The sequence below is a fragment of the Triturus cristatus genome, chromosome 5_1 (assembly GCF_964204655.1).
Source record: "Triturus cristatus chromosome 5_1, aTriCri1.1, whole genome shotgun sequence".
In the NCBI taxonomy this organism is placed as follows: domain Eukaryota; kingdom Metazoa; phylum Chordata; class Amphibia; order Caudata; family Salamandridae; genus Triturus; species Triturus cristatus.
Window position 1 is genome coordinate 305,486,261 of NC_140587.1, and position 72,089 is coordinate 305,558,349.

Consider the following 72,089-nt stretch of genomic DNA (forward strand, 5'->3'; position numbering starts at 1 on the left):
TTATTACAATACATGTGTGTGTCGTACAGTCAAAGCATGCCTGATCTCAGAATTAACTCCAACCATCCAAACCGTGGGGTCGCAGTCTTGCCCAGGACACACATGGGTCCCAATGTCTCATCTGATACAGACATGGAGTACCAAACTCACCTGTGCTGGGCCCAACCAGCTGAGTGGTTCCCGCACAACTGTGGCAACAGACACATTCAGGGGAGCAACAGTCATGCGCAGAGGTCAGGGATCATGTGGAGTGACCTGGCTTGCCGCTCCCAGGTATGTCTAGACATGTGTCCCTACAATGTGCAGCATGCTTGCGTCAGGCGGATGTTGAGAATGGTGGCTAGGCCAAGGTTGGATGCATGGAGATGCCAGAATGCAGTTTAGGATCACTGTGCCACATGGTTGTGTTGGGGTTGTGGGCTGCATCATGAGTGTGGGCGTGGATCTAGAAGGTCATCCTGCAGCTGGCTGTGAAACATTCCCCCCATCCCGTTAGGACGTTGATGTGGCCTGGTTGCCCGACGCAGTAGCAGAGCTGTGCAGATGCACTCCGGATATGGACAAGTACCATGGGAGTCGTGAGGCACATGTCCGTAGACTGCAGGGTAGGATTCTACACAGATGTTGTAGTTTCCCTGGGGGATGGTCTCTCTTGCCTTGAGGTGGATGGAACTGTGCATCTTGTGCATAATACAGTTCCCACTCCCTGACAAACCCCTAGCATCTTGTCACTCTACACATAGACACATATGCACCACCTATGAAAACTATGCCAGACCTGCGGCACGCACAGTGGCAACAGGGCACCATTGACAGGGAAGAGGCACCTTGGAGACAGAGGGACAAATTTATTAGTCATGTGTGTTGGAATGACAATGATACTCTGTCAACACATACACAGGTCATGTGGATGTACATGTGGGAGCAACACTGGCACCCCCCATTGCAACACAGATGCTGGCATCCCATTGACCTGGCACACAAGTGACGGATAACAGCTAAACACCCCCTGCTGCCACGGAGAGGCCGCTATACACCATTGAGGCCCTGATGGGGCAATCACACACCATGTCAACCCGGTGCAACCTGTATGTTTCCGAGGCCAGTGTTACACACAATGATGGCCTCATCACAATCCCCAATCCCCTGCCACATGACAGTCACCAAGTCTGACCATGGCTCCAGGTGAAGCCTGCCCCATGTCATGTTCCCCATGTAGGATCACCATGTATGCAAATGGAACACACATGAACCGGAGAAGTGCACACAGACTACAAACAATTCACACACCCAAAACGACGTGAGGCATCCCTTACCCTGAGGAGATTTCAACACTTGCCCGTGCATGTGACGCTGAATCAGCACATGTCGCTGTGTTCATGAGGAGTAGCAGGAGCACAACAATGCCACCAGCAGACAGCATGCACATGGACCTGTGGAAGAGAGACACACAAGGATTCAGCACAAAGGAGCACATCCGCAAGCATGTACTTAACACGTATCATGTTGTTAACATGACAGGTGACAATGATGACCCTCAGACAACATCCTTCCATTGCGCCATCACTTGAGTGACACTTCAATACACACCACTGACTCACTTGGCAGACATGCAGATGGACACACACATTGCAACACATGCCACACACGGCCCAATGCGTGCACACTCAGACACTGGAACTCACCACTAAGCAAAGAAGTTGCGTATGAGCCGACTCCGCATGTCCTCCACAGCCTCCTCCTCCTCCACATCACTTGCCCCGTCACCAAGCCCTTCATCCTCCACGGGTGGATGGTCCTGGTCATCTTGATCCAGTATGAGTGGAACAGCTTCCTCCACTGCCATGTTGTGCAGCATGCAGCAGACGATGATGATCTTGCACACCTTCACCGGGGCATATGGGAGTGCTCCGCCGGTCTTGTGGAGGCACCGGAATCGGCTCTTCAGAAGTCCAAACGTCCTCTCAATGACTCTCCTGGTCCGCCCATGTGCGTTGTTGTAGAGGTGCTCGGCAGCCGTGCTGGGGTTGCGGACAGGCGTCATCAGCCATGGCATGTTGGGATAGCCAGCGTCCCCTACAAGGAAACATCATGGACAGAAGTGTGTCAGCACAGGCAGTGAGATTGGAAGATGACGCCAAACACTGCACTGCCAGAGTCTACCCACCAACAATACATGCTCGCTCGTTCCGCAGCTGCAGCATCATTTCTGGCACCCTGCTACGCCTCATGATGAAGGCATCGTGTGCTGATCCTGGAAAGCGAACACAGACATGTGAAATCACCATGTTGGACAGACACACCACAAGGGCATTAATGGAGTGATAATGTTTGCGATTCCTATACACCACCTCCTGTGCCTGTGGTGGTACCAACGCAACATGTGTCCCATCTATGGACCCAATGACATGGGGCATCCCTCCCAGGGCATAGAACTCACGCTTGACATCTGTCAACTGCTCACGATTTGGGAATTTAATGTACTCATCCAGGTGAAACAACATGGCCTCTAAGAAATCATGCAGAACACGGCTGAACATCGTCTGGGACATGCCCCCGACATCAGCAATGGTATGTTGGAACGTACCCGTGGCAAGGAAATGTAGGGCTGCCATCACCTTCAACTTGGGTGTCAGTGCACTTGGATACCTGTGGCGCGGGAGGAGTTGTGCTTCCAGCCGGCCAGTCAACTCATCAATCAACCGTTGGCTGAATCTGTAGCGGCGTATACAGTCCCGTTCATGCAGGGCAGCAATGTCTGGCATACGTCGAGGGAGAGGCGGAGCCCTGCAGTGAAATGGAAGGAACACCTAAGAGTGAGCACTGTACAACAACATCGTCAATGCACTGAGCACATGTTACACAGCCAATACACATATGCCACGTTGTGAGTCAGGTCTGTGCCACAGTTCCTGGACACGAACGCCAGTCAGGTTACACTCCTACCAAGGGACAGCCACTAACGGAGGGGGGCAAGATCACGATGACATGGCATGAGACTAGCTGTGGGCCAGTGTAAGTGAACATGCACACGCATCACAGGATTCACAGACATCCACACATGTGCAGAAGTAGTATGCGTATGGTACAGACAGGTAGTTGGATGCGATATGCACTGGTCACATGTCATAGGAATAGGACAGGCCACACACATTGCCTTTGAGGAGTACATGTCGAGACAGAACATACATAGGGAGCATGTGGATATGTACTTGTGTTGATACTCCGTGTAGTTGGATACATACACACCTCATGGCAAATCACATATGTGGGCTGGTGTGCGGAACAGTGTGCCATGCCCATCGACACACAGACACATGTTGGCAGCAGCAACTGCTGACACATTGAATCACACACCTACAGCAAAATCATGGAAAGACATGCCACACACATGACATGGTTGCAGCATGCAACGCAGCCATACACGTGTCATATGTAATATTCCGTGTACCTGGCATCAGGGGACAGGTGCGGGTGTCCGTGACTGGGACATGCAAGTGACTCATGGCTCCACTAGTGTGTACGACATGCACACATGTCAAAGGAGTGCAGGGGATGTGTGGTACAATGCGCACCATCACACACGACATGTGTACACAGCTCATCGTACATGTGCTTTGCCCACACCTCAGGGGTAAAGTGCCACATCACATCCTGACACACCTGTGTCACACACAGGTGGTATTGCACAGACAATGCATTGGTGTCCACCCTTGGCAATACCTGTCCGCTCCATTCCTGTCTGTGTGCCGCCTGTCACCACTGACAGTTGTAATACGCACCGTACATACGCTCGGAGCGCGTGTATAGGGTCCCTGGGCCAATATTGCCGCTGGCGTATGCGTACGCCACAGTAGTACGGACTGTACACGCGCTTGTACGGTCCGGATCACAATATGGGCGCTGGCGTATGCGTACGCCACAGTAGTACGGACTGTACACGCGCTTGTACGGTCCGGATCACAATATGGGCGCTGGCGTATGCGTACGCCACAGTAGTACGGACTGTACACGCGCTTGTACGGTCCGGATCACAATATGGGCGCTGGCGTATGCGTACGCCACAGTAGTACGGACTGTACACGCGCTTGTACGGTCCGGATCACAATATGGGCGCTGGCGTATGCGTACGCCACAGTAGTACGGACTGTACACGCGCTTGTACGGTCCGTACTACTGTGGCGTACGCATACGCCAGCGCCCTTATTGTGATCCGGACCGTACAAGCGCGTGTACAGTCCGTACTACTGTGGCGTACGCATACGCCAGCGCCCATATTGTGATCCGGACCGTACAAGCGCGTGTACAGTCCGTACTACTGTGGCGTACGCATACGCCAGCGCCCATATTGTGATCCGGACCGTACAAGCGCGTGTACAGTCCGTACTACTGTGGCGTACGCATACGCCAGCGCCCATATTGTGATCCGGACCGTACAAGCGCATGTACGGTCGGTATCACTGCTTGTGGGGTGCCCTAGGGCGTGGAACGCACCGTACCTGTGTGTAAATGTATGAAAACACATAGGGGACACATGAGGGACAAGTATAAGGGCCTAAATGCCTGATGGTTGCCATGGAGACTGAGTTAAATTTTTGATTTTGAGCACCAGGTGCACAGCAGAAGTCAGTTTGAAAGAATCTACATTGTTGCAATGTGGATGTTGACTTGACATCATTATCAAAACTGAAACCATGCAAAGCCACACACTGGGGTAGGTTTGAAGGGATTGGATGAAACGTAGGATGCTAATGTGACTGACCAATCAATCTGTACTCCTATACATGAACAGGCCAGCCAGGCATATATAAGGCAGCCAGGTCCCATGAGAGAGCACTTGCCTGCACATCCATTCATCCATTACCACTGCTGCTGATAGTGATTCCTCTGGCACCATGTCCAGGACTGTGGAGAGGTCACAGCCATTCACCCAGGAGGAGAACCTTGCCCTGATAGATGTGATCCTCCCACAGTTCCAGAGCCTGTATGGTCGACCAGGGGTTCAGGTGAGTGCAGACTCCACTAGCTTAGACTGTGCCCCTTTTGTGTGACAGTGACTTCTGGCATTGTGTCCATGTGTGACAGACATGCACTGTTGTTTGGAGTGGGTCCCAGGGTGTGGAAGGCCTCATGTCACCCATGCAGAGCATGCTGTGTTTCCTGTGTGCACTCCTCACTTGCATAGTGCCTACTGTGACAATGAATGCAAGGTGCATGCCACATTCTGCCTGCATACTCCTCCTGGGGATGTTGTTTCCACAGTCCTGATGTGATCCTGTGTTCCCCCCAGTGTGACAGGTGTCAGTACCCATGGATGTGTGTTTGTTCAGTGTACCTGTGCTGTGAGTGTCCAAAGGCCGTGTTCGTCCCCTGCACATTGGTGTGTGTGTTAGTCCCCTGTCATGTGGGTGAGTGCATATGGGGAGTGTTGCACACAAGCAGCATGAGGGATGGATATGGCCTGGCCATCGGATGTGAGCAGGGAGCAGTGCTGTGTGCATGCCGTGCTGAGCCAGCCCCACACCTGTGACACCCCCGTCTACTGGCACATGGGCAGAGTGAGGTGTGTACCCGCAGTTGGCAATGCCATGTGATTGTCCTGTACCTGTGTGTGTCTGTGTACTCTGCTGAGGTAGCATCAGTGTGCTGGGGCAGGTGACTGCTGTGAGGTGCTGTACATAATCCTGGTGTAGCCTGTGAGGCACAGTGTGATCCCTGGTCAGTGAGTGTGTGGTACCCCTCATGCCACCCGTGTGCTTCCACTGGCACGTAGTGCATTTGGCCTTCCACAGTGGATAATGTCCCTATGACAAAGGTGCAATTAGTTGCATGCATACCATGGCCTGTTCATAATGAGGATTGTTCTATATGTGTGTCTCTGTGTCTTTGCTCATGTGGATTAATGTATTCTCTCTTTTGCATCCTCACAGGTAGGCGCCATTGCCAAGGGGGAGATCTGGAGGGAAGCCGTCAGTGCCGTGAGGGGTACAGAGGGTCGGAGGCGGAGCCTGTCTCAGGTGAGGAAACGCTGGCAGGACATCCGGTGCTGGACGAGGAGGATTGCACGGCTCCTGCTGGGGGACTCACCTGAGAGCCGTAAGAACCGTGGCCGCCGTCGTCTGACCCACATCCAGAAGCGTGTGCTGGCGGTGGTCTTCCCCGATATGGACAGGCGCCTACAGGAGAGGCAGCAGCAGGAAGGGGGTAGGTACATGTGTGTCAGTTGTGTGTCCCCAGCCAATGTAAGTGTGCAGTTGCATGGATACACTGCCAGGGTTTGATTGTGCAGTGCGTCAACTTCTCCACAAAGTAGCACAGTGCTGTTCTCACTCCCTCCCTTCCCCTCCTTGCAATGTGTTCCCTGGTCTGTCGCCACTCTTGCACAAGGTTATTTATGCAGGCAGTTCATGCAGGTGCCCTATGCTATCAGCATCATGTGTGGGGGTGATGTGCCACAGGTATGGGGACCTTGCGTGTGCCATGGCCAATTTCAGTCATTGTGGTGTCCATGTCACTTGGCACTGATTGTGAATCACGACATAGGGGTGTGTCTCCAAAATGTACAGCCTTCCAGCATGCATGTCCAATTGTGTGCCCTCTGACATGATGTGCCTGAGTGGGAGGCCTGCTAAGTGCAGGGACGGTTGCTTAATTTGCAGTCATGTCCATCCTGGACCATGGAGGAGTGTGGGCACTACTGTGCCCTGGGGCACCTCTTCCTAGGTATCATGTGCGTCATCCAACAATATGGCCATTCACTGTGTCTTTGCCATGGGTTGCGTAGGGTGGCATTGTACCCTGGGCTCAACTGTTAGGACCTACAGGTTGCTACATGTGTCCACTGTACAGGGGGACCCATTTTGCTTGTGCATACTCACAGTGGGCATTACCTGTGTGTGTTGTTGAGACAATCTGATGATGTTTGCCTGTCAATGATGTGTGGACATGGCCACCAGGGGCTGTGTGTTTACAGTCATGAATTAGTGGAGGCCATGTGTTTCCATCCCAGAGTAAGAGGTGTACATACTTTCTCCGTCTCAATGAGATTGTCTCAGGTGTGGGTGGTTTGTGCGTACAAGGCCTACATGTCAGAAGCTTCATCCTCCTTGCTGGGTTTAGCCTGTGTGTGATGTTTGACTGGACATACGCTCAAGGTGCAGTGACCCTGTCATGTGTGGCCTGGTTTCATGTATTGCCTTTGCAGCATGCGGCAAGAGTAAATGGATATGATTCATGCTCATCCCTTTTTGACGACGCAGTGTGGTGCAGGTGCTGTGCACATTTGTCCCCAGAGGCTGACTCCTCTCTAAAATTTCAGGTGCAGTGATTTGCTGTTGTGTCATGATCTCCATTGTGTCTCAGTGGCATGGTGGGTAGAAAAACTGTGTGTTCCATGGCCTACATGTGTACATTGTTTTGTAGGTGTTACTCCTGTTGCTTTTCAGGCTATGCAATGTGACCTATGTATATTTGACTCATGTGACATATGTGTACAGGTGTCTGATTTTCTCCTGTCTCTTCACCTTGCCCACAGCATCGCCGGGGGACACGGAAGGAGACACTAGCACGGACCGGGAGGAGAGATTGAGCACCAGTACCAGCAGTGCTGTCCTGTCTGGCACATGGAGTGGCACGGAGGCCGAAGGGAGTGAGGCGGAGGACCTGTTGACTGCCAACACAGACTATGACGCAGACGGGTCCGAGGCTGAGCTCCCAGAGGTGGCGGAGTCTGCCCCCCCAGCTGATGGCAGCCCTCCACATCCCCCCGCCACCTCAGGTTCCATCACCGGCCTCCCACATGCTCGTGGCCCTTCCCTCCGTGCTCGGTCCCCACATGTCTCCTTCCTGCCAGGCACCGCACCCCCTGCCCCTGTCACCACTGCTGCGGTGAGTGCGGAGTCTGTGGACATCCTGAGGCAGTTGCAGGTTGGTCAGACTGCGATGCTAAATGTCCTCCATGCCCACACCCAGGTGCTGACCCAGATGGAGGCATACATGGAGGGCATGTCGGCTGCGCAGTCTGACCAACGGCAGTTGCTGAGGTCCATAGACTCCACACTGACTGCAGCACTGGATCTCCTGCAGCGCTGCGTAACACCCCCTACCCCTGCCCCATCCCCAATTCCCACTCCCGTGCCTGTCCCACGCACATCCAGACGTCAGCGTGCACGCACCCCAACAGACACAGGCACCACACCACCAGGGAAGTCGAAGCGCACACCTCCTGTCACGCACACACAGGGTGAGGAAGGCACACCCACTGGGTCGGGGGGGAAACGTAGAACACGCAGCCACAGTGGGAGTCCGCATTCCACACAACCCACTCCCTCCAAATCCACTCCCCTTAGCTCTCCTGGCCAACAGTCAGTGACAGCATCATCCACTGCGAGTGTGCCCCCCAGCCCCAGGATGACACCACCCCGCAAGCGGTGGAGGCGGGACCCGGCCAGGGGAGTTGAGTCCCCCACCCTGTCCACACCCTCCCCCAGTGGCGCTGCGACCCATCCCTTTGCCCCCCCCCCCTCCTTGGGGCCTGTGGTTGGATTGGGTACGGGGGAGTCGCTGGGGGAACTTGCCGACGTGTGCAGCGCCATTCTGTCCTCCACCTTTGGCGCTGGCACCCCCCCTGTGGCAGATTCATCCCTCCCTGCACCCACAACACCTACCCTTTCCCCTCCTGTCCCTGCGGTGCCTGTTTCCACCCTCCCCCCTGATGCCCCCTCTTCTGTGGATGAAATGGACTTGTGAACTGTGCAGCCAAGCTAGGGGACACACGTCCCGATGTGTACCCCCCCCCCGGACATTGCTGCTGGGCTGGCCCATGGCCCTTGTACATAGTGGACATTTTCTCTGATATATTTTCCTGCTGAATAAAGCCTTTTCTTTTTGTTTTGCACACTGATGCTTTCCTGGACTTGCTGTTGGTGCTGGTGCTCCCTGCGTTGGGGTGGTGATAATGTGTTAGGGGTCTGTGAAATGTTGGAGTGTGCTGCTCATGGGGTGTACCCTGCCATCTGCGTGCCATCACAAAGGTCTCTGCAAATGGTATTTGGTCATGTTTGCTCTCACTGTATGGTGACATTGTCCCAAGGTGTGTTCCGTCCTCTGTGGCCCAGCCCATTTTTCCTGCAGGGTGTCTCCCAAATGCTGTGCTGTGCTGTGTCTACATTTCCTGGATGTGTGAGGGTTGCCTTTCAATATAGCCATGCTGGCTCAGCGATGTCTCCGCCTGCATCTGGGGTATCACCCTTGTAGGTCACTGAACTTGTTGATGGGGTATATTGTCCGATGTCTGGGCACTGCTGGGAGTGATAGGTACACACCCCTCCTGTGTCTGGGCACTGCTGGGAGTGATAGGCACACACCCCTCCTGTGTCTGGGCACTGCTGGGAGGACCCTGCACCCACCCCTCCTGTGTCTGGGCACTGCTGGGGGTGTTTTGCACACCCCATTCTTATAGCAGGTTCGGTGCGTACATGCACGGGTGGGGTGGGGGTTTGGTGCGTACATACACGGCTGGTGTGGTGGTTTGGTGCGTACATACACGGGTGGGCGTTTGGTGCGTACATACACGGGTGGTGGTTTGGTGCGTACATACACGGCTGGGGTGGTGGTTTGGTGCGTACATACACGGGTGGTGGTTCGGTGCGTACATACACGGCTGGGGGGGGGTTCGGGGGCGTACATACACGGGTGGGTGTTTGGTGCGTACATACACGGCTGGTGGTTCGGTGCGTACATACACGGCTGGGGGGGGGTTCGGGGGCGTACATACACGGCTGGTGGTTCGGTGCGTACATACACGGCTGGGGTGGGTGTTAGGTGCGTACATACACGGGTGGGGGTTCGGGGCGTACATACACGGCTGGGGGGGGTTCGGGGGCGTACATACACGGGTGGTGGTTCGGTGCGTACATACACGGCTGGGGTGGGTGTTAGGTGCGTACATACACGGGTGGGGGTTTGGTGCGTACATACACGGCTGGGGGGGGTTCGGGGGCGTACATACACGGGTGGTGGTTCGGTGCGTACATACACGGGTGGTGGTTCGGTGCGTACATACACGGCTGGGGTGGGGGTTTGGTGCGTACATACACGGGTGGGCGTTTGGTGCGTACATACACGGGTGGTGGTTTGGTGCGTACATACACGGCTGGGGTGGTGGTTTGGTGCGTACATACACGGGTGGTGGTTCGGTGCGTACATACACGGCTGGGGGGGGGTTTGGTGCGTACATACACGGGTGGTGGTTTGGTGCGTACATACACGGCTGGGGTGGTGGTTTGGTGCGTACATACACGTGTGGTGGTTCGGTGCGTACATACACGGCTGGGGGGGGGTTCGGTGCGTACATACACGGGTGGTGGTTCGGTGCGTACATACACGGCTGGGGTGGGGGTTTGGTGCGTACATACACGGCTGGTGTGGTGGTTTGGTGCGTACATACACGGGTGGTGGTTTGGTGCGTACATACACGGCTGGGGTGGGGGTTCGGTCCGTACATACACGGGTGGGGGTTCGGGGCGTACATACTCTGCTGGTGTGGTGGTTTGGTGCGTACATACACGGGTGGGCGTTTGGTGCGTACATACACGGGTGGTGGTTCGGTGCGTACATACACGGCTGGGGTGGGTGTTAGGTGCGTACATACACGGGTGGGGGTTCGGGGCGTACATACACGGCTGGGGGGGGTTCGGGGGCGTACATACACGGGTGGTGGTTCGGTGCGTACATACACGGCTGGGGTGGGTGTTAGGTGCGTACATACACGGGTGGGGGTTTGGTGCGTACATACACGGCTGGGGGGGGTTCGGGGGCGTACATACACGGGTGGTGGTTCGGTGCGTACATACACGGGTGGTGGTTCGGTGCGTACATACACGGCTGGGGTGGGGGTTTGGTGCGTACATACACGGCTGGGGTGGGGGTTTGGTGCGTACATACACGGGTGGGCGTTTGGTGCGTACATACACGGGTGGTGGTTTGGTGCGTACATACACGGCTGGGGTGGGTGTTAGGTGCGTACATACACGGGTGGGGGTTTGGTGCGTACATACACGGCTGGGGGGGGTTCGGGGGCGTACATACACGGGTGGTGGTTCGGTGCGTACATACACGGGTGGTGGTTCGGTGCGTACATACACGGCTGGGGTGGGGGTTTGGTGCGTACATACACGGCTGGTGGTTCGGTGCGTACATACACGGCTGGGGGGGGGTTCGGGGGCGTACATACACGGGTGGGCGTTTGGTGCGTACATACACGGGTGGTGGTTCGGTGCGTACATACACGGCTGGGGTGGGTGTTAGGTGCGTACATACACGGGTGGGGGTTTGGTGCGTACATACACGGCTGGGGGGGGGTTCGGGGGCGTACATACACGGCTGGTGGTTCGGTGCGTACATACACGGCTGGGGGGGGTTAGGGGGCGTACATACACGGGTGGTGGTTCGGTGCGTACATACACGGCTGGGGTGGGGGTTTGGTGCGTACATACACGGCTGGTGTGGTGGTTTGGTGCGTACATACACGGGTGGGGGTTTGGTGCGTACATACACGGCTGGGGGTTCGGGGCGTACATACCAGGGTGGGGTGGGGGTTCGGGGCGTACATGCACGGGTGGCGCTTGGGTGCGTACATACACGGGTGGGGGTTCGGGGCGTACATACCAGGGTGGGGTGGGGGTTCGGGGCGTACATACACGGGTGGCGCTTGGGTGCGTACATACACGGGTGGCGGTTCGGGGCGTACATACACGGGTGGGGGTTCGGGGCGTACATACACGAGTGGGGGTTCGGGGCGTACATGCACGGGTGGGGGTACGGGCCGTACTTCCACGGGTGGGGGTACGGTCCGTACATACCCCTGCCCACGCTCTGCGTGCCTGGGTACGGGCCGTACCCATGCCTTTGGTGTGTGGGTACGGTGCGTCCCACCATTGTTGCGGGCCGTGGGGTCCGCACCGTACACAGGCCTTGGGGGCGTGGCTACGGGTCGTACCACGCGTACCCCTACATGACCCCAGCAATGCTGGTACGAGCTGTACCAAGGCCTTTCTGACGTGGGTACGGGCCGTACCGCTATTGTTGGAGTGACGTAGGGGGACGCGTGGTACGTTCCGTACCCACGCTCTTGCGGCCTGGGTAGGGTACGTACCGGTTCGCGTGACCATCCACTTCCGTTGTGGCGGACGCTTGCGTTGCTGGCCTTGCCCCCACCCCCTGGAAGTGACCAGGCCCTGATGGTCAGGTATGTCCAGGCCATGTGTGATTTGGTACCATGTGTTGGTGTTGTGTGTCCTGCCCCTGCCCCCCCCTTTGCCCCTGGTTGTTGTGCTGACCTTCTGCGGCGTCTGCGTCGGTTCCTGTACGCCAGGTGGACTGCTAGGAGGGCAGGGATGGCACGTAGGTTCGGGTCCATGTCTGTTCGTCGCGTCCAGCTGCTCCTTGCGTGTGTCGTCCTGATTTCCCGGCAGTTTTTGGCAGCCGGTAAATATTTTCCGTGCGGGATGACGTCGGTTCGAATCGTACTTCCTGGTTCGTGAAACGTAGGCTGGATGCGTACCGACGTCACGTCGGCTCCTTTCAGGATCGGAATTGTGTTTAGTTTCTGTTCGGTCGGTGTTTTGTTCGAATCGTACGGAAATGGTGTTTCCGTATGATTCGTACTTGCATTTTCGGATGGATTTCGCACCGGGTACGAGTCGGACGGAGAAAAGGCTCCGTCCGACGGTTCGTACCCGGTTTTTACCGGATCGGAATTGGCACCTTAATTGTTATGAAGTTTCCTAATTTCCTCATTTACTGCAGTCTCCTCAGTAGGAAATACTTTCAGTTTTTTACTTTGATTCCAAAGGCATTCAGATGTGTCACACATTTGCCATAAATTCAGAATGTTAGCACTCTTTTTGCTCATTAGATCACTGTAGTAAAGCTACTGCTCACCAGGGAAAACTGCTGCTGGTATTGAAAGTGCATGTTTCAGTCTGCATGTCAGAATTTTTTAATGAAATAGAAGAGGATTTGAGAAGTCACTCAAAATGTGCCCTAATTTTTCTTTCTGCAGCACTAATCATACTTTTTATGGAAAAATGAACCCCCTCATTTTGTTCCTTTTTAAATTAAATGTTTTAAGAGTTACCACTTTAATCCAAGCAAGATGGCTTCAGGTGTGCCATACGTTTATCATAAGTAGGACTGTTAGCGCTCTAGTTGTTCTTTGGAACACTCTGGGAAGCTGCAGTAGAACACAAAGGAATCAACTGACAGTCTCTGCCCTTGTTGGATGTACATGTTTTACTGAGAATGTCAGACTTCATTCTCACATGACTGAGAAAGATAATGTGAATTTACAGAAAATAAGCTCTCAGTTTAGCTTATAGATCACCTTCCAAACCTCTGTGGGAAAAGCATGAGAAAATATTTTTCTCTCAATCATGATATCCCAGCAGATGGCTTTTTCACATGGTGAAATCACCTTAGAACATACCACAATTCCTAAAATGAGTATGGTACCATCAACATATGATTTATAATGTTACTAAAGTCTTAAAACCTTCTATTAACTGCAATGCTTTTTAATGAGGTGCTATTATGTATATTGGTCCCAAGATGGCTGCCAACACTTCTTGGATGAAGTGCTGACAGCCAATCAGATCTCAGGATGAGATGTGTGGTTAGGCTCCGCCCACATATATATATGATTTTACTTTTGATTTTCTCAGGAACTACTGAACAGATTGACACCAGACACTGCAAAAGGCACATCCCTGACCTGAGGACTACCTCTCTGCCAAATTTCAAGTAATTCTGTTCAGCCGTTCGGGCTGTACCTTGGACTAAAGGTCCCTATGGAAAATTGCATGGGGAAAACGTGTTTTGGGACCCCCCTTTTTTCTCAGCCCCCACTTGACGAATCCCCCCGAGACTTTCAGGGTAGGAGCTGAGCGGAGCACCCCACCTATTTTGAAAATTTCGCGAGGATTCGTCAACCGGCGCCAAAGTTATTCCAAATAGAATGTTGCGGATTTCCTATGGAAACACGGTCCTAACTATAACTATCTACTGGCGACCGCCAGTAGATAATATATATATATTATCTACTGGCGGTCGCCAGTAGATAGTTATAGTTAGGACCGTGTTTCCATAGGAAATCCTCAACATTCTATTGCGGATTTCCTATGGAAACACGGTCCTAACTATAACTATCTACTGGCGACCGCCAGTAGATAATATATATATATATATATTATCTACTGGCGGTCGCCAGTAGATAGTTATAGTTAGGACCGTGTTTCCATAGGAAATCCGCAACATTCTATTTGGAATAACTTTGGCGCCGGTCGACGAATCCTCGCGAAAATTTCAAAACTAATGGGGCGCTACACTCCGCTCCTACCCTGAAAGTCTCGGGGGGATTCGTCAAGCGGGGGCTGAGAAAAAAGGGGGGTCCCAAAACGCGTTTTCCCCATGCATTTTCCCATAGGACCTTTAGTCCGAGCTACAGCCTGAACGGCTGAACAGAATTACTTGAAATTTGGCAGAGAGGTAGTCCTCAGGTCAAGGATGTGCCTTTTGTAGGTCTGGTGTAAATCTGTTCAGTAGTTCCTGAGAAAATCAAAAGTAAAATCATATATATGCGCACAGTGAAAAACCAGAAAAAAAAATAAAAAATAAATACATAACTTAGCATTTAAAAAACCGTACAAATTCACTGAAAAAACCATAGGTTTCACACACGTTATAGTTAGGAATTATCATTTACAAAACCTTGCAAATTCACTTATAAAAACATAGGTTTCACACATGTTATAGTTAGCTGTACATTTCACTCGTAAAAAACCAATGAAATTCCACGTTATAGTTAGATCAGGTAACTATAACTTGCGCGACCGCAATCCACAATGTGTAATTTCAGATGTCATCATTGATGTCATGAGTGATGTCACTGACCATGTCATGAGTGATGTAATATGTGACGTCATCAGCAGTTTATTGTGGGCGCGCAAGTTATAGTTACCTCATCTAACTATAACGTGGAATTTCATTGGTTTTTTACGAGTGAAATGTACAGCTAACTATAACATGTGTGAAACCTATGTTTTTTTAAGTGAATTTGCAAGGTTTTGTAAATGATAATTCCTAACTATAACGTGTGTGAAACCTATGGTTTTTTCAGTGATATATATATATATATATATATATATATATATATATATATATATATATATATATATATATATATATCAAACAGCAAGTGTGACCTTCCTTCCTTCACACACAAAACAGGCATCACCAGTGCAAGCTTCTCTCAGAGTCAGACTGGGCCAAGGCTATTAAGGACTAGGTTTGCAAGATGCCTTCATTTCCACAACAGACCATAGTGGCCAGCATCACTGCAAGTGCCCATGTAACAAGGAGGATTTCCTGTGCCAGTGATCAAGGGCGTCCAACGCCCGAAACGCGTTTGGCCATATTTGTGTGCTGCGACTTGGTTGAGACAATCCTTGGAATAAAATGGATTCAACATGCTGGGATGTGGCCTCGTCATTTGGAGGCAACTCGTGGTTTTTGTTTATAGCGGCCTGCCCGGCCGCGATGGGGCCCCACTGCAGATCTAGCGGGTCCGGAGTGCAATGTACTAAGAAGCACTTCTGGAACAGCATGTCCATTCTGAGGAGGGTGGAATCGTTCCTCTACCTGGCTGCAACGCATACCCACTGGGGTAAGACTGTGAATTTGGGGATCCCTTGGCGCCCACTGGGGTTTGAATTTAGCGGACCACAATAACCAGAACTCTCTGCGGCACACGCCCACATGGGCGGGACATTTATTGTGCTCAAGTGGACTGCTTTTGCTTTGGGGTTTCCTGTGCCAGTGATCAAGGGCGTCCACCGACCGAAACGCGTTTGGCCATATTTGTGTGCTGCGACTTGGTTGAGACAATCCTTGGAATAGAATGGATTCAACATGCTGGGATGTGGCCTCGTCATTTGGAGGCAACTCGTGGTTTTTGTTTATAGCGGCCTGCCCGGCCGCGATAGGGCCCCACTGCAGATCTAGCGGGTCCGGAGTGCAATGTACTAAGAAGCACTTCTGGAACAGCATGTCCATTCTGAGGAGGGTGGAATCGTTCCTCTACCTGGCTGCAACGCATACCCACTGGGGTAAGACTGTGAATTTGGGGATCCCTTGGTGCCCACTGGGGTTTGAATTTAGCGGACCACAATAACCAGAACTCTCTGCGGCACACGCCCACATGGGCGGGACATTTATTGTGCTCAAGTGGACTGCTTTTGCTTTGGGGTTTCCTGTGCCAGTGATCAAGGGCGTCCAACGCCCGAAACGCGTTTGGCCATATTTGTGTGCTGCGACTTGGTTGAGACAATCCTTGGAATAAAATGGATTCAACATGCTGGGATGTGGCCTCGTCATTTGGAGGCAACTCGTGGTTTTTGTTTATAGCGGCCTGCCCGGCCGCGATGGGGCCCCACTGCAGATCTAGCGGGTCCGGAGTGCAATGTACTAAGAAGCACTTCTGGAACAGCATGTCCATTCTGAGGAGGGTGGAATCGTTCCTCTACCTGGCTGCAACGCATACTCACTGGGGTAAGACTGTGAATTTGGGGATCCCTTGGCGCCCACTGGGGTTTGAATTTAGCGGACCACAATAACCAGAACTCTCTGCGGCACACGCCCACATGGGCGGGACATTTATTGTGCTCAAGTGGACTGCTTTTGCTTTGGGGTTTCCTGTGCCAGTGATCAAGGGCGTCCAACGCCCGAAACGCGTTTGGCCATATTTGTGTGCTGCGACTTGGTTGAGACAATCCTTGGAATAAAATGGATTCAACATGCTGGGATGTGGCCTCGTCATTTGGAGGCAACTCATGGTTTTTGTTTATAGTGGCCTGCCCGGCCGCGATGGGGCCCCACTGCAGATCTACTGGGTCCGGAGTGCAATGTACTAAGAAGCACTTCTGGAACAGCATGTCCATTCTGAGGAGGGTGGAATCGTTCCTCTACCTGGCTGCAACGCATACCCACTGGGGTAAGACTGTGAATTTGGGGATCCCTTGGCGCCCACTGGGGTTTGAATTTAGCGGACCACAATAACCAGAACTCTCTGCGGCACACGCCCACATGGGCGGGACATTTATTGTGCTCAAGTGGACTGCTTTTGCTTTGGGGTTTCCTGTGCCAGTGATCAAGGGCGTCCAACGCCCGAAACGCGTTTGGCCATATTTGTGTGCTGCGACTTGGTTGAGACAATCCTTGGAATAAAATGGATTCAACATGCTGGGATGTGGCCTCGTCATTTGGAGGCAACTCGTGGTTTTTATATATATATATATATATATATATATATATATATCAAACAGCAAGTGTGACCTTCCTTCCTTCACACACAAAACAGGCATCACCAGTGCAAGCTTCTCTCAGAGTCAGACTGGGCCAAGGCTATTAAGGACTAGGTTTGCAAGATGCCTTCATTTCCACAACAGACCATAGTGGCCAGCATCACTGCAAGTGCCCATGTAACAAGGAGGATGCCCCCGGAGTTCAAGCATCCCTTGTGCAGCAGGCAGAAGCAGGTGCAGATCTCAGACATAGACAAGGTACCAGGACAGCAGCAGCACTGGAAGCTGTCTTCACATACACAGCTGGTTTTTGCACACACACAGGCATGACACAAGCTTTCCTCACACAGGTAATGGAGTATTAGCAAATAGAACAGCTGTGCACTGTGATTTAAAGTAGAATGAATTATTGAAAAGTGATTTTATGCAGGAAGATATTCTCAGCAATGGCTCTTTTTGACTTGACAGACCACATACCAGCTTTATTAATGTAAAAATGTGCTACTGAAGTTGTGAGAAGTAGCATGCGACGACAGCACGTAAATATGTGTTCTAAATGTGTTCACATCAAATATTCAGAATACATGCACCAGAAGGGAATATAGTGACGTGTTTTCAATATTGCGAAACAGCAGCAGCACACTAATCTTATCAAAAATAATATATTTGACCTCCTCCCATTTCCCAAATTTTGGAACTGTTGCCATCTAAAAGAAACTTTTTTATGGATGGCATAGCATAAAAAAACACAAGCACAACATGTCTCTGCAAAATTAATGTAATGAAAAGAAAACACTAAAACAATCTATATTTGAGAATCATTTAAGGTCGTCAGGGCAGGATTGACTGTAGAGCACAGCAGGCTCAGGCAGGCAGTTGAGAAGACTATCAGGTGGCCCTGGGCTGCGTTCACTTTGCCCATGGCTTAAACGTCTCTGTTCTCAGTTGCTCATTACTTCGGGAACCTTTAGGTGAAGGAAGCACAGTAGTGGAGTCCCTTCGCGAAGCCTACAGACCTGCGGGCATCCTGGAAGAGCGGCAGACTGGCCGTAGCGGGCATTAGGGGTTTGCCAGGGAGGCTGGAAGGGTGGGGGCCCAGTTTTGGAGTGGTGGGTGCTGGTTTTGCAGCAATGCAGCTATATCGGCCCCCAGTAACAAAAGCAGTAGTGCTAGGGGCCGTTTTGTCAAGCAGCAGTGCTTTACACTTGCAACCTCTTCTCCTGGGGTGGGAGCCGGTCTGACAAACTTGCCATGGCTGCTTTGGGTTCCCAGTCCGGCCCGCAAGAAACCCCTAACCCTCCGTTCTGCTTTTTAATTGTTTATGAATTTGTATAGATGAAAGTTCTTTTGTAACATTTATATTTTAGCTGCATACAAGGAAATGTTGTTATTGGTATTACTCACCATAAGATTGAATTGTTTAGCATTTTGCTTGTGAAAATGCCAAAAAATTATAAATGGCCACAGTGAGGACATTTGTAGCGACCGGAGGAAAATTTAGACCAAGAGACCTAGGCGCAGACTTACTAAGTCGACTTACTAAGTCGCCTTACCTGATGCCATTGCATCAGGTAAGGCAACTCAAGACAACATAATGGTTTAAGTGATACAAACCACGCAAAGCCACCTTGCATTACTCTGTGTTTGGAAGTGATTAGATGGGTGGAGGGTTGGCACTCCCACGCATCCACCCATGGATTTTGGCACATTCCCAGATGTACTGAGGATAGTATACTTGGATATATGTCAAAATGCTAGGCCAAACCAACAGAGGTGAAATGAGGAGAAATATGTTTATTTCTCCTCATTATTTCCTCTTTCTACATGTGCTGCATTCTGCAGAGGTGTGATGAGGAGAAATAAAGGTGTAACAAGGAAAAATATGTTTATATTTCCTCATTATCTCCTCTTTCTATGTGTGCTGCATTTTTCAGCACATAGAAAGAGAGAACTGCTTCTGAGGATTGTTTTTCAGCATGAAAGGATTCCTACCTTCGCAAAAACCAGCCTGCCTAAAATGCAGGCACTGTTGCACCATGGCATATTGGCGCTAGGCAGCACTTAGTGCACCATGGCATAGAGAGAGAGATTGAGAATGCGCCTTATCGAGTAAATATGGCTCATTCCTGCTCTCTCCATTTGACGCAATACAGAAAGTTGTTTTCAAGTAAAATCTTGGCCCCAGCAAGTAAATGTGGGCCCGGGTCATGTGTTCGAAGAACTTGCGTTGTCCTTGTATGACGCAAGTCATCGCAAGGAAGCAGAAGTCCTTAACCTGGATTTACTAAGCAAAGCAAAGCCACTTTGTGTGGCTTTGTGTGGTTTACTAAATGCAAAGTAATGCAGTGCACTGCACTGGCTTGCATTACTTTGTGTCAGGTAGGCATTACATTGGTGGAGCATGGGTGCTCTCATGCATCCACCCATGTCTTTTGATGCAGATCCAGATTTACAAAGACTTGTGCCTAAATGGTGCACCTACTTGACAAAGGTGCAACAAGGAGAAATATCTCTTTGTTAATTCCTCTTTAAAAAGAAAGAGGAATGTGCCCCCAAGGATTGTTTTGTGCAGGAAGCTGTTTCTTTCTGCACAAAAACAATCCTGCCGCAAATACAGACACCCTTGTACTACGGTGCAAGCGCACCTGCCTTGGCGATAAGCAGCACACACTGCACCCGAGCAAGGAGAGAGAGCAGAAATGCTCCATAGCTGTGTACATATGGAACATTTCTCCCCTCTCTCTTTCACGCAACACAGCGCAGCACAGCAAGTTGCCTTGCTACACTGCGTTGCGTGAAAGAATGGTAAATCTGTCCCTGAACATTTAGGAAGCCTATCATCTATCACAACTATCATGATAAGAGTTTTTATTCAATGCTGGTTGTTTAGCATAATTTTAATTGGCTTACCAGCTGCCAGCACACAGTTGCTCATAAGCTTTGGGGAGGATTGTAATGTGCATAATCCTTTGCCAGTGGCAGTGTGAATGGTAAAAGGTGGCATTGCCAACTGTTGTGAATGTCTGCTTGCATGACATTTGAGCACCTCATGTCTGACACTTTGAGTATCCTTATAACGCTAACAGCTGAACAAGCACACTGCTAAGATTTCCAGTTCTTTCTCGTTAGATGCAGGTACATATAGTTCTGCATTTAGAATGAAAATAGCAAAACTAGCAGTACCAGAATATATTGGAAACAAAGTGACCGAGAGAACTCCTCACAGCTAATGTTGTTCCATATTATTTCCCAGTCTCCTTTCTTTGTTGTGGCTTAGAACTCTGATAAATATTAGTTTGCTACATAATCAATCAGTCAATAAAAACATCTATATTTTCTGTAGAACAGGTCTGAATATCTCATACGCATGCTCACCCAACCTTCTTCTCAAAACAATTTTCCTGATTAGTGCACTATAACAAGCATTGACAAAGCCAACAGATCTGGCCTTAGCACTAGCACATGGTTAACATTTTTATAGTTTTTTTTAACTCCAAGCATGTGGGCCAAAATTAAAAAGAAAGAAAAGAAAGCATGCTACCTCCTAAGTGAGGCTACCATATGCTTGCAATAAACATTTAAAATGAACAAAAAAATTATGTGGCTCTTTTTCTAGTGATGTGTTTTAGATAGCATTAATTTTCTTATAATATTTATTTAATATATCATTATTATACGTGAAGGAGACAAGAATAACGATCACCAAACCAAGGATTAAAATCTTAGGCAGCTACAATGTCACTTAATGACTGTATAATAACATTAAAAAGAGAGAGAAAATAAATCACCGTCTAACTGGGTTACAGACAAAATAAATAGCTGGTATTATTAGATAATATACAAATAAAGTAAAAAGCACACTTTGAACCGCCGTTACCACTGAAGGTAATGGAATAATCTTTAGGGAGATGTGAACAATGGGCACAGGCTTTGTGCAGCCAATCATAGTATAGGGATTCAATGGGAAAAGTGGGCTTATCCATTGCCCCATGCTGTATGGTAGGTGGTAGTAAACTGTGAATGACAGCTTAAAAGACCAATGGGTGAAGTCCACTGACCAAACACAGTAGTTTGGTGAGGCAGCTAAAGCTGTAATTATGGCCATACCTAAAATTTGCCAAACAAATAAGAATGGAATTCTGTGTTTGTTAAGGCTTACACACAGAATGTTTATGATGTATTTAGGCACATTTCTTGTCAGGAAAACATTGTTACTTCGTTAAGAGCCTTATCGAACTTTGAGCTGGACAAACTGCACTCTTAATTTCCAGTCATCCTTTGTTCAGTTAGTAAACATTCATAGGGTTGTTTCCTGCATCAAGAAACCCAGTTGTTAGACCTGACAGCCTTAGGATGGTCTTCCCTCCAAGTTTTTGCTTACCTCCTTCACTTTTCTGAGCTAAGTTATGCTGGCTTTAGGACTCTGTGCAGTTTACCACTAGTGGTAAAGAGCTTGTGCTCTCTCTCCTAAACATGTTAATATTGGCTCATTCCCAATTGGCATATTTAATTTACTTATAAGTCACTAGTAAGGTCCACTACATGTGCCCAGGGCCTGTAAATTAAATGCTACTAGTGGGCCTGCAGCACTTATTGTGCCAATCACTTAAGTTACCCTCTAACCATGGCTCAGGCCTACCAATGCAGAGTGTGTCATGGACATAATTTGGGAATAGTCAGGGCTCGCAGCAATAACCTCAAGCTTGCTCCTCGCTTCTCCTGGCACTTCTTTTGCAACACCTGGCCTTAGAAGGGGGCAAAACCTTTGTCTCCTTTGAAGCCAGGTGTCACAAAGGAAGAGCCAGGAGTAGCAAGGAGCAAGCTAGAGGTCACAGCTGCGACACGACTACTCCCAAATGCCGTCCATGGAGCCTGTGTGTCCAGTTTAAGCTGCCATTTCAACCTTTCAAGATAAATATTTTGCCAGGTCCATACCGTCCCTTCCCTTTCTATACATATACGTCACCCCTAAGGTAGACCCTGGACAACCCAGAGGGCGGGTGCAGTGTATTTAGAAAGGAAGAACATGTACTTTTAAACTTTACATGTCTTGGTAGTGAAAAACTCTCAAAGTTGATTTTCACTACTGTAATTCCTGGCTCTCCCATAGGCTAACATTGGGATTACCTGATTACATTTTATGAGTGTAATTCATCAATTAAAAATAAATTACTTCCCACCCTTTACACGTATAAACACCTAAACACACACCTACAATTAATTACACAATTACCATAATTAATTACAAATTAAATAATTAATATTAATTAACAACAACTTATTAATTAATTAATAATAAATTACTTTACACATGTAACACTATAACATGTCAACTAAATAAATATTAATAAAAGAAAAATAATCAATTAATTTAATACAATTAAATTATTTCTCACCCTATTCCCCTATAAACCCACAACCCGCTACGGAACTAAAGATGCAAAATAAAAAATTTAAAAAATAAGTACTAAAAATGTAACACATATATTAAAAATACAAACCACTGTTATACAAGAAAACATACATCACATACATTTAAAACATATACTAAAATACGTATCATTAATTAAAACATCGATATTTTTAACAACTATATTTTTGCAAACGATATTGAACACTAAGATATTTTTAAAATCGATATTACTTAACTTAAATCGATATTCTTGACAACGATATTCTTGCTGTCGATATTTCGGAACCACAATATTTCGGACTTTATATTTGTGCAACTCGATGTTTTAAACCCGATATTCGGTCTGCACACCTTTTCCCCAATTACAGCCCCTAGAGGCCTGGGAGTCCTTCAGTCCCTACCTGTTTGTGGGGTTTACTATTTTGTTCTCCCCATTGTTTCTTCTTTTTTTTCAGGTTGGACGATCATTTTTTCATCACTGTTCCAGGTATTTTCATTTAGGGGAATACCTATACTACACATCATAGTTTAGGTGTGGGTTAGGATAACCACCCTTACTTTTTTTAGGTCCTGAAGAAGTGCTGTGGGTCTTTTTTGTACCCTAGAGTGTGAAATAAGTCGACCTGACTACACCTGACCAGACTACACCCATAGACTTGAAGCTACTTGGGTACATTAAGCATCAGCTGTAGCCTTGACCCTTTGACAGGTTGTTTAATCCTACCAGGAGAGCCATCTCATTAACATATTTTTCTAGATATCTCTTAGACAGTTTTATCAAATGTTTCCTCGCTCCTCAAAACACTACCACTACACCCCAAACAACTAGGGCACCGTAACACTTGCACCCTTCATCATAAGGGAAGAACAATAAAAGATCTTTGCCAAAGCGACCGTTTGTGGGGCCGGTAGGGCATTGCAGCGCCTGTCCTACGAGGTGCAATGTCCGATGATGAAGCGCGACATCCCCAGGAATGTGTGAGGGCACCAAAAAATAATCCTTAGGATTCCCTCCCTGTGTCTCATTCACCGCATTATCTTTCTTCCTTTCTTTATGATAGGAATAGTACCTTCCTTGTTGTTTGGAGAGAATAGGTCATCATATTACTTTTCCCAGCACAGCACAGGAGTTGCAATTAGCAAAATTGAATTTTTACTGCATTGCCCAATTTTCACATGTAATTGGTTGTACTGATGACACCCATGTTCCCATATGTCCTCCCTCTTACAATTAGTACATATTTAGAAACAGAAAAAACAGCCATTCACTAAATAGTGGTGTGTGATGCAAAACATATCCCAGTAGGCGGAATCCCCTCCCAGGATGGGTGGGAGCTTGGTCTGACACGATTTCCCCTGCTCCCTAACTAAAGTGGCCAGGAATTTGGGTGTCATGTATCAGCAGTTGTGACTTTCGTCTTGATTTTTTGCATGCTGAAGAAGTTCCTTTTTCTGCTTCCACACGTTGCTCAAGTCACAGTGGTCAGGTCATTAATCCTGCAAAGGCTGGACTATGGTAATGCATTATACTTGGGCACCATGGAATATCAGATTCAGTGGTTGCAAGTTGTGCAGAATATGGCAGTCCACCTAATATACATCAATATCAGTATTTTGGGAAAGACTCCATTGACTGCTAGTTCGGAAACGTATAATGTACAAAGCACTGTCCCCGACACACCAAACCATTTACAATAAAGGGTCAGCTTACCTGAACGAAAGAATTCAGGAACATAGCCCCGGAAGACCACTGCGTTCTAACAATGCTTGTCAAATTGTGGTTCTCCGCTACAAAAGGCAGCAAAATGGAGGTTTTTCCTTCACTGTTAAGGTGGCCGGAATATGGAATCATCTGCCTGAACAACTGAGTGCTATCCCGGATAAAGCTAAATTTAAAAAGGAGTTGAAAACCCTCTCATTTAGACAGTAGGATTACAGAAGATCTATGGTTCTCGCCTCCTTCCCCGCTTTGAGTTACCTAATCACCCCTGGGACACTCTTGTCGAGTAGCCTTGCGCTATAGAAGTCATCATCATTCACTCCTTCATACCCAGGCAGTACACATGACTCTTTCATGTTCAGGCATAGCAGCATTTACTCATGTCTTCTCAGAGGACAGTTTGAAGACCGCTATCTACTTGGTAAATATGAAATAAATGTACTTAATGTTTAAATTGTATATTCACTGTCTACACACAAGTGGGGGTGGGAGCAGGCATTTAATAGCCGGTATAGCCCAGCAACGGTGGGCTATAAAGCTGTTAGAACATTCCTCCCCATCAGGGCAGAATGTTCTAATTAATAAAATAAAGGCCTCACTGACCCCGAAGTGGCTGAAATCCCCTCAGCTCAGAAGCCTTTGTTCACAGCTGTTGCTGTTAATGTTCTACAGCTAACAGGCGCACGCAGGGCAACAACTGATAGCTTTTGAACATTCACAACAAAAGCTGTAAAAAGGGTCTGAAGTCAGCCCTTGGGTCTCCCTGGCTTGGCTGAACTGCTTTTTGTAGTTCACCCAAACCAGGGAGACCCAGGAACTGAGCAACATTCACACCTCCCTCCATCTGAAGCCCTGTACCACTGAGCTACAGAAGGAGGGAAGGGTGAAGGCTGTGTGTGTCCTTCTGCATGGCATTACCCTTTCTTTTTGCTAATTAATATATTTTTGAGAGGCAGGAGAAAGAGAAAGGAAGAGGCTGTCTATTAGGACAGTGAAATGTTGAAAGCAGCATGCCTATACCTGTTCACATTGGACTACAATCCAATGTTCCAATCTACATAATAACGTAAGGAACATTAGAGCTTTGAAATGCTGAGCGCTCCATTGAAGACAATGGAGTGCTCCGGGCTTCTAATGGATGGTACAAGCCCACAGCATCAACATTCCAATGTTTGTTCACAGCAAAAGCTGTGAACAAAGGCCTCACAGAGCTTGAGGGGATTTCAACCCCCCGGACCCCCTGAGGCCTTTGTTTTATAAATTAGAACATTCTGCCCTCTAGGGGCCTCCGTAGGGAGCCAGAATTTCTGATGCATCTGTTAAATCTTTGCGCCATAGGGCCCTGTATTGTAAATGCAGTGCATCCATGGTGTTGCAAGGAAATTTGGCGCAGGTGCAAGGAAACTTTTTGTAAATAAAGTTAGTAGATTTATATAGCGGAGCTTAGTGCCCGTGAGGGTATTCAGGCGCTGTCCATGGGTATGGGGAGATTAAGTGATTTGCCCAGAATCACAGGATGCTGATCCCACGCTGACACTCGAACCGCTGTGCCACACCTACTGGCCCTAAATGTGCTGTATCCCCTGTTACTGCACATACGAGAATTATGAGTTTTGTGTGTACAGCACCCCGTGATTTGGAAAACTGGCCACTAATTACCAGAACATGCATAATCTAATGCAGTATGCGTCCAAATCCACGTTTTGACCAAAAACATATGATAAGTGCTGTTTATTGCACTCAATAACTTCTGACCCACGCGGATAAATATCTCACCAAACACCAGGACACTTCTAATGGGAGCCTGAGGCTGGGTGACAGTAACAATTGTTGCTTGGCACCGATCACGAGGGCCTGCTAAAAATCCTACACCCAATCAAACCACTGTTCGCACAGATGTCGGAATTATAAGTTTGTGAAAGTGAAATTTGTCGAAACTTACCAAGTGAAGAAGGCTCGGGAAATACAAGGACCTCTAGATTTTCGTGCAGTAAGCAATACAATTCCAATTGTTTCTGCTTTTTTAGGACAAAACTCATTATTACCATGATTTATAACACCCTAAAAATCGAAACTCATGGTATCTTTATTAACTGGGTGCCTTAAATAATGAAGCGATAAAGCAGGACCGGTAATCCAGGCCTTGCAATTAAATGGCGACACTGCAGAAACAAGAGCTATGGAAGCTAGAAGTTATTATTCTTATAATAAACCCCTCTTCTGCAGAGCATGTATTTATTCTTGTTGTGCCCAGCTCATAAAGGATAGAGACAATATGCACTGCCGGCTAGAGGCTCAGCAGATACTCTGAAGAAAAAAAAACATATTTATGAGAATGAAAATTGAAATCAGATTGTTCAGTTCCTGGCAGAGAAAATGGAAGTCTGCTTGATTTGCGTCCAGCTATTTCATTGTCCAAATCGTTTGGACAAACAAAGCCAAAAAATTAACTAAAACAACATTGTGAGAAAATTGTGATAGAGAGTGTAGACGTCTGTGTCCTAACCACAATGAGTCATTCTTCTACCCAGTCGGATATTTCGTGCTTTATAATGATGTTGTCCCAGTGTGTCTGCTGGGTTCTTGGGTGGATAAGAGATGCTGGGGTGCCCATAGATACGTTATGTTTTTCACAATTTTATCTGTGTGCTTGCTGGGTTCCTGGGTGTGTGTTGGGGTGCTGGAGTGGCTACAGATAATGAATGAACTTTTAAAAAAGTTTCTGCATTTTTTTTGCATTTTGTACAGGGTGTTAGCTGTGTTCTTGGGTCTATTAGGGCTACTGCCGTGCATCTGGGGTCCTTCTCCTGTATTCAGACTTCGAATTAAAAGGCTCACAGCAGAGTAGCCTATCTTCATAAAGACAGTGGTCCATTCTCTGGTCACCTCTCGACTAGATTATGGGAACTCACTGTTCTTGGGGGCCCCTAAATATGTCACACGCAGACTGCAGGTAACACAAAATGCAGCCGCCAGGTAGCTTTGTAAGGTTCCCACATGGAAATCAGTAAAAAAAGGCACCTATTGGACCTCTATTGGTTGCCGATAGAAGTAAGAATAAAATTCAAAGTCCTGATTATAATCCACAGAGCACGCCATAATAAAGGTCCGGAAAAAATCAGGAAGTTAATATCTCCTTATATCCCAAACAGGCGGCTAGGGTCCAGCACAGGGGAACGCCTAATACAAACAAGGGCCAGGAGGGAAAGATGGAGAGGAAGATCTTTCTCTCATCTGGCTCCCAAACTCTGGAACTCTCTGCCGTTGGAATACAGACTGATAGACAGAGAACTACACTTTCGAAAAGAGATCAAGACATGGCTGTTCAAGCAGAATGTGTGTCGTTATCCTGCACTCTTTTTGTCCGCAGGGAATCACAACGCGGTCGTAACAACAACTGCGTTGTGATTCTGCATACCATTGCTCCGCAAGTCGTAACAATGACTTGCGGAGGGGGGGCGCTGGATGTTGGAATAGTATAATTTACTATTCCAACTCCAGTCTGTGCGGACAGAAGGGAAGGTGTTGGATTTTAAATCCAACACCTTCCCCCCCCCTCCGCAAATCGTTGTTCCGACTTGCGGAGTAATGGTATGCGGAATCGCAACGCGGTCGTTGTAACGACCGCGTTGTGATTTCCTGAGGGCAAACTGTTTCGTGGTAAACGTTGTTTACCGTTCAAGCAATATCTCTAAGTCACAGGCAACCTACTCAGTTTTTGATCTAGCAGCGCTGGGAAGCCTCAGGGCAGCCATGCGCTTTACAAATTCACTAATAATAATAATAATCATAATCAGCCATGAAGTGACCAACTTCATGTCCTTTTGCTTAGGCCAAGTCAATGGCACAACCCTTCAAGCAATACCTTGAGATTCTAGCAGGATCTCCAGGTCTACTGCTGTCCCCCCTAACTCCTGGTCTGGAAAGATAGGAAGCTAATACCGCAACTTAGGTACATGTAACATACATAGACTTCCTACCAGAAACCGATTTCTTTCAATGTTGAAGCATCCTCTGAGAGATCTTCTCTTCCTTGGAGTCTGTTCTGGTTGAGGCCTGTGTTTTCATGTGTAAAGCCTCAGCCACACTCTGGGCATTTTTCTGGCTTGCGTTGGAGGACCGCCAAGGCTGTAGTGCGCCACCGGATTACGAGTGGAATCCATGACGGGCAGGCGTTGCAGCGACGGTCTGATGGCGGTTGTCTGTTGGGCCTATAGGAGAGCCTAACATGCAGACTGCCTCATGAGAGAGCGCAGACTGCACGTTCCTGCATGGTGTGCATTCATGCTACACCATGGAGGAACTGAGGTTGCAAATCCAGGGGGGCACAACATGTGCCCCCCCTGCAGGCAACCCCAGGTATGGGAACTGGAGGGGCCCCTGTTGCCTCTTTGCCACCCTTGTGGGCTCACCACCATGAAAGAGGTGGTGGACAGGTAATTTGTAATATGTTCGGCGGTGCCGCAACAGCACCACCAACATATTGCAGCTCCCTGACCACTGTGCGACTGCTCTGGTATCCTGGATCCTCGGCAGACACAGCGGTACTTTGGCGGACCGACCACCATACTCATAATACTACAGGCGGGTCAGCAGTGTAGCAGTGGTCGGACGACCACCGTGACTATGGCGATCCCACCATACTCGTAATAAGACCCTCTATCTTCTAAGGTCATTACTCAACAGGCAGCTCATGCTTAGGTCTTCACTTGGTCCAACAGGAACATCTCTTGGTTCTCTACATTCTGTAGCTCTACACTGGCAGTGGGTATTGAAACTCTCACCAGTTCCACTAACCGTCCCCCACGGCAGTAGAATCCAAGAATGGCACTTGATATGTTCACCACACTAGCAGCAAATATAGTTTGGCTAGCATCAATGTCCTACATTGCTGGCACAAGGTTCCATCCAACCACAAAGATTCCAGATGTCCCTAGCTGTTGGGAGGTATTTGAGATGTTATGCCTCTTGTGTCGTCTCAGCCATTCACTGAGACTCATCTGTACTGAGAGGTAAGTTAACCACTTACACTGCTGGAGAGGTGTGCTATGGGCTGCAATGTTCGTCTTTTGACTATGCTGTCCTTCTGGCCTACTTGGTCCGCTAAACACTTTTAATTGTGGCTGCAAGTTCTTTGAATCATCCAAATGTTGCTGAATGCTCAAATAACAGCTCACTCGCGGTGCCACGCTTAAATGGTACACAATTCTCAATTCACAATTTTCTCATCATTCTTGAACTTTTTATGGAATTGAGCAGCGGCAGTCATACTTTCCTACATCATCCCTAATGCATTCATGCTTGATTCTGTCATTGTCATTAAACTCCATCACAGCTTTATTACCCTAGAGGGGTAATCGGCTTAGTATGCCAGCTGGATTAACTGCCTCAGTTAAGATCTGCATGCCACACATTAAATTGCATCCTTTAACCAAAGGAGATCACGATCAGCAGCAAGGTAATGTACATGGGCCATGACGCCAGGGATCAACCTTGGTCCAACTGATGTCTTCACAATAGCATACTTGCAAACTGAGAGCAGTACCACCTGTCCTTTTAGGCTTAAGCAGAAGCAGAAGCATTTCCTCAGTCCTGGGCACTGCCCCGTCTTCTCCACAGGGGTCATGATGATACACTCAGGAGTGACACGATGCTTAATATGGTTTTAGCGACAGGCAGAACTAGGTCCCTCTGTACTCCCAATAAAGGGCAGGGCTTTGGAGCGGGTTGGTGAGGGGTTGGGCTTTTTTTAGGAAAGGATGACCCAGGAGGGGGAGATCTTTATTCGACCAAATATTGATTATTTTAATATTCCTAAATCCCTTCTTCTATCCATTCTTATAATAGAAATGTGTTTTTAGTTTTCAGCAGTAGCCACAGAGATAGTTCTGCTTCTTCCCTCCAAGGCTCATGCTGTCATTCAGATAAACACACAGTAACATATGCAAGTATTAGCATTTACCAAGCCATTCGGTATGAACCTTCTTTGGGTTTAACCACCATTCGACCTTTCTTGTTGGTATGACATTAATGACTACCTGGATCAATCTTTCAGTTTCTTGAGGAATTCAAGTTTAATAGGTAAGCCTTTTACAAATGCATTGGCTCTTTCCTTTGCAGATTCAGATTGTGCTCTGGTACTTTCCTGTTAATGTAAGCCTTTTAACCTTTGTTTCTTCGCAAAAACTAAGTTGCTGCAGAGTACAAATGATTTGCTATTAGGTTTCCTTTCTGAAAGGCAAAAAAGTGCCCTTTGTTTGGTGAACGGGGAGAAACTTGTAAAGCACGAAGGGCTACTTGAAAATACTTTCCAAGGCTGGACTAGCCCTACTGGGCATCGGGCGTTTCTCGGGAAAACTGGAAGGGTGGGGGCGTTTTTTTTCACTGGTGGGGGCAGTTTTGCAGTGGGTGCTGCAATATCTGCCCCCAGTCACAAAATCAGCAGGTCAGCACAAGTAACTTTTCCTTTCCAGCCTCCCTGTGTTTTGAAATATGTTATGGTTTTACAAGTACCCACTGCAGAGTTCCATGTATATCCAACAGTTTTCAGGCAACAATAAAAGCCCCAAGAAATCTTTGGTGATTAATCTTCCTGATGGAGCGGATAGGGTTTTGTCTAATGGCAGTTTTGACTCATCTTAGGTAGTGCAGAGGGTTAATATGCCTGCGGCAAAGAACCTGTACCACACAGAACTGTATTTTATGTTCATAGCATAGTGTGTTACTGCTTTTGTCACAGATATCCTTTTGCTACTGTCCAGTTCATAAGTTACAATCATAATCTAGCACTGTGAGCTATGAACTGCCATCAAAGAGCTGCATGCAAACTGCATGGTACAGGTGAGATACATGTGAAAGAGGGGCTATGGAGAGATGAGGAGCACCTGTTGGAAGGTTATAGTGAGGGAATCATTGAAGGGCTGAAAACAATGATGAGAACAACTAGAGCACTAACAGTCTTACTTATGTCACACCTGAAGCCATCTTGATTGGAATAAAGTGGTAACACTTAAAACATTTAATTTACAAAGGAACAACATGAGGGGGGTTCATTTTGCTGTAGAAATTATGATTAGTGCTGCAGAAAGAATAATTAGGGCACATTTTGACTTCTCAAATCCTCTTCTATTTCATAAAAGAATTCTGACATGCAGACTGAAACATGCACTTTAAATACCAGCAGCAGACTTCCCTAGTGAGCAGTAGCTTTACTACAGTGATCTAATGAGCAACTAGAGTGCTAACATTCACAATTTATGGCAAATGTGTGACACATCTGAATGCCTTCTTGATGGAACCAAAGTAAAAAACTGAAAGTATTTCCTACTGAGGAGACTGCAGTAAATGAGGAAATTAGGAAACTTCATAACAAATAAATCTCCCAAGATGGCCACCAGAGACAAAAGAGCCCAAATGTAGCCCAAATATCACCCAGATGTAGCCCAAGTATAGCCCAATGACAGAATGTCCCAGAGTGTTCTAACAAACAACTAGAGCGATAACAGTCTTACTTATGACAAAAGTATGGCACACCTGAAGCCATCTTGATTGGAATAAAGTGGTAACATTTAAAACATTTAATTTACAAAGGAACAAAATGAGGTGGTTCATTTTGCTGTAGAAATTATGATTAGTGCTGCAGAAAGAAAAATTAGGGCACATTTTGACTTCTCAAATCCTCTTCCATTTCATAAAAGAATTCTGACATGCAGACTGAAACATGCACTTTAAATACCAGCAGCAGACTTCCCTGGTGAGCAGTAGCTTTACTACAGTGATCCAATGAGCAACTAGAGTGCTAACATTCAGAATTTATGGCAAATGTGTGACACATCTGAATGCCTTCTTGATGGAACCAAAGTACAAAACTGAAAGTATTTCCTACTGAGGAGACTGCAGTAAATGAGGAAATTAGGAAATTTCATAACAAATAAATCTCCCAAGATGGCCACCAGAGACAAAAGAGCCCAAATGTAGCCCAAATATCACCCAGATGTAGCCCAAGTATAGCCCAATGACAGAATGTCCCAGAGTGTTCTAACAAACAACTAGAGCGATAACAGTCTTACTTATGACAAAAGTATGGCACACCTGAAGCCATCTTGATTGGAATAAAGTGGTAACATTTAAAACATTTAATTTACAAAGGAACAAAATGAGGGGGTTCATTTTGCCGTAGAAATTATGATTAGTGCTGCAGAAAGAAAAATTAGGGCACATTTTGTGTGACTTCTCAAATCCTCTTCTATTTCATTAAAAAATTCTGATATGCAGACTGAAACATGCACTTTTAATACCAGCAGCAGACTTCCGTGGTGAGCAGTAGCTTTACTACAGTGATCTAATGAGCAACTAGAGTGCTAACATTCAGAATTTATGGCAAATGTGTGACATATCTGAATACCTTCTTGATGGAATCAAAGTAAAAAACTGAAAGCATTTCCTACTGAGGAGACTGCAGTAAATGAGAAAATTATGAAACTTCAGAACAAATAAATCTCCCAAGATGGCCACCAGAGACAAAAGAGCCCAAATGCAGCACAAATACCACCCAGATGTAGCCCACATGTAGCCCAATGACAGAAGTGTGCAAAACACTTATTTTTTTGTGTATTTGCAGTTTTATATAGTGCAGACTTGTCAGGTATTGGAGTGCTTTACATGAGCATTGGTTACATCACACAAGATCAAATTCATTTTGGTTGTAGACATGGGGAGATTAAGTGCTTTGACCAGAATCCCAGAATGTTGAGCTGAAGCAGAAACTCCAACCTGGTTCCCCAGTTGCAAAGTCTGCAGCTCTGGAAGTAACACCACATCCTCTCCCCTAAGTTCAACATTTAAGCAAGTGGTCAACTGGATAAAAAACATAAAGATTACAAATAATTTAAAAGTTCTTTGTCGCTATTTGAAAACTCAGAAAATCGGTCCTCATTTTTATTTTTTTGGAGCACTAACCATAATTTTGATGCAAATAAGACCCTCTCATATATGTAATTTCTAAAGGAAATGCTCTAGGTATTACAGTTTTGATTACATCAAGATGACGTCAGGCGTTCCACACTTTTGTAATAAATATAGAATGTTAGCAATCTAGTTGTTCATTGGGATACTGTTGAGAGGCAGAGGCCAGGGGCATGGACTCTGAAAATTGAAGGCAGGTAGGTGAGTGCAGAGGCAACAATTTGACCACACAGGGCAGGCAGGAAGGGCAGTGGCAGCACAACAGACTATGGAGGGCAGTGGAAAGGGGGGCAGGTGCAACAAAGCAACAATACAGGACTGGCAAGAGAGGCAGTGGCAATATAAAAGACCATTGTGGGCAGAAGGAAGAGGCAGTGGTAGTAAAACCATACATGCCAACAGACCCATTTCAGCCAGGAAACGTCCAATGTTTTTAAGCTCAAATGGGCTTTATTTGATCTGTCTCCTGTCTACAATCTCCACTTTTTCAATGTAACTCAAAGGGGAAAATCAATACCCCAGTTCCTTTTCAAAATCTCCCTCTTACCAAGTTCAAAATGTTCACAAGTATGGTACATTGGATCATGGAAGGCAGGAGGAATTGGGGTAGGGACATGGACTCAGATAACAGAGGACAGGAGGGACATGGAGAGGTGCACCAAACTGACCCTACAGGGCAGGCATCAGGGGTTGCAGCAGCACAATACACCACAGAGGGCATGCGGGACGGGAGTGCAGCACAACAATCTATAGAAAGCAATAGGAAGGGGACAGGACCATGCACATGGACAACAGAGAACAGAGGGGAAAGAGGCAATGGTAGCTAGCTGACCATAATGGACAGACAGGAGAGAAAGCTGCAGCATAACAGACCATAAAGGGCAGGAGGGACGGATCAGGGGCATTACAATGGAACAGACAAGCCAGGAGGGAGGGAGTAGGGGTCTGCACATGGAAACAGGGGGCAAGGGGGCAGGGCAGGAGCAGCAAGATGACCATGGAGGTCAGGCAGGATGGGCACTAGAAACAAGACACACCATGGAGAGCAACAGTGAGACTATGATGGCATACACACAGACCATGGAGGGAAGGTGGGAGGGGGTCAGGGGCAGCTAGCTGACCACACAGGGAAGGTGGGGGGGCCATGGCAGCACAGAAGACCATGCATGGCAAGCAGGAGGGTTAGCGGCAGCACAATGGCTATGATGGGCAAGAAGGAGGGTGCAGGGGCATGCACAAAGTGTGGAAATTTAGCCTGCAAACTGAACATTATCTGCGCCATCTTGCCTCTCCCCAGCGCCACGCACAGCGAATGCACGGCCGCCATTTTAGGCACCCCACTCTCTCCCCGCTCACTCTCGACCGCCAGCGCTTTCCCCTGGCGCTGCGAGCATCCCCCCGCGCGCTGGCCACCCCCGCTCTCTCATACAGGCCATAAAACCCTCTCCTTCTGCGCGACCCTGCTACGGAACCACTTCCGACCGACAACCCATACATGGTCATGCCTCTCCTTTGATAACCCCCTTCCTCTGCGCCCCATTGTCTGAACTGGTCCCAGGCCATCACCTAGCCCTGCGGATGCAGTTTATTGCCCCTACTGTAAGGGAAACACCCCACATCAAAGGGATTACAGTAGATCAAAGCCCCTACCCCCTGAGACCCGGCCGGTTGCACACACCCCCGGGAATTAGCGGAATTCCCTGCTGCGCGATAGCCATCTCCCACTGCGGGTAGGGTGGGAACCTCTACTGTAACCATGTGTGGGATCAGATCTGAGCCGGGGGCTTCAGGGGATGTTCTTTCAGGCATCAACGGAATCTCAAGAATATACTATGTATAATAAAGCAATAAACCAGTGTATAAGAGACCAGGTCTCAGAGATGCAGTTAGAGCACCTCGTGACGATACCTTGCTGTCAGATCTGATGTGTTCTGCTCCGACGGAATAAAACTTTGTTTCCTGCCTTCCAGTCTCCGGCGCCTGCCTCTTTTATTGGTAAATTATCGAGTGGTATGAGAGGCGATTACCGCCGGGCAAATACTTGAAAGGTTATCGACTGAAACTGCCGCTACCATTTAACAATTGGCGTCCCAAACGTGGGGCCCATCAGCGACACGTGGATCCAGTGGGAGAGGTCCCGACGACAGAGTGAACGACTGCAACGATCGGGAGAGCTCCTGCCCAATAGACCCTCGTCTGGCAGCCGATCATCCGAACTTCACTGGTTCCGAGCAGACCTCTCTCGAGTGATCTACGGTCCTGACTGGGAACCATCAGGAGTGCCGCGGCAAATACGGAGAGTAGAGGACGATCGGGCGCTGGAGGCGGAAGACGAGAAACTGTCCACGCGGTCCGGGTAAGGTCGTGAAATACGACAAAAGTGCGAAATAATTGATTGATTGTTTGAATACTAGTATTGCTCATTGATTGTTCTCTTTGAGATATTCGCTGTCTACAAACGGGGAGGAGTAGAAATACTCTCTCTCTCTCTCTCCCTTTGCAGATAGTGAAGGGTAGGTAACGCAGACTTTTGTCCCCGTTGAAACCCGTCGTGCCTATCTTTATCTCCCCATTGATTGATTGTCCGAACATTGATTGTTTTGAAGAATAGTGCTTTTTGAGATATTCTCTGTTTGCAAATAACGTAGAATAGGAATATTCTGTCTAGTCTTTGCAAATAGTGAAGGGTAGGTAACGCAGACTTTTGTCCCCGTTGAAACCCGTCGTGCCTATCTTTATCTCCCCATTGATTGATTGATTGATTGTCCGAACACTAGTTGTTCGATATTGGTTCTTTGGAGGTATTCTCTGCTTACAAATAACGAAGAATAGAGATATTCTGTCTAGTCTTTGCAAGCAGTGAAAAGATAGGTAGTGCTGACTTTTGTCCCCGTTGAAACCCGTCATGCCTATCTTCTCCCCACTGATTGGTAGTTGGTTCTGCCCGGACCGCTTATTAGAGGTGAACCATCCGGCTCCACTGGAAGGCACCCCTAATAAGGACATGTTCACTAAATATGGACTAGTCGCCGTAGCTTATAGCAAGCTGTGGCATAAATATACCAAGAAGGACCCCGAAAGTCAGTGGCCACTGATGGGATCCTTCGACGACCGCAAGATAGAAGCGCTAGAAGTAGCTCTGCGTAGCAATAAGACGACGCCTACTATGCTTGACAGTATTGGCATGTGGCGCAAAGAAGCGACGCAACGGAAAAAGAGGGAAGAAGTAAAAGCAGAAAAGGAATTACGAAAGGCAGCTCACCTTGCCGCTAAAAAGTTAGAAGAAGACATAAAGGAGAGAAGGGAAACTAAACTAAGACAGGAGCCCGAAACCTCAGGCCAGTACGCTGTTAGGACCTCTTCTTTGCTCTACCCTGAGTTGTCCTCCAAGCAGCGAACGAATGACGAATTACTGTTAGGTCCCCCGATCATTTACATGCCCCCTCCGTATGCACCCTCCCAATCAGTAGTGCAACACCCACAACCCCCGAACACGAGCGAAAGCAGTACAGGGGCCTCGGCCCTCACGGCCTCCGCGCCGGCTGAGCCTCTTGTACTGAACCCAATATCGACTACAACGCTAGATGACCATGAGATGGGAAAGAAAGAGTCCACCAGAATGAATCGATTAACTAAGGATGAACGAGCAGGAATCGATAGGATAGTAGGGACGCTGGTGGAGCGAAAAGAAAGTGAGGAGTATATAACAGACGTGTATAGCTCGTATGCCGACAGCCGCAGACGACACTTCGTCGTACGGCTCTGTTATCACGCCCTGAATGCATATGAGGACAGATACCACGATAAAGGTCCCGAAGGCTTAGCGGCCCTATATAGGAAGGTAGACATTGGGGAAGAAGGAGAGGGCGATGTAACGAACCTCTTCACTCGTACACTCGAGGTCTACCGACACCTTAAAGAACATGGACAGACCACCAAAACAGAAACCCCCATAGCAACTAAGCCCCAGGGAGGAAGGGCCGATGCCATGATGCCCATTAAAGAAGCTGCCCCCTACTGGGTCCCCCCACGGGGTCAGGGAACACACGACGACATCAACCACCAAGATGCGAAGGGAAGGGTTGTATATAACTGGGTCTACCAGCCGTGGGACCGGCAAGATATTTTGACCTTTAGAAAGACTCTACCCGACTTGAGAAAGAACCCGACTGCCTTCTACACTGAATTGGGTACGGCCTTAGGCTCAACGATAATGACGTTAGCAGATATCGACTTGTTCTTTGGGCTATGCCTGCCGGCTGATGTGTGGAAACAAATCCGGAAAGTTGACCACGCTGAGCCGTTCGGATATACCTGGATACAACTCGATACCATAGATAAACAGCGAGAACCAGGACAGAAACCCCCGAAAGCCATCTTAGAGCTGCCAGACAAGATTGTACAAAAGCTGAAGACTCTAATCCCAGAAAGAAAGGTAGACTGGTCGATAGTGACGGCTTGCCGCCAGAAACCCCAGGAGGATGTGTCTGAATACTTCTCCCGATTCGAGACTGTGTTTTCCGATTACAGTGGCCAAGACATGACCACCGCAACCGGACACCACCTCTTTGTCCAGAATTATGTAAAGGGTCTGTCTCAAGAAGTTTCCCAGAAGCTACAGACCAGCGAGAGCAGTTGGGCAGCCTCCAAACCCGCAGCAATTCTCCAGATGGCCCAATACTACGAAAACCAGAAGAACGAGAACGATAGGGCGTCAGAGAAGAAGAAAAAGGAATTAAAGGAGAGGGTGATGATAGCACAGTTGCAAGGGGTGACCATAGGAAGGGAACCCCCAAAGGAGAATTACCAACCAACCGCCCCTAGAAAGCTACCCCCTAGAGACCATACACCTACACCCTACAACGGACGGAGAGACTTAGATGGGAATCAATGTGCGTTCTGTAGAGGGTTCGGACACTGGAAATCCCAGTGCCCGGTCCTTCTGGAAATGAACAAGAATAGGGACCCCAGAGACACAGCATATGACCCCAGAAATAGAGGACAGGGACGAGGGCACACGAACAACACCATCAACGACAGGCCAGGCAGACCAAACACCTTTGATCGCCCCCGCCAAAACCAGTGTCAGCAGTCCGACTATGAGAGCACTCATGACTTCGCATAGGACCGCCAGGGGCAAGGGAGGGATCCAGTCGAACTCCGTGTTGACCAGCAAGGTCCTTACGTCACCGCTAAGGTCTTGGGCACAAAATCTCCATTCCTGGTAGATACTGGGGCGACACGTAGTGCGTTATCTAAACGACTGATTCCTAGGGCACCCTTGTCTGGCTCACACGTAACCTCAATAGGCTTTGACGGAACGCCCTCCACTAACCCCTTATCAGCACCAATCTCCTTTGACTTAGAAGATAACACCACTGACACGACCTTTCTGCTCTCCTCCAACACCCCCGATGCTATTATGGGACTTGATTTGCTAAAACATTTTCGAGCCACCATCAGATGCTCCCCAGACGGAGTTCGAGTCATCCTACACGATAACCCAGATCTGTCCAGACCCTGTCACACACGGCGTATGCTCTCTATAACCGATGCTGATATGTCCCTACTCGACACATTACCTTCACATCTATGGGCTAAAACCGACTCAGATGTAGGGCGCATGGTGATCGACCCGGTACACATAACCGTCCGACCGGACGCAGTGCTCCCAAAGCTTCCACAGTATCGGATATCACCCGAAGGCGAGAAGGCATTGGTGGAAATCATCGAGTCCCTGGTCGAGGCAGGAGTGGTAGAAGAAGTAGTCAGTAATGTTTGCAACAGCCCAATCCTACCCATTGTAAAGAAGCAAGGCGAGGGGGATGAGAAAGCCTACCGTTTCATTGTTGACTTGCGAGAGGTTAACAAAGTAGTCATACCCCAGTACCCCGTAGTCTCAGACATCACCACCATCCTCACCCTGATTCCATCCACTGCCACCATCTTTACTGTTATTGACCTCAAGAACGCATTATTTTCCATCCCCATCCACCCAGACAGCCGCTACCTGTTCGGCTTCACTTTAAAAGCCCGTTCGTACAGATTCTGCAGGGCACCCCAAGGCTACACTGAGAGTCCCAGTATTTACAGCCAAGCCCTCAAGAGGCAACTGGATGCAGTCCAACTACCCGATGGAGTGGTGTTGATACAGTACGTCGATGACATTCTTTTGGCGGCCGACACCACTCCTCTTGCCGTCACAGCCACCATTCACCTCCTCCGCTTCCTTGCGGAGAACGGTCACAAGGTCTCCAGAAAGAAATTGCAATTCTGCCAGCCCCAGGTAACGTATCTAGGCCACCTACTATCCAAAGACGGGAGGAAACTTACCCCTGACCGAATTCAAACCATCCTAGAAACCCCTGTTCCCAAAACTCAGAAGCAAGTACGATCCCTAGTGGGCCTCACCTCCTTTTGTCGACAGTGGTTGCCAAACTTCAGTCTTACCATAAAGCCTCTGCTTTCCCTGCTGGCTAAGGATGTCCCCTTCCCCCTCCCCTGGACACCTGAATGTCAATCCTCCTTCAAAGAATTACGAAACGCCCTCTGCTCGGCCCCAGTCCTAGGAACCCCAGACTACACTAAACCTTTCTCCCTCTACACCCACGAAAGGGAGGGATGTGCGTTGTCTGTCCTAACCCAGTCCATAGGCCCTAAGCAACGCCCTTGTGCCTACTTCTCTGCCACTCTTGACCCCGTAGCCAGAGCTTTGCCCGCCTGCCTTCGAGCAGTAGCCGCCGCTGCTGTCTCTATCCGACAAAGTGAGGGGATCGTGCTCTCGAACCCCCTCACGGTATTGGTACCCCATGCTGTTGACACCCTCCTGAACCAAACCAAGACTCAACACCTGACTAGCGCACGACTGACTGGTTATGAACTGACTCTGCTTGCACCCCACATCACATTGAAACGATGCACCACTCTGAATCCAGCTACACTACTGCCTCTCCCTGACGCTGACCCCAATGCATCCCCTATACATGATTGCGTGACCCTCACCGACGAACAAACCAAGAGTAGGGTTGACCTCCGGGATACTGCCTTCCCGGACCCTGACGGAGAACTGTGGGTGGATGGCTCATGCATCAAGCTCCCCGATGGCACCACCTCAGCTGCCTATGCAGTCACCACAGCCCGAACAGTTGTTGAGACAGCCCGCATCACACAGCGATCCGCACAGGCGGCGGAACTAATTGCTCTTACACGAGCCTGCATCCTGGCAGCAGGGACAACCGCAAACATTTACACAGACAGTCAGTACGCCTTCGGGGTAGTTCACCACTTTGGGCTCTTATGGAAAGAGAGGGGATTCTTGACTTCTCATGGCACACCCATCCTGCATGGAGATCTAGTCTCTGCCCTGACCGAAGCAGTCCTCCTCCCCACACGGTTAGCTGTGATCAAATGCCAGGCACACAAGAAGGTGACAGACATTATAGGACAGGGAAATGCACTGGCTGACATTACTGCCCGAACCACAGCCGAGAATAGGTCCACGACCCGTATGTACGTGACCAGGTCACAAACTGAGAAATGGAAGGATGCTAGGGAAACAATTAGGGATATCCAACTAGCCAGCACACCACACGAGTTAACTGAATGGGCCCGGGTGGGATTGAAGGACGATGACGGTTGCTGGCGAACCAAAGACTTGAACAAATGGTTGTTACCAGATTCATACTTGATCCCCATACTGACCATGGCACACTCCCCCGCACACATAGGGTCTGCCCCCATGATCGAACTCATCTCTAAAGTCTGGCACAACGACAAAATACCAGACTCAGCCAAACGTCTAGTCCAACAATGCCTAGTATGCCTCCAACACAACCCTGGGAAAGGAACTGCTGTACCCCGGGGAGGGTTTGGGGTCCCCAATCACCCCTTTGAAGTCCTATAAATGGACTATGTCCAGCTAGAAAGGTGCCAAGGTTTGAAGTATGTACTTGTCATTGTGTGTGCCTTCAGCAAGTGGGTGGAAGCCTACCCAACCCATGACAACACCGCTATGACTACCGCAAAAGTACTACTGAAGGAGTTCTTCCCCCGATACGGCCTTTGTCGAATTTTGTGGAGCGACAATGGCCCCCACTTCGTAGCCGAAGTTATCCAACTCATCTTAAAAGGGTTGGGTGTAAAACAGAAGTTCCATGCGGTCTTCCATCCCCAATCTGCAGGCCTGGTTGAGCGACACAATGCCACATTGAAGCTTAAGATAGCAAAAATAGTCGCCACCACAGGGCTAAGATGGCCAGACGCTCTCCCACTAGCATTGCTATCAATGCGTTCCACCCCCACCAAACACCACTTAACCCCCTACGAGGTCGTCTTCGGGCGGCCCATGAACCTTTGGACTGCACCAAAACCGACATCCATCCACGACGTCCCGGACGTCCTCATGTCTGATTATCTGTACAATCTAACTAAAACGTTGTCTATCATCCATCAGCAGGTGCTGCACGCCATCCCCGATGTTTCCAGGGGCCCCGGACACGACATCCAACCTGGTGACTTCGTCTTAGTGCGTAACTTCCAGCGCACCAAGAGTCTGGAGCCCCGGTGGACGGGCCCCCTGCAAGTCCTGATCACCACCCGAACAGCTCTTCGAGTGGAGGGGAAACGCAATTGGCTGCACGCACACCACTGCAAGAAGGTATCACCGACCCTGACAACCACGGACAACGTCACCGCCCAAGAGGAACTTCTGGACAAAGACCGACCATCCCTGAGCCGCTGCCCGGATACAGAGACACTTGAATTGATTGAATATCCCGATCCCACTGTGCCATCCAAAGAAGGGTATAACTTGCGACGAAAGGAGAGGACTTCGGCTAAGCAGACCACAGGCTAAGTGGAAATCTCAGAGCGGTAGCCTAGTCACCTCAAAGGCCACCAGGAGAAAAACTAAGCAAAGTCTGTGGTTCTGCCCGCTACCGAGTCTCTCGAAGGTGATGGAAGCGCCCGACATGAAGGTGATGGAAGCAACCGGACGTCCGAAGATCCCCTACAAAAACCCAAAGACTGACCGAATGCACAGCTTTAAGACTATAACACTTTTTATTACCCTTCTCTTTTGCCTTCTCCTCATGGTCACCTTCTGGATCATGGAGGAGAACACACCCGCTCATAAGACATTGCTGACCACCGTTCAACCTACCACCACGAAGGAGCACCATCTGATCTCACTTTCACCCCAACTCCGAGAAAGGCGTAAGGAGTTCTGGAATAACTCTTTTGTGCAGTTGCTCCACCAACACAATCTTGCCACCAACGCCACTAACTGCTGGATCTGTGGATTGCTACCACATGCCACTGGGCACTCAATCCCTTTCATCCCTTCACCTTTTTCTGTCCATGGTTCCTGCCTCGCCTGGCTGATCCTTCTGCAGGAGAGCTACAAGGACAATGCCACTTCCGGCAGAACCATGTCACACTTCTACCATGGGTTCTGGATGAACAAAACTGGTAGAACTTCTGCCTTCTTCTGCCCTCTGAGATCGAACGCTTCCTTTCACATGGACATCCCTGCCAAAGAACGAGTTGAAATGCAAGTGTTCAACAATCCAGCCAGACCCACCTTCTCTTACCTCCGAAAACGGACCGCCGCCACCCTAACAGTGGCCCTGTCCGTCATCAACATCACTGGATCTGTATGCCTCGAAGGCCTGGGGGCACAGCTGGTGGGCCACAGCTCCTGCCTCATCACCCGAACATTGGATTCAGTTGACCCACCCTCCTTTGTTGCCTCCCCGAATATGTACTTCGTCTGTGGTACTAAGGCCTACACCTGGCTCCCGAAAGGTTGGGGAGGCACCTGCTACATCGCCTTTGTCCTTCCTCCGACGTATGTGGCTCCAGCAAACCATCACCGACAGAAACGGGCCAAAGACATTGTGCAAGCCGACTCCACTGGAGCACAGTTCATGGATGCAGTAAAGGGTCTTGTTCCGCTCTGGGGTCCGATGGCAAACAGCCGTGCCATCCGCCACTTAACCCAGGCAGTCGAAACGGCAATGAACATTACGGCTGGCGCCCTCGCCAACAACACCGCCGAGCTCCAGGCCGTCCGCTTAGTGGCCCTTCAGAACCGCCTCGTTCTAGATGTGGTCCTGGCTGATCGTGGAGGAGCATGCCGCATCATTGGGTCCAGCTGTTGTACCTACGTACCAGACAACTCACCCTCAGTCTACAAAGCAATTGAACACCTCCACAGACTGTCCACAGAGGTCCATCAAGAGCAAGAAGAATGGTCGCTGGGGAGTTGGTTCTGGGACACTATTAAAAGTTGGGGATGGAGGCTGTTTTCATTTATCCTAATACCGATTGTGATACTATGTGGATGTTGTTTGGGGATTCAGTGTCTGCCACCTTTATGTTCGCTTTTTATGAACTGCATCTGCCCTAAGACTTCGAACTTTGAAACAGAGCGGATGAAAGCCCTCTATGAGGTGGAAGTCCGCAGTATTATGGGGATAAATCCGAACTAGACAAGCTGGCGAGATATGTTAAAAAGGAGGACTGTGGAAATTTAGCCTGCAAACTGAACATTATCTGCGCCATCTTGCCTCTCCCCAGCGCCACGCACAGCGAATGCATGGCCGCCATTTTAGGCACCCCACTCTCTCCCCGCTCACTCTCGACCGCCAGCGCTTTCCCCTGGCGCTGCGAGCATCCCCCCGCGCGCTGGCCACCCCCGCTCTCTCATACAGGCCATAAAACCCTCTCCTTCTGCGCGACCCTGCTACGGAACCACTTCCGACCGACAACCCATACATGGTCATGCCTCTCCTTTGATAACCCCCTTCCTCTGCGCCCCATTGTCTGAACTGGTCCCAGGCCATCACCTAGCCCTGCGGATGCAGTTTATTGCCCCTACTGTAAGGGAAACACCCCACATCAAAGGGATTACAGTAGATCAAAGCCCCTACCCCCTGAGACCCGGCCGGTTGCACACACCCCCGGGAATTAGCGGAATTCCCTGCTGCGCGATAGCCATCTCCCACTGCGGGTAGGGTGGGAACCTCTACTGTAACCATGTGTGGGATCAGATCTGAGCCGGGGGCTTCAGGGGATGTTCTTTCAGGCATCAAGGGAATCTCAAGAATATACTATGTATAATAAAGCAATAAACCAGTGTATAAGAGACCAGGTCTCAGAGATGCAGTTAGAGCACCTCGTGACGATACCTTGCTGTCAGATCTGATGTGTTCTGCTCCGACGGAATAAAACTTTGTTTCCTGCCTTCCAGTCTCCGGCGCCTGCCTCTTTTATTGGTAAATTATCGAGTGGTATGAGAGGCGATTACCGCCGGGCAAATACTTGAAAGGTTATCGACTGAAACTGCCGCTACCATTTAACAAAAGGACCATGGAGGATAGAAGGGAGGGTCAGGACCTGGGCACAGACAAGAGAGTTCCGGGGAAGGGGCTTCACAACAGACCGCGTGGGGCAGGCAGGAGGAGCAGTTGCAGCACAAAGACCAGGGAGGGCAGAAGGGTGTGGCAGTAAAATGGACCATGGAGGACAGGAGGAAGGGGATAGGGGCACGGCATGTGGACAGGCAGGGTGGAGGTGGCAGGGACAGGTTACAGTCATCTGACAATGCTAGGCAGGTGGGAGGGGAGTGGCAGCTCAACAGAACACTCAGAGTAGATAGGAGTGGCAGGTGCATGGAACATGGTGGGCAAAAAGGATGGAGCAGGGGCATGCACAAAGACATCGGAGGGCAGGGGGAAGGAGAATAGGGACAGTAAGCTAAGCACAGAGGCTAAGCAGGAGGTCAATGATGGGCCAAAGAATTGGGCAATGGAGGGCAGGAGGAGTGGACTGGTACATGATGCTAATTGGAGGGCAGTGGCAGCACATCAGACCATGCATGGCAGGAGGGAGGAGGCTAGTCCATGGATTCAGACAACAGAGGATAGGGAGGAGGTGGATGGGGCAGCAAGCTAACTGTTCAGAGAAGGTGGGTATTAGGAACTTTATTGTTTTTAAAATGTGTGTCTGTGCGAACTACTTAAAATATGAACAAGTATGCAGCATAATCTCACTTTTATTCAGGAAGAAGAGGACGTTTGTGACTGTGACTCCGGGCTCACTTGGCAGAAGCACCCCCTGACCCTCCACCCCCATCGCAAAATGTAATGCCCGTGAAAAGGGTAAGTGGACGCAGTGTTATATAGAACATAGTCCTGAGAGCACGATTGAAAATGAAAACTAGATATAGTATATGGTATAAACTATGCACCAAAAAGTGTGATATAAGATGAACCGGGCGTGAAATACAATATGCAATACATTGTGTGCAATGACAGATTCATTGGAGAGCGCGAGATAGCACAGGCACTAGCGCGTGCTATGCGATATGCGCCTTGGAGTGTAATATGCACAGGGCAATGTTGTGTAACCTAACTAGTCTCTAAAGTTGTAATATAAAATATGTGCTGGGGAGTGTAACGTTGCATATGAACTGTGACAAAGATATGGATCCCAGATTGTAATATGTATGGCATAGCGCTGTGCGTTATAACATAGGCATCGAGGAAGGCACGTTAGATGGGGCAATATAACCCGTGCGAAGGCAAGTGTGGCATGACATATTCACGGGGTGGTGTTACAGTGCACATGGGCTAGAGAGTGTCATAGCATGCGCACTAGCTGGTGGAATACAACACAGTGGTGTGTGGCACTCGGCAGGCACTGGTGGGTGTAACAGAGCATTGGGCTCAGCCAGGAGCATGCTGTGACTCTCAAGTGAGGTTCGTCTCCTTTCCAGAGAGTAAAATAAAAAGTATTACACATCCAGCGGTGGATGTGTGTTTTATTAACCGTGAGGGGGGTTTCTTGCATAGTTTGGTTGAATTTTTGTCGAATTCCCTTTGAATGGCTTGGTGTGCGTGTGTATTAAATGTGCCCGTCAATAGCTACCCATGTTTGTATAAATAAACGACAAGGGTGTCTACTTGGAGAGTACCCACCGGCGGGGGCACCGGGATTAGGCACGGTAGGGCGTCAGACACGTCAGAGCTTCACTAGTGGTGTAAATACATTCCACGTGGATTCATTGTATGCATTGTCGCCTTTTAATGAATATCACGCAAATCGTCATGTGATAGGTAAGTCTCCAAGCGGGTGAGGCCCCCTTTGTCCCACACGCACTCATGGTTATGAGCGCATAGGGCCCGCATAAGTAGCGCTGGGGCCATCTCGCGGCCGGACCAGCCGCATATTTACGAAAACCACAAGTTGTCCTTGAGAGAAGGCCTCACCCGCTTGGAGACTTAGCAGCGGGAAAGCAGTGCTGACGACACTGACGATATGCGGCTGGTCCGGCCGCGAGATGGCCCCAGCGCTACTTATGCGGGCACTATGCGCTCATAACCATGAGTGCGTGTGGGACAAAGGGGGACTCACCCGCTTGGAGACTTAGCAGCGGGAAAGCAGTGCTGACGACAGCATTCCTACCTTACGGGATTGACATTTGAAATGCAGAGGGAGCAGAATCCACTTGGTTACAGAACGAGCAAGTCCTTGAGGCAATATTTGGAACCATATCGACCAGCATGCCTTGCACGCCTATATGGGCGGGACTTTGTATTTAATAAATCAGTTGTTCTTACTCACCTGTTTGCCTCTTCATGCCGCCAGTGATCAAGAGCTCGAGGGAGCTTGAAACGCGTATGGCAAGCTGGAGTGCACGCAGCCTGATACAACGCTGCTGCTTGCGCAGTGATGTGCTCAACCCCTTTGTGTGTGGCCTTCTCTCAAGGACAACTTGTGGTTTTCATATATATATATATATATATATATATATATATATATATATATATATATATATATTATCTACTGGCGGTCGCCAGTAGATAGTTATAGTTAGGACCGTGTTTCCATAGGAAATCCGCAACATTCTATTTTGAATAACTTTGGCGCCGATTGACGAATCCTCGCGATATTTTCAAAATAGGTGGGGCGCTCTGCTCCGCTCCTTCCCTGAAAGTCTCGCGGGGATTCGTCAAGCGGGGGCTGAGAAAAAGGGGGTGTCCCAAAACGCGTTTTCCCCATGCATTTTTCCATAGGACCTTTAGTCCAAGCTGCAGCCCGAACGGCTGAACAGAATTACTTGAAATTTGGCCGAGAGGTAGTCCTCAGGTCAGGGATGTGCCTTTTGCAGGTCTGGTGTAAATCTGTTCAGTATTTCCTGAGAAAATAGCATTTAAATCAATATATATATCTATAGGCGCGCTCCGAGCGCGTACCGTAAGCTTCCGTACGCGTACGCTGCCGTGCGCGAGCGCGATTCTGATTGGTTGTTAGATCTTAGTAAACATTCGAATCGGTCGAAACCAGGAAGTGTCGGCCGCCATTTTGTCTCTCGCAGTCTGAGGGGGTGAAAAACAAAGGTGGATAACGTGAAAAGGGGGCAGGCTGGACAGTTCCTGACCCCCTAGCCTTGGTCAGGGGGTCCCAGAAGGACCCCCAAGGGCAAAAATGTATTTTAATTTTTTTTACGAAAAATCGCGGAGTGCGCGTAGCGTACGCGCACGGCAGAAACGGAAAAATTCCGCGAACTACGTAACGGTACGCGCACGGTGAAAAAGCTTTAAAAAATAAATAAATACATAAATTAGCATTTAAAAAACCGTACAAATTCACTGAAAAAACCATAGGTTTCACACACGTTATAGTTAGGAATTAGCATTTAAAAAACCTTGCAAATTCACTTAAAAAACCATAGGTTTCACACATGTTATAGTTAGCTGGCCATTTCACTCGTGAAAAACCAATGAAATTCCCCCGTTATAGTTAGGTCAGATAACTATAACTCGCGCGCCCGCAATCCAGTGCTCATGACGTCACATATTACATCACTTATGACATGGTCAGTGGCATTACTCATGACATCACCGATGACATCATCCTTGTGATAGAGTGGCGGTCGCGCGAGTTATAGTTATCTGACCTAACTATAACGGGGGAATTTCATTGGTTTTTCACGAGTGAAATGGCCAGCTAACTATAACATGTGTGAAACCTATGGTTTTTTAAGTGAATATATATATATATATATATATATATATACACACATATTAATATTATTTTATTACCAAACCAGTAAAGATGGCGGGTATCACGGGGTGCTTCCAAGTTCATTTTTAAATTATGATACCTTTCACAGATGTGCTTTGGCTTGTCATCTTTCTCAATGGGTTAGTACAAAACCAATGCACTTCTCTTTAAAGCAACCCCATAATCGCTGATTTACCATCATAAACATAAAAAGCGAATTACGTAAACATAAATAAAGGAATCATGATTTCACGAAAGTGCAAACGGTGGTCATGTTGAAACGATGTTCGCAATCCATCATATACAATATCACTGTAATCACATTGTTCTGGGATAAAATGAAAACACACTTTAACATTCACAAATTTTATGACTTCAAAATAATCTATCGCCCATTGATTCTGAAAAAATTGATACAAATTTTAATACATCAAAGTGCACAATTTATGTGCATTCAATTGTAACGACATACCATAGAATAATCCACTAATGTGAATCATTAACTACTAATAAAGGGGTATTTCCTGCAATTTTGCAGCCACATGTGGTTCACAATCCAGCCCTGAATGGGCATAGTGGCTGCTGTGGTATTACGTAACTGCTGTACATATCAGTCGCCTACGTGTACCCAGAGTTTCTCACCTTTGCTTAACTTTAACCACCAGGTGTCTTGGGTTGTAATTTTATGATATATCTGGACCACCTCTCAGAGACTTGTTAGGCCTTGGGTGCCCCATCCCCTGGGGCCTCTACTACAATTAAAGAGGAGGTTGGCTCCATGGCCCCCTTCCCAAGCCTTGTTAGGCCCTGGGGACGCCATCCCCCAGGGCAGTTTTGATAAATTAAAGGGAAGGGAACCACATGGCCCCCATCCCTGAGCCTTGTTAGGCCCTGGAGACCCCATCCCCAGGACCACTACTTAAAATAAAAGGGAGATGGCATGCAGCCCCCCCCCCGTCCAACCGTACCTTGTGAGGCCCTAGAGACTCCACCCGGGCCATTTATTTTAATTAAACGGGAGGAGACTGTATGGCCCCCATGCCAAAGCCATGTTAGGCCGTGGGGACCCCATCCCCCAGCGCTGAAATTATAAACAATAGATAGGGGCACCCTCCCAGAGCCTATTCTGGCCACAGGGACCCCATTCCCTGGCACCAGCACTGTCAAACGTGGGTGCCCTGGTGCTGTATACTTGTGGGGAACTGTGGGGGGAGTCCCAAGGCCCCCACAGCCCCAGGCGGCTGCTTGCTTGCTGCAGGAGCCGTCATTGATCCCATCTGGAAGGAGCAGCTACTAATGCTGCTCCCTCTGGACCAAAGCAATATTTGGATTTGTTTCCCTGCCCGTATCGGTGCCTGTAGGGAAACATCAAAAGTCTGCTCCCAGCTGGTGGGGCCATTTTCAAAGTCCCAACCGGCTGATTTTTCTCCCGCTTGGGATGGTGCTGGCAGGGAAACCGATATGTCCCGGCGGTGGGCTTCCCAAGACATAGCATTTAAGCCAGCTCCAGAGAATGGAGTCCCTGGAGCCATTAATGGCTCAGGGAGGGGGTCCATGTGGTCCCCCTCCCATTTTGAATAATTACGGCCCCCAGGGTGGGCCCCTGGGGCCTGTCATGGCTCGGGGAAGGGGGCCACTCAGCTCCCTCCCCTTATATGCAAATCTCGACCCTGGTGGTGGGCTGCCCGGGGGCCTTTAATGGCTCAGGGAGTGGGGTCATGAAGGTCCCGCCCCCCTTTTTCAATGCATCCCCAGGGGTGAGCGCCTCTGTGCCTAAACTTAATGAATGCGGTCCTGCCACCATTTCTTTCGCCTGATCCTCCGGGGGTCCTGTGGGATTGCAGCAGTTTTTGGTGATTTACTGTTGGGCACGGGGTAGGGGGTTTCCCTCTGGGTCCCTCTATGGAGCCTAGATGGCCAGGATATCCCTACCCTGCCCCACCTTTTAATTTTTTACTTCAGGACTAGGGACTAACTCTCTGAGTCCTGTAATGGCTGCAAGCAACAATTTGCTGATGTATCTGTCAGCCAATCACAGCTCTCACTTCTGTGGGAGGCGGACTCATTTCTTTAAATCTTCTTTACTCCTTTCATAAGCACCCAAAAGCAAGAGGGCAATGGCATCCAAGGGCCAAGCGGCTGCCACCACCTGCGCCTCATTGGGTAGGACTACCAACATCGGCACAGCAGATGGTTCTGGTGGCCCCAGTAAGTCATGTTTATTATTATTTGTTAATTTTACTTCTCCGCACTAGTAAAACTATGGCCCAAGGGAAAGAAATGTCCCTGTGCCAATCAGAATGCTCTATTTTTAAATTGGCGCTCCCGCAAGAGTCTCTCGCGCCTCTTGCGGACCCAACCGTCCAGCTATACAATCATTTTTGTATCTTAATTTCTCAAAAACTACTGAACAGATTTACAGCAAATCACTAAAACCATGATCTGTGAACCAAGATCTAGCTTTGTGCCAAATTTGCTGTCATTCTGTTCCGCAGTTCTTGCTTTAGTCTTATCTAAAGAAGTCTACAGAAAATGCATGGGGATTTTGTGTTTGGGCCCCCCTATTTTCTCAATCCCCGCTTGATGGATCACCTCAAAACTTCCCATGCACGAAGTAGTCAGAAAGTAGCAACTTTTTGCAAAGTTTCGTGGCGATTCATCAAACGGTGCCATAGTTATCAGTAACACAAAAACACTTTACCAAGTGGCGACCGGTTAATAAGTGAGCATATTCATTTTTCATCATGTGAGTAAGTCTATATAAATATAGCATATTTATATATAATGTGAATGTGTTAATTTATTATACAATATAAGTTACATATTTGTATTAACCGTCTATCTATTTATTTATCTATCTGTCTGTCGGTCTGTCATATGCCTTTTTATATATATGTATAAATGGATAGAATAGATCTAGATATATCTTTGCAATAGTTATCTTGGTCATATGTAACCTTTGGTGCAAAAAATACATTAGATTTATGAGCATGGTACCATACTCAGGTCAGGCAAGTGGTTTTGTAATGTCAATGTGTGCCACTCACATAAATGAATCCACTTTTAGCATCTGAGAGTTCTTACAATTGTGTCCACTGTCTTTCTTCCGAAAGAAGTGGTCATGAGATCAGTGGCGTCACTAGGGGGGTGCGGGGGGTGCGGACCGCACCGGGTGACACCCTCACGGGGGGTGACACCAAAGGGAGCAACGACGCGTCGCAACCTAACCTTCAAATTCAGCAGGAGGTGCCTGTGCGCAGCGAGCGCTGTCTCCTCCTCCGCCGCGTCTGCGCGCCTCCGCAGTGACGTCACGTCGTCACTAGAGGGGTGCAGCGCGCCTGTACCTACGAGCTGAGGCCTGGGAGACGGAGACTCAAACCAGGTGCTGTTCCTGCCTTGCTCTGCCTGCCCGCCGGTGCCTCTGTTGTGCCTCTGTTGTGCCCCTGTCGGGTAGAATTGCCCTGCTGTGCTGGGTCTTGGTGTGGCGGAGGTGAACATACCTGAGGGCAGGCCCCCGACCGTCGGAGCTGCATGGAAGTGAATGCTGTGCTCGGGATCAAAGGGACCAGCCCAGCCTGACTACAAGAGGCAAAGGCAGCTGAATGCGGTGAGTGCGGAGTGCTCGTGGTGCTTGTTAGATGATAAGTTACAGGTGTGAATAGTTTTGCGTCTTTCAATCGATGTAGGTGTGTTAAACATGGTGCATCACTTAGCGGAGGGAACAAGATGAAACAGGTTTATTTCATACTCTAAGTCCTCTGGCAGGGCAGGGAGTTTAAAACGCATGCGATGTGTTCGCATTTCCTGATCACTATGTAACGCGGATTTTACCAAGACGATTAGAAATATTTCCAAAAATCAATTTTATGATAACTCACGGTGGCCTGAATATAATTTTGGATGGGAATCACACGGATATGGAAAGATTATTTATGGCAGCCATTAGTTTTACCAGCTTTGGTATTCGTAGATTTAGTTAATTTACAAATTAAGGCAACAGCATATTTTTTGAGTGATCGTGGGTGCTCGCTGTAGGTGATAGAGGATTTACATTGGGCCCTGCACAGTTGTATAATGCATTGTCTTTTTATGAGTTATATCTATGATAAGGAGAGATAGTGATTGGTAATCGCTTGACAGTGAGTTGAGACACTTTAATATGGCGCTCATATCCACCATAATAAGATACATACATTGCTCTTGCTACTTTAGATATGGTGATGGCTTGGATGTAGGAGACACATATTTTGTATAGATGCTCTTCAACTGAGAGTTTGTGACAAACTGTGATTACAGCTGAATATTTTATGTATGGGTAGATTTGACATCTTTACATCTATTATTTTCCTTTCAACTCTCTGATGTCCTGTTCCCCAAGCTTTACAATGGTTCCTGCTTCTTAGATCTTCTGCCACTCTCCTGACTTCTACTTCCCTTACTCAAGCGCTCCATCTTTAGCTCTTCCCTTCTTTACTTTCATTTCTTTAGTATCCCCCATTTGTCAAATGTCTTAAGTTCTTTTTCATTCCTGCGTTCTCCATTTGTCACCCTTTCTCTTCCTTCTTCTTCCTCCCTTTCCTCTCTTGCTTCCTAAAATAAGACCTTGTCCCTAGAAATGAGTGTTGTTGCCCACAAATTAAGTACTGGGCCGTAGTCCAATTTTCCTACAGCCCCTACTAGCTGCCAGTCTTTTCTTTCTTTTCTTCCCTCTTCTGTTCCACTCTTGGCTGCCATCTGTAATTTACTTCTGCTCTCTCCAGGTCTAAAAGCACTCTGAACACCAGAAATAGATCAGTATAACCGTAGTGTAATATGAATTCAGGGTCGAGGTAGATACCAGTATAAGAAGGAAACCATATGGAGCAAAAAGACGTGTTTGGCTATGATTAACGCGGAGACATCTGTTAACATCAACAGATCTGTGGGAGCATCTTATAATTTATTTTTTATTTTTATGACTCAGTGGTATGTTTTGATTTGCCAAAAATGTTTAGTTTTTTGGGGGGGATAAATTACTCATTGGTTTCCGTTAATGTTCATTGTTTTCCTCATTAGTAGGATGTATTTATGAGGCCTCAGCAATTTAATCATATTTCATCAGTAAATATTGCAATACTGTCATAATAGTAATCGGAGAATGCATAGTTATTTACTTACTGCCAATGCCAAGTATTTAATCTGTGTGTGCAGTTTAGTGCGGACCAGAGCCATGAAGAAAGAACAGTAAAAGGAACAACAGAAAGTTACGCCTGCAAAGTTCTGGTGGTTTACACCTATACAAACTATATTGTTCTAAATTTAAACTTTTTTCGGTCAAAGTTTACAAGTTTGGGAAAGGAGAAATAAGCAGGGGACATACATTATGTTTTAAATCAGTCAGTTATTTGGGTAAGAACATTGAAGGCAATACGGCCCGAAAACCACTGACCACTCAATGTAAAGAAAGGTGTATACCCAACTGTTCCGTGGCTTAAGTCTTGTACAGGCTATTAGAACATTGGAATCGCAAGCGCTCCATTGAAGACAATGGAGTGCTCCGAGCTTCTTTTGGCTCGTAGAAGCCCTGAGCATCAATAGTCCAATGTTTGTTCACAGCTGTTGCTGTGAACAAAGGCCTTACAGAGCCCGGCAAGGCACATCATTATCATGGCCATGGATGCAAGGCAACAATAAAACATGTCCAGAGAACTGGTGATTAATGATCCTGCTGGAGAGCAGTCCTTTGCCTGTTGGTAGTTTTGAAATGCAGATAAACTGTATTTTATTTGGATAGCTCAGTGGTTTACTGCCTTTGTCACAGAGATTCTTGTGTTACTTGCAGTTCAAAAGTTACAATCCTAACATAGGACAGTGGCTATGAACTGTCATCAACGACCTGCAGACAAACATGAATGGTATAGTTAGAACTTCACTTTTTTTGTGTTACTATAGAGTTAGAAATTCCCCAGTCTTTCATTATTTTAATGTTGCTAAAAAGAGTTTGGGCCGATATACATTTTTATTAGTAAAGCCAAGCCCCAACCACTACGGTATGCTTTAAATCCTGAGTTTGTGCTTCCCCAGCCCAAACCCTCTTCAAATTTACTGCCCACCAGTATGGATGCCATGTGATTCCTCCATCTTGTAATCCTCATTGGCTCATGTGACATTCCCTGTAGATGGAATTACATACTAGCGATAAAACCAGCCCTGTCATTGCCTTTCTCTTTTTATTTAATTAGCAATCGGGTCATTAGGGCAACTGTGGAACATATTTTAAAGTGCGTTCTAATTATATTTACTGCTATATTTAATGTTTTAAGTTTGAAGGTGATTTTGCTAATGTTTTTTACGGGAATAATGAAAGTAGAGCTGGATGGGGCTGATATGGGGCTGGGGCCCAAGTTCAGCTGTGAGATAAGGTGCAGAGGAGAGGGATGGTAGAAAAGTGGATAATCGGGCCTGGAAGTACTTGTGTTAAAACCTGGCCTGTTGGAATTTGAGGGTTTGCACTTACATCCAGACATCGCTCTTACTTTCAAATAACTCTCCACATGCTCTGTATACACACAGAATTGATCCGTTGTATACTGGTGACTGTTTGCAAGTAGATATAATCTAATCTAGGGCTTGTAGGCTAGCGGACTCGGAGCGGAGGAGGTCCATGCGGTAAGTCGTGAGGGGGTGACACCATGAGTTACCCGCACCGGGTGACACAAACCCTAGTGACGCCACTGCATGACATGTAATTTGCCAGGGTTTATCTATACATTTTGCTGAGTGCATTGGGATCCAGAATTATCAAAATTTCATGCAGAGCAGCAAGACAACTTGCTGTGCTCCATCAAAGGAAGAGGGTAGGAATGCAACATGTTTATTAATTTATCAAGCTATGTCCCAGTCCAGCTCTCTCACTACACAGGTGCACCAAGTGTTACCTACTGCGCCAATGCACGCAACCTTGCACCTTGGGGCAAGGGTGCCACATTACATGGCACCCCGGATTGTTTTTGTGTAGGAAGGGAACACCTACCTGCACAAAACAATCCTTATACTCAAGAAGGACAACACAAACCCTTGATAAATCTGAGCCCTGGGACTAGAGTATTGGTGCTCAGTGTAAGCCTGACAGGTTGGTGCTCAGTGTCAGCCTGACAGGGATGCTGTTGCACCGTAGGAGTGGAATGGATGTCAAGTGAATGATACTGCCTGGATTCTGTTCCAGCGTGAGTTAGCCAGGTGCTTGGCACTCACTTGGGCTGATTTCAGAAAGGATGCCAACTCCTGTCCTGTCACTATTAAGATAGTAGGGTGTTAGTATTATTCTCTGTGCCTTTAGGTAGCTCATACAGTCCCAATCCCCCTTATGTGTAGTATGCATTGCAAAGGGAGGCTGACTTGACCCATCAAAGGGGGCAGAGGAGCAAAGACTATGCGTTGTAATGTAAGAGTAGTTCAAAATGTAATTTTAGGTGTTGGAAACAAGGAATGACTGATTTAGAAAGTAATGCTGTGCCTGTCAAACTGCTTTTGGTAGAGAGTATCACTAATAATTTTTTTTAATATTTCTTTCATAAGCACCCAAGGGCAAGAGGGCAATGGCATTCTAGGGCCAAGCGTCTGCCACCACCAGCTCCGTGGTGGGTAGGACTACCACCACTACCACCAATACCATGGCATATGGTTCTGCTGGGCCCAGTAGGTCATGTTTATTATTTGTTACTTTTACCTCTCCCCACCAGTAAAATGATGGCCTTGGGCCCGATTCACAGAACTAACTTAAGACAAAATCCTAAACTTACTACCATTTTGGTATTCACAGAAGGCACTTACTCATTTTGGTATTCACAGAAGGCACTTACTCATTTCGGTATTCACAGAAGTTAGGAGTCCTAACTTTAGGACTCCTAAATGCCTTCTGTGAATACCGAAAGTCTTAAAATTAGGATTTTTCTCAGTTTAGTAGTAGTATAGTTAGGACTCCTAACTTTAGGACTCCTAAATGCCTTCTGTGAATACCGAAAGTCTTAAAATTAGGATTTTTCTCAATTTAGTAGTCCTAAGTTTAGGACTCCTAACTTTAGGACTCCTAAATGCCTTCTGTGAATACCGAAAGTCTTAAAATTAGGATTTTTCTCAATTTAGTAGACTTTCGGTATTCACAGAAAGCATTTAGGAGTCCTAAAGTTAGGAGTCCTAACTATACTACTACTAAACTGAGAAATATCCTAACTTTAAGACTTTCGGTATTCACAGAAGGCATTTAGGAGTCCTAAAGTAGGACTCCTAACTTCTGTGAATACCGAAATGAGTAAGTGCCTTCTGTGAATACCAAAATGAGTAAGTGCCTTCTGTGAATACCAAAATGGTAGTAAGTTTAGTATTTTGTCTTAAGTTAGTTCTGTGAATCGGGCCCCTTGTGTATTAATACTATCTACTTTTTTCAAACTTTCCTATCTAATGTTTGTTATCTCTGCATTACCCTGTTTTTCTATACTACCTGTTTCAGCTGCTGACTTTCTCTTGTCTGTGGATTTCTTCTGGTCCCTTTTTTAGTAAGTCTTCCCTCGCTCCTTGGTTACATGCCTTGCGTAGTACTGTTAAGAGAACAGATTTTTGGTCCCATCAACAGGATGGCAGGCCCGAGTAAGCTATTCACCAAACATATTGGTTGAGAAGGCTTTCTTGATCAAACAGTCAAAAAGAAGAGGGACAGAGAGATAGAGTGGACATGACCATGGACACCAATGTTGTCTTATTTGTCCAGTCTACTAGCAGTTACCATAACAGTGCAGCATGGCAGGAGAGGATTGAGATCCCATTACCAACCAATTCAATTTTTCCTTCATTGAGCATTCCCTTCATTACGCTTCACTCTCATCCTTTCATAGCCTTATCCCTCCATTATGAGAAAAAGGATTTAGGTTGACTTGACTACCTGGCTTTTTTAACATATTATCAACCAACAAAACTCCCAAAGCGTTGGTTTCTATCGCCGATACTGCTAACCAAACAGTAGTGAAGTATTGCTGTACCGCTTTGTGCAAAATAATTACTTAGGTGGGTAATCTGTTATCTAAAATGGGTAAATTATGTTTCTTTTCTGGGCGCACAGACCACCAGTGCCTCAGCTAGCACCAGCAGCCTGGTAGGGACTGACAATGTTCAGGCGGTCAGAGGGGGAGCAGTCCCAGCGGTGGCAAGGACAAGTGCTAAGTCACCTTGCTTTCTTATTCACAATCCTGAATTTCTTAGCAGGGCATATAACCCAGTTATCACTTCCCTGTCCACGTCTATTCACCACCTAAAACTGCAGCATGGTTTAATTTGGTTCTGCAGTATGGCATTATGAAGTTTGCAATGCATTATAAACTGAAAATAAGGTATGTTTTTCACTGCCCACTCAGTCACCTACTCGTAATACTTCACTTCATCATTCTTTCCTTCTGTCCCAGCATACCAAAAAATTGTAAAATCCATCTTGGCAATGCATGTGCCACAATTTTTTGCGCAAGGACTTATATTTCATGGTTTCCATGACGGATTTAAGTCTGTTCCAACTTTTTCCATCCGTCACGCCTTCATTCATCATCCAATGTAACTAAGCACAAGCATAGCACATGACCAGTGACAGTCAACCATCCCATAGTTAAACTTCTAACTAGCTTAATCCCTCTAACTTAACTTTCTGTAGAATAACTGTCACTACTGTCAAGTGAAGGTATTTGCTTTAAATAATTAGAGGTAGAGGCCAGGGAGTAATGTGGAATTAAGTGCCTGATTTAGAGTTTGGCGGATGGGATACTCTGTGAAAAAGGTGCCACTTAAAATATCTCCTATTCACTGTACTAGAGGGCACTGTTTATAATAATCTGTGCACTGTCAATTTATGGCTGACGTGCTTTCTGTTATATGTCATGTGAGTGTCAGAGTATCCAATCTGCCCCTAAGTTTGTAGTCAGGGTAGAATTGGAGAGGCAGTCAGAGAAGAGCAGTGCCATTGGAGTTAATTATAATAAGTTAATAAATTATTGCACCATTATACTGCCCCAAAAACATGCTACAGACTAGCAGACCCACCAGCTTGCCTCAATTAATGTTTCACATATACTATAGTCAAGTTAACTATTAATTATTGAGAGGTAATTCATAACACACAAAGTGTTCAGTAAAATCCTTTAAACAAAAATCTTTTTTTGATTATGTTGGTAAATTCCTTGAAGTCTGTGCTATTGCATTATGTGATGCATGTGTGGGAAAAGCTTGGCCCTGGGACTAATCACATTAAAAATTCCAATGGCACTAGGGGTCCAGCAATATTCTTCTACTGTGTCACTATTTTATAAACAAGTGTTTGCACTGAGCATTACAATTTGTGGGATTCACTTCTTTATCATTCTTTATATAGCTGCCCCTGGAGGAGGTCAACCATCCCGGCAGGAGATAGCTGCCCGGCTGCAGCGCCAGAGGCTACAGGCCATTGTGGCCTAATAGCACCAGCTGGTGGCCTTGGAGGAGGAGGAGCCACATGCTCTTCAGTTTCTTGGGCCACCAGCCTGGCCCACCTCCATCCTGGCCACACCAACTCCAGCCCCGTCTGCAGCCAGGGTCCACTGCTGGCCAGTGGAACACAACGAGCCCCTACTCATCATCAACAACAACAGACGGCCTCCTCTGTTGCGGCGTAAATAAGCTGGTGCTGGTTCAACGTGGACAACAGAACCTGGCCTGGGATGTGGCATGCCTACACGCCTGATGGATGCCCTCAAAGCCCAGTTTTATTGAACTTTCTTTTGGTGAGAGGGACTGTGTTGCTGTGGGTGGAGAGGCTGGCAACTGGCAAGGGAGGTTAGGGAAAGGGTCAGACTTGGGACATTCAGGGGTTTTTGCTAGGGGAGAGGTGTGGGCTTGTGGGTAGAGAGGGTGGGTTTCCCTTGCAAAGAAATAAATGGGTTTTTTCGAAGCATAGCGCAACATTGTGGTTTTTTCATTGACAAAAAACTGTTCTCTGAAATTGTTACATATCATACTGTACATTGACTTTTTGCCCTTGACTTGCCCTACCTAAAGTCTCTTGCCATGTATTTATCCTTCTGTTGGTTACTTTACTTATCTCTTTCTGCAGTCCAGTATACTCCGCTACCAGAGTGGGAACAGACTAGTTCTGTTTGACTTATTGCTTGATGAGGTTTTACAGCACCCAGCCACCTATCAAAGTGTATACTAATTAGTTAATATTCTTGTCCTACACTCTGCAAGTACTGACCATTAGGGGGTATGCCAACATACACAAGAGTCTTAATCTTACTTATCAATCTCTGCTTCCCAAGAGCAACTTCAGTAATGCATTCTCAACTAGTTCACTACTTAGTTCTTACCTGAAAAGATTAAGAAATGGCTGCTACCACTCTCAATCTTCCCAAACCTTATTGCTAGGTTTCTCAAAGGGCCTTCTTAATGGTGGTGGTAGTAGTGAGCTGAGCTAACAGGGAATACCTTCACAAAGTGAGGTCCCACTCCCACTCATTCTGAATGATGCCTGTGAGGTGAACTACAACTGTAGGATTAGCCAGAAGGATTATCATCACAGGAAACTAGACTGAAAGAAAACACAGAGTAAGTGTTGGGTAATCCAAGACTGAGAGACTACCATGACAAAAACTTCACACAAATAACAAGTAGCAGTAGTACTCCTAAGCAATCTAGGGAGCTAGTAACTATTTAATTTATTAAAATAGAATTAAAACTAAACTTAAAAATATATCGAGTTAGGACTCAGGAGGGGGCGTGGCTTGGCTGCCGACGGGCATGGACGCGTGAGCAGAGAGCTCCGCATCCAGCCCAGCCAAAAATCCTGTTTAACCTGCAGCCCCGGTGTTCCAGACGCCTGGAGGGCAGCCTTGAGTGCTCCGGTCCCTGACCACGGCGCGGCGGAGCGGAGCGCGGCGCAGAGGGCTGGCGCCGCGCTGAGAGTAGCGGCGGCCGCGAGCAGCCGCCGGCCATCTTGGGCGGCCTGAGAGCAGCGGAGCAGCCGGGGCCCACAGTTTCGTGGGACCCGTCCGGAAGTGCAGCGCGACCGGCCGCGGACACCGGAAGTGGCGGCCCCAGCGAAGCGGAGGCCAGACCGGGTCGGAACCTACCCACGGGGAGAGCCCAGCTGCTGCTAGCCCTTGCACCGCTGGAAACGGACGCGGCGGCTACCTGGAGGAGGTGCGCTCCGAGGTGCTGAGAGCGGCCTGATGGAGGTGGGGTGCCCCGAGGAGCTGAGGGCGGCCTGAGGCGGGGCGGCGACCCTGGTGACGGCGGGGCTGCGGAACCCCCGGAGGAGCTGATAGCTGGCCAGGAGCGAGAGGACCGGCGCCACGCAGGCCATTGTGGAGGTGGTCGGCCGGGTCTTGGACTGCCGACCGGGCCGAACGGATGGGCCGACTTTGCCTCGGGGGCGCAGTGAGGAGCTAAGTCTGCGGCCGACGGGGGGTGCCTGCGGCTGTTACGCCGTGCTGCAGGGACGACAGGCTTGGAGGAGCGGAGCGGGTCCCCCTCGCTGGGGCCCCTCAGGGAGCACGACATCGGCGGTTCGGAGCAGGAGGGTGTGGTGCCTCGTGGTCGGAGAAGAGACCTGCCGTGACCACTGGGCTGAGGCCTGGCTCTGGTGGGTGACAGCCTCGCGGCCCCCTGGTGGGCTCCCTGACCTGGGAACATGGGCAAACCACGGCCCAAGCCGGGAGCGAATCCGGCGGACTCCGTGGGCGACTCGGCTGGTGGCCGGGATGGCGGGACTCGCGTAGACCCTGCGGCGGGGCTCCAGCAGCGTCAGATGGAACAAATCCTGCAGGCCATAGCAGATACCCGGACGGCGCTGCAGACGGACATTGCGCAGGTGTCCTCTGATCTGGGACTGCTGCGCACGGACCACAGGAAGCTGGTGGATAGGGTCAAGCAAACGGAGGACGCGTTGGATTTGGCAGCTCCGGCGCAGAAGGCATTGGAGGCCCAGTCGGCGGACCTTCTCAGGAGGGTGGCGGTCCTAGAGAAGAGGGCAGAGGATGCGGAGGGACGCAATCGCCGCAACAACATCCGTGTGGTGGGCCTGCCTGAAAAGATTCAAGGAGGGGACATGCTGGCTTATCTGGAGACCTGGCTGAAGGAGGTGGTGGCGCCGGGAGGACTGACGCAGTTTTACACCCTGGAGAGGGCGCACAGGGTCCCGGCCCGGCCCCCGGATCCGGGCCGCCCTCCCAGGCCGGTGGTGGCTCGGCTGCTGCACTACAGGGACCGCGATATCATTCTCCAGAAGGCGAGATCCATGGGCCCCTATCAAGTGGAGAATGTCCCGGTATCAATCTATCCGGATTATCCCATGGAGGTCCAGCGCAGGCGCTCCTCCTTTCAGGCGGTGAAAAAGGCGCTACGGGACGAGGGCCTGCAGTACTCCTTACTGTTCCCGGCTCGCCTCAGAGTGGTGCTGGACGGAAAGACGTCCTTCTTTACGGACCCCGCGGCGGCCTGGAGCTGGTTCGAATCGGCCCGAACGGGAGCAGCGGCGCATGAGGACGAGGAGGGACAGTCGGGGACCCGAGCGAGGGCCCGCCGCAGCAGGCGCAACAGGACACGGACAACAGGGGTCCGATCATCAGGAGCATCTCAGACGGCGCTGGAGCGGCGGGCTGCGTTGCAGGCGGTCTCTGTGATATCGGGGGCCGCGGCCTCCCAGCCCAGTGATGACTCGGGCTCCAAGAGGGGCTCGGAGGCCTCCCTGTCGGATGGCCCCGGAGAGGATGCGGAGCTGCTACCGGACGTGACCCCAGGGACGGCAGATGAACTGCTGGACGCTTGAAGGAACTGGGACTTCCCCGGGTGCAGTAAGAGGCGCAGAGTGGGAGCTGTATGTATGTGGGGTGGAGGGCCCAGACCGGGCTTTGCGGGGTTGGGAGTGTGATCGGTAACTGCTGATGCCTTGCGGACCGGGGATCGTTGCTGGGGGGCCCTGGAGTGGGGAGCTGGAGAGCGGGAGATTTGAGGGGGCGAGGAACACCGGGGGGGGGAATTGCAGAGACTGGGCGCGGATGCACAGCAGGGGACAGTCGACCGGCCTGTCTGGCGCAGAGCCACCACCTCACCCTCACGGACATTGTGAGACGCTGGTGGCTACCAGAGTGTTAGATATTGTTTGGGGTGGTATTTGGATGGGTAACTGCAGTTTAGCACCTGTTCTGGGGAGGGGAGGGCGTGTGGGGAGTTGGGGAGTTGTGGGGTTTCAGGGGAATGTCAGTGTGCCTCGGAGGGTTGGAGAAGAGTGGTTGGTAAGGTGATGGGATGGGGACCCCACCTGAACTGCGAGTCCTGACCTGGAATGTGAGGGGGCTCACCTCTATGGAGAGGAGATATAAAGTCCATGCCTACCTGGTGCGGAGAGGGATCCAGGTGGCCTTCCTCCAAGAAACCCATTTAGATCGCGAGGAGGGGAAGGCGTTGCAGCGGCGCTGGCAAGGCCAATTATTCTATACTACCTTCACAAAGTTTGCCCGAGGGGCCCTGATATGGGTTAGGGCGGGAGTCCCTTTCCAGCCGCTGGCGACACTGGTAGACCCGGAGGGCAGGTTTGTAGCAGTGCAGGGGCGACTAGATGGGAGGGACATGGCCTTATGTAGTGTGTATGCCCCTAATGTAGACCAGGCCGCCTTCTTCTCCAGACTGTCGGGGCAGCTCGCGGCCTATTTGACGGGGACGGTGGTGTTGGGGGGGATTTTAATTCAGTGGCTGATGTTGAGCTGGATAGGTCTCACCCGCCCCTGGCACAATCGGTGGTCCGTAGGGTGGCTAATAGTAGGCGCGCTTGGCAGGACACATGGGGGTTGGTAGACACGTGGCGGACACATCACCCGAGGGATAGGGATTACTCCTTCTACTCCGTCCCCCACGAGTTGTATGTCCGCTTGGACAGCATATTGTGTTCCCCAGATGCCCAGACTCTGATGCGACACAGTGAGTACTTGGCTAAAACCATCTCGGACCATAACCCTTGCATGGGGGTGCTGCAGTGGTCTAGACAGCGGCAGGCGATACCCACATGGCGCTTAAACCCCTTGTTGCTGGAGGACCCGGTTTTCCGGGCTGAGGTTAGCGGCTGCATAGAGCAGTACTTTAGGACTAACGCGGACACGGCGTCGACCCGGGCGACGGAATGGGATGCGTTCAAGGCAGTGGTCCGGGGAGTTTGTATATCATCCACCGCTGGCGTGCGGAAGACCTTGCTGAAGGAGGTGGCGGGGGCGGAGGCACGACTGCGGACGGCTGAGCGCGCGCATCAGGCGGGGGAGGGCGAGCTGCCTGCGCTCGTGGAGGCACGTGAAGGCGTGGCGGTGTGTGTAGAGAAGCTTCGCTGCTTTGATCATAAGGACTATCTTACCCGGGCGCATGCGGAACGAGATAAGGTGGGGTCTCTTCTGGCATGGTTGGCGTCCCCGACGGCCCGTGGTACCCCTATACTATCTCTGGTCGAGGCAGGGGGGGTCCCGGTCTATTCTCAGGCGGAGATCAATAGGCAGTTTGCCAGTTATTATGCAAGGCTGTATGACAGCACCATGCAGGGGGAACCTGACGGCTTGGCTGAGTTTCTGGTGGCGGCTCGCCTACCCCGGCTGGACCCGGAGAGCGAGAAGGACCTCGGGGGTGCTATAACCCTGGGTGAGATTTGTGCAGCGATTAAGCACATGGCCAGGCGAAAGACCCCGGGAGTGGATGGGTTGCCCATTGAGTTCTATGCGGCTTACCCAGATTTGCTAGCGCCACAGCTGCAAGTCCTTTACGGAGAGGCTTGGCGACTTGGGCGCTTACCGGCCTCCACTCGAGAGGCTATTGTGGTGCCCCTGTTGAAGCCGGGAGGGGAGGCTGGCGCACGCACGGCGTACCGCCCGCTCTCCATGTTGACGGTGGACTACAAAATCCTGAGCAAAATTTTGGCGTCGCGCCTGTTGACTCATATGACCGCCTTGATCCATCCGGATCAGGCGGGCTTTATCCCTCGACGTAACACGGCCACGTCGGTGCGACGTTTGCTGCGGGTGATGGAGCTAGACCGGGACCTATATCCAGACGCCTGCACACTGTCGGTCGATATCGAAAAGGCCTTCGATAGTGTAGAGTGGCCCTATTTATACCGAGTGCTGCGGGCTTTTGGCCTGGGAGACGGCTTTGTGCGCTGGACCACCTTGCTCTATAACGAGGCCACGGCCCGGGTGAAGACGGGGGTTACTATTTCGGCCTCTTACCCGGTGCGGAGGGGAACGAGGCAGGGTTGCTCGCTCTCCCCCTTGTTGTTCGCCCTGGCTATTGAACCGTTGGCGGCGCATGCCCGACTGGGGCGTTCCTATGCAGGCGTTCACTTGAGGGGGGATGCCCACTATATCTCTCTGTATGCTGACGATCTGTTGATGTTTCTGGCGGATGCCGAGGGAGCACTGAGTGGGGCGACTGCCTTGTTGGAAGCCTTTGGACGCCTATCTGGGCTCAAGGTCAACTGGGGCAAGACATGCTTGTTCCCGCTGGGACCGGGCGGCCGGGCCCCCCAGTCACTGGGTCTGGTCCGATGGGAAGGGGGCTGCCTGCGATATTTGGGGGTTAATATCTACCACACCCAGCCGGACTTGTTGGAGGGGAATATTGGCAGAGCCATTCGCAGATTGCGGGGTAGCATGAGTTTCTGGAGTACGCTCCCGCTTTCGTGCGCCGGGAGGGTGGCGCTGTTGAAGACGGTGGCGTTGCCACGACTCCTCTATTTCTTTCGCACCCTACCTATATGTAGGGGTGGGCGGAATTTGCGGAATTAACCTTCGCAAATTATCGCGAGAATGTTTAAAATTATCGCAAACAAGCAGAAATATCGCGAAGATGCGGAAGTTTTTTTCCGGCATGTTCGCGCGATTTTCTGCATGGTTGCGGGTCGCCAACTTACCCATGTGGCTGCTTGCGGGCGCGGCCATCTTGTTTTGAGTTGTTCTCGCGGTGCATGATCGCGAGAAGAAAGACGTGATCGCGCGACGCATGACGTCACTGCGGGCGCGAACTGTCGCGAGACAGCGCAAATGGCTAAAAACAATACAACATCTCATGGAGAACGCGACCGGATCAAGAAAACTTGTCGGCGAACGCAGGGATTCAGGTAAGGCGATCGCGCGCGCGCGAGAATGTATCATTTTACAGCGCGAGCAAGAAACAAATTATCGCCAAGCTGCGGAAACCGGAATTTTTGACATTTTCGCGCTCTCCGCGGAACGCAAAAATGTCAAATTATCGCAATTTCCGCGAACGGAACGAAATTTTTGCCCAGGCCTACCTATATGGGTGCCTGCGTCGTACTTCCAACGGCTCAGGGCGATGTCCACGGGCTTCATTTGGGGCTCAGGGAGAAGGCGGGTGGCGTTGACCACCCTGCGGCGGCCGAGGGCGGAAGGGGGCCTGGCAGTCCCGGACTTCGAATGGTACTATCTGGCGGCCCAACTCCAGTGGCTTACGCAGGCGGTTGCCAGGGAATACCGGGGCCCGGAGGGCCCACAGGGAAGATTGATTCCGCGGCATGTGCTAGCCTTCATAGTCTTGCAGCAGAGGCTGGACCTTGCCCTGCTCACGTTGGAGGAGCGTACACTCCGGCTGTGCTGGAACCGGTGCCAGAGGAGGGCGGAATGTGTACGGCATTCCCGCATGGAGGCGATTGGTCTGGGCTGGCTGTTTGGGAGGAGTTGGGCGTGCAGATGGTGGGCGACTTATTCCGGGAGGGGGTGCTGCTGCCTTTCCAGGAGTTGCAGGACTCCTATGGGCTCCCACGTGGGGACTTTTTACTTCACGCGGCCCTGGTGGCGAGCCTTCAGCGGCACTGGAATGCGGGGCTCTCGGAGCCACCGGTCGCTGCGGGTTGCCAATATGTAGTGATAAATGCAAAAATCATCACCCATCATTTGTTTGTTGTAACGCTTTTCGCCCTAAGTGGGATGGGTATTCCCAGACGTGGGACCCGTGCTCACCACGCCACTGGAGTCAAGCTATCCTGGCTGATGACGGCTGATAGCCAGAAACCGGTCCTAGGATGCTTAATTCCGGTCCAGGGAAGACATGGCTTGGCAGTTCGGGCTGGACTGTTCCCATGAGGCACAGGGTCAAGACTGATTTGCATATGGCCATGTCTGAACTGGGGTGGTGTAGTGGGCAAAAGAACGATGGATTTAACCCAGATCTCTTGACTGGGGGAGAATGTATGCATTGTCAGCATTCCGTCCATCATTTGTTTGTTGTAACGCTTTTCGCCCTAAGTGGGATGGGTATTCCCAGACGTGGGACCCGTGCTCACCACGCCACTGGAGTCAAGCTATCCTGGCTGATGACGGCTGATAGCCAGAAACCGGTCCTAGGATGCTTGATTCCGGTCCAGGGAAGACATGGCTTGGCAGTTCGGGCTGGACTGTTCCCATGAGGCACAGGGTCAAGACTGATTTGCATATGGCCATGTCTGAACTGGGGTGGTGTAGTGGGCAAAAGAACGATGGATTTAACCCAGATCTCTTGACTGGGGGAGAATGTATGCATTGTCAGCATTCCGTCCATCATTTGTTTGTTGTAACGCTTTTCGCCCTAAGTGGGATGGGTATTCCCAGACGTGGGACCCGTGCTCACCACGCCACTGGAGTCAAGCTATCCTGGCTGATGACGGCTGATAGCCAGAAACCGGTCCTAGGATGCTTGATTCCGGTCCAGGGAAGACATGGCTTGGCAGTTCGGGCTGGACTGTTCCCATGAGGCACAGGGTCAAGACTGATTTGCATATGGCCATGTCTGAACTGGGGTGGTGTAGTGGGCAAAAGAACGATGGATTTAACCCAGATCTCTTGACTGGGGGAGAATGTATGCATTGTCAGCATTCCGTCCATCATTTGTTTGTTGTAACGCTTTTCGCCCTAAGTGGGATGGGTATTCCCAGACGTGGGACCCGTGCTCACCACGCCACTGGAGTCAATCTATCCTGGCTGATGACGGCTGATAGCCAGAAACCGGTCCTAGGATGCTTGATTCCGGTCCAGGGAAGACATGGCTTGGCAGTTCGGGCTGGACTGTTCCCATGAGGCACAGGGTCAAGACTGATTTGCATATGGCCATGTCTGAACTGGGGTGGTGTAGTGGGCAAAAGAACGATGGATTTAACCCAGATCTCTTGACTGGGGGAGAATGTATGCATTGTCAGCATTCCGTCCATCATTTGTTTGTTGTAACGCTTTTCGCCCTAAGTGGGATGGGTATTCCCAGACGTGGGACCCGTGCTCACCACGCCACTGGAGTCAAGCTATCCTGGCTGATGACGGCTGATAGCCAGAAACCGGTCCTAGGATGCTTGATTCCGGTCCAGGGAAGACATGGCTTGGCAGTTCGGGCTGGACTGTTCCCATGAGGCACAGGGTCAAGACTGATTTGCATATGGCCATGTCTGAACTGGGGTGGTGTAGTGGGCAAAAGAACGATGGATTTAACCCAGATCTCTTGACTGGGGGAGAATGTATGCATTGTCAGCATTCCGTCCATCATTTGTTTGTTGTAACGCTTTTCGCCCTAAGTGGGATGGGTATTCCCAGACGTGGGACCCGTGCTCACCACGCCACTGGAGTCAATCTATCCTGGCTGATGACGGCTGATAGCCAGAAACCGGTCCTAGGATGCTTGATTCCGGTCCAGGGAAGACATGGCTTGGCAGTTCGGGCTGGACTGTTCCCATGAGGCACAGGGTCAAGACTGATTTGCATATGGCCATGTCTGAACTGGGGTGGTGTAGTGGGCAAAAGAACGATGGATTTAACCCAGATCTCTTGACTGGGGGAGAATGTATGCATTGTCAGCATTCCGTCCATCATTTGTTTGTTGTAACGCTTTTCGCCCTGAGTGGGATGGGTATTCCCAGACGTGGGACCCGTGCTCACCACGCCACTGGAGTCAAGCTATCCTGGCTGATGACGGCTGATAGCCAGAAACCGGTCCTAGGATGCTTGATTCCGGTCCAGGGAAGACATGGCTTGGCAGTTCGGGCTGGACTGTTCCCATGAGGCACAGGGTCAAGACTGATTTGCATATGGCCATGTCTGAACTGGGGTGGTGTAGTGGGCAAAAGAACGATGGATTTAACCCAGATCTCTTGACTGGGGGAGAATGTATGCATCGTCAGCATTCCGTCCATCATTTGTTTGTTGTAACGCTTTTCGCCCTAAGTGGGATGGGTATTCCCAGACGTGGGACCCGTGCTCACCACGCCACTGGAGTCAAGCTATCCTGGCTGATGACGGCTGATAGCCAGAAACCGGTCCTAGGATGCTTGATTCCGGTCCAGGGAAGACATGGCTTGGCAGTTCGGGCTGGACTGTTCCCATGAGGCACAGGGTCAAGACTGATTTGCATATGGCCATGTCTGAACTGGGGTGGTGTAGTGGGCAAAAGAACGATGGATTTAACCCAGATCTCTTGACTGGGGGAGAATGTATGCATTGTCAGCATTCCGTCCATCATTTGTTTGTTGTAACGCTTTTCGCCCTAAGTGGGATGGGTATTCCCAGACGTGGGACCCGTGCTCACCACGCCACTGGAGTCAAGCTATCCTGGCTGATGACGGCTGATAGCCAGAAACCGGTCCTAGGATGCTTGATTCCGGTCCAGGGAAGACATGGCTTGGCAGTTCGGGCTGGACTGTTCCCATGAGGCACAGGGTCAAGACTGATTTGCATATGGCCATGTCTGAACTGGGGTGGTGTAGTGGGCAAAAGAACGATGGATTTAACCCAGATCTCTTGACTGGGGGAGAATGTATGCATTGTCAGCATTCCGTCCATCATTTGTTTGTTGTAACGCTTTTCGCCCTAAGTGGGATGGGTATTCCCAGACGTGGGACCTGTGCTCACCACGCCACTGGAGTCAAGCTATCCTGGCTGATGACGGCTGATAGCCAGAAACCGGTCCTAGGATGCTTGATTCCGGTCCAGGGAAGACATGGCTTGGCAGTTCGGGCTGGACTGTTCCCATGAGGCACAGGGTCAAGACTGATTTGCATATGGCCATGTCTGAACTGGGGTGGTGTAGTGGGCAAAAGAACGATGGATTTAACCCAGATCTCTTGACTGGGGGAGAATGTATGCATTGTCAGCATTCCGTCCATCATTTGTTTGTTGTAACGCTTTTCGCCCTAAGTGGGATGGGTATTCCCAGACGTGGGACCCGTGCTCACCACGCCACTGGAGTCAAGCTATCCTGGCTGATGACGGCTGATAGCCAGAAACCGGTCCTAGGATGCTTGATTCCGGTCCAGGGAAGACATGGCTTGGCAGTTCGGGCTGGACTGTTCCCATGAGGCACAGGGTCAAGACTGATTTGCATATGGCCATGTCTGAACTGGGGTGGTGTAGTGGGCAAAAGAACGATGGATTTAACCCAGATCTCTTGACTGGGGGAGAATGTATGCATTGTCAGCATTCCGTCCATCATTTGTTTGTTGTAACGCTTTTCGCCCTAAGTGGGATGGGTATTCCCAGACGTGGGACCCGTGCTCACCACGCCACTGGAGTCAAGCTATCCTGGCTGATGACGGCTGATAGCCAGAAACCGGTCCTAGGATGCTTGATTCCGGTCCAGGGAAGACATGGCTTGGCAGTTCGGGCTGGACTGTTCCCATGAGGCACAGGGTCAAGACTGATTTGCATATGGCCATGTCTGAACTGGGGTGGTGTAGTGGGCAAAAGAACGATGGATTTAACCCAGATCTCTTGACTGGGGGAGAATGTATGCATTGTCAGCATTCCGTCCATCATTTGTTTGTTGTAACGCTTTTCGCCCTAAGTGGGATGGGTATTCCCAGACGTGGGACCCGTGCTCACCACGCCACTGGAGTCAAGCTATCCTGGCTGATGACGGCTGATAGCCAGAAACCGGTCCTAGGATGCTTGATTCCGGTCCAGGGAAGACATGGCTTGGCAGTTCGGGCTGGACTGTTCCCATGAGGCACAGGGTCAAGACTGATTTGCATATGGCCATGTCTGAACTGGGGTGGTGTAGTGGGCAAAAGAACGATGGATTTAACCCAGATCTCTTGACTGGGGGAGAATGTATGCATTGTCAGCATTCCGTCCATCATTTGTTTGTTGTAATATGTAGTGATGGCGGCGGGGACGTCCAAGGCCATTACTTGCCTCTACCGCAGACTGTCGTCGGAAGGCCTACCGCCCCTTGCCGCCTTGAGGGGCAAGTGGGAATTGGACCTTGAGAAACCGATCCCCGAGACTACCTGGACCACGCTGGTGCGGCGGGCCTGGAAGGGAACGCGCAATGCCCGGTTCCAGTTGGTTCAATTTTTTACGTTGCACAGGGCATATTTGACGCCGGTTAAAATATTGCAATTTTTTGGGGGTGCACGCTTGCAATGCCCACGGTGCGGAAGAGAGGGCGCTGATTTTCGGCACATGTTTTGGTCCTGCGTTCAGCTGGGTGATTATTGGGCAGAGGTCATGGATTGCCTAAATCAGGTGACGGACCGTGTTATTGACCCGGACCTGGGGGCCTGTTTACTGCTTTGGTTCCCGCACACCCGCCGGACGAAGGTCACTAGCAAGTTTTACGACTTAGGATTGATAATGGCCAAGAGGGAACTGACTATGCACTGGAAGTCCAGGACAGGGCCTAGCTTCTTGAGATGGAGGGCGGCCTTCGTGCGTTGGGCGGGGGCTGAGGGTGCGCTCCGGCTGCAATTAGCTCTTCGGCGGGATGACGAAAAGGCGTTGGCGACGGCCCGGGCGTGGGAGGCGCTGGTGGTGGAACTGCAGGGGCTGATGGCTAACAACGGGACAGAGGGGGACACATCTGGCGGGCAGGAGGAGGTGGTGGATGGGGAGTAGGAAGGGAGTAGTAGGGAGCGCTGGAAACGAGGGTGTGGCTAAGCGTGAGGGAAAGCCATAGTTCTTTAGTGGAGGGCGGGCACCCATGTCTGATTTATGGCAGGGAGGGGGCTCATCAGGAGTGAGGCGAAAGACAGGAGGCACACTGACATGGGGTGGGGAGGGAGGGCCTGTATGGGCTGGAAGCTCATTCTCCCGGCTATTGGCTGGTAACTCTGTATGTGTAAAACATTCTTTGCCCGTGGAGGAAGCGGGGTTTGTACTGAGCTGTTGCTATGAAAACAATAAAAAGTGTTTCAACAAAAAAAAATCGAGTTAGGACTCAGGAATCAGGATTTGAGGAGAAGGTTACATAGATTTTGTAAGCAACACAAAGCTTGATTCACAAAGGTAATGTAAGTTACACTTTTGGTGTTACTTTACTCTTGCAGTGTAAATTTATGCATAGTAACTTTTTCATCAGTATCATAACTTTACGAGTAGTAACTTTGCTAGTAGTAAGTAACTCCTATCATTTATAAAGGAGTTACTAATAATTACTACTCACAAAGTTACTGCTTGGTAGTACACTTACACTGCAAAAGTGAATTTACACCAAAAGTGTAACTTTACTTTACCATTGTGAATTAAGCCATAATATACACTAGTATTACCTGAGATAGAGCTTGCTCTAAGTA